Source organism: Nuphar pumila, chromosome 17 (genome assembly GCF_984573655.1).
Source record: "Nuphar pumila chromosome 17, dmNupPumi1.hap1.1, whole genome shotgun sequence".
Taxonomy (NCBI): domain Eukaryota; kingdom Viridiplantae; phylum Streptophyta; class Magnoliopsida; order Nymphaeales; family Nymphaeaceae; genus Nuphar; species Nuphar pumila.
Genome location: NC_143265.1, coordinates 75884935 through 75957023, shown reverse-complemented (window position 1 = coordinate 75957023; position 72089 = coordinate 75884935). Strand labels below are relative to the sequence as shown.

At 38.8% G+C, this 72089-nt stretch overlaps 3 protein-coding genes across 3 annotated transcripts; 2 read left to right on the top strand and 1 right to left on the bottom strand.

The window, feature by feature from the left end:
• Positions 1 to 2575: 2575 nt before the first annotated feature.
• On the bottom strand, positions 2576 to 3943 carry LOC149812272 (14-3-3-like protein B). Its single transcript, XM_089992535.1, has 4 exons — positions 3396 to 3943; positions 3177 to 3299; positions 2926 to 3042; positions 2576 to 2797 (listed from the first exon to the last, which is right to left on the bottom strand). The coding sequence occupies exons 1-4, from the start codon at positions 3882 to 3884 to the stop codon at positions 2744 to 2746; spliced, it is 783 nt and encodes a 260-aa protein (XP_089848661.1). The 5' UTR covers positions 3885 to 3943; the 3' UTR covers positions 2576 to 2743.
• Positions 3944 to 44030: 40087 nt separating this feature from the next.
• On the top strand, positions 44031 to 47869 carry LOC149812271 (uncharacterized). The gene is made up of 3 exons (XM_089993654.1): positions 44031 to 44341; positions 44568 to 44772; positions 44936 to 47869. Exons 1-3 carry the CDS (start codon positions 44322 to 44324, stop codon positions 47276 to 47278), a joined length of 2568 nt encoding a protein of 855 aa, XP_089849780.1. The 5' UTR covers positions 44031 to 44321; the 3' UTR covers positions 47279 to 47869.
• A 17051-nt stretch (positions 47870 to 64920) lies between these two features.
• LOC149812270 (cytochrome c oxidase subunit 6b-2-like) lies at positions 64921 to 68880 on the top strand. The gene is made up of 5 exons (XM_089993661.1): positions 64921 to 64991; positions 67308 to 67484; positions 67563 to 67645; positions 67790 to 67871; positions 68601 to 68880. Exons 1-5 carry the CDS (start codon positions 64956 to 64958, stop codon positions 68652 to 68654), a joined length of 432 nt encoding a protein of 143 aa, XP_089849787.1. The 5' UTR covers positions 64921 to 64955; the 3' UTR covers positions 68655 to 68880.
• The last annotated feature ends 3209 nt before the right edge of the window (positions 68881 to 72089 follow it).

The window sequence follows — 72089 nt, the reverse complement described above, 5'->3', positions numbered from 1 at the left end:
CCACCGGTATTTCTTGCTCACCAAGCTTCACTACACTCCCATCACTACTTCGTTGCTTACTAAACCGACATTCCATATATTCAGTCTTACTTTTACTAACTTAAAACCTCTGGCTTCCAATGTCTGTCTCCATAATTCTAACTTAGCATTAACCTCAACTCTAGACTCATCAATCAAAACAATATCATCAGCAAACAACATACACCACGACACATTTTCTTGAATTAATCTCGTAAGCGCATCCATCACTATAGCAAATAGGAAAGGGCTTAATGCATATTCTTGATGTAACCCAACCGTTATAGGAAAATTGGTTGTCACCCCTCCACAAGTGCGAACATTGATTATTATTCATTCATATATATATTTAATTATACTAATGTACTTAAGAGAAACGCCTTTCTTCATCATTATTCACCAAAGAACATCCCTAGGTACTCTGTCGTATGCCTTCTCTAAATCAATAAAAATCATATGCAAATCTTTGTTCCTCTCTCTAAATCTCTCAATAAGTCGTATAAGAAGATGTATAGCTTTCATAGTTGATCTTTCAGGCATAAAACTAAATTGATTCTCCGATATCATGACAACCTTCCTCGACCTATACTCAATCACTCTCTCCAAAAGTTTCATAGTATGACTCATGAGTTTTATACCATGATAGTTTGTGCAATCTTGTATATCACCCGTATTCTTATATAGAGACACCAAAGTATTCTTCCTTCACTCATTAGGCATCTTATTTGTTCGCCAAATCTTGTTAAAAAGATTTGTCAATCATTCTAAACCTTTCTCTCCCAAGCATTTCCAAGCCTCAATAGGTATACCATCTGGGCCAACTGCCCTTCTTGATTTCATTTTCTTCAGAGCCTCTGCAATTTCTTTCTTTTGAATATTGCGCATGAAATCACGATTTATCTCATGAAAAGGAATGGAGAAGTCTTCAAGATCCTGAGCATGACTTTCATTAAATAGCTTATCAAAATAATCTTTTCATCTCTCCTTAATCTCCTCATCTTTGACTAAAACCCTTTGCGTTTCATCTTTGATACATCTAACCATACCCAGATCCCTCGATTTCCTATCTCTCATCTTTGCAAGCCTATAAATATCCTTCTCGCCCTCTTTGGTATCCAACTTGTCATAAAACTCCTTATATACCTTATCCATCTTGTTTCGAACTACTTTTTTAGCTTCCTTTTTTGCTATCATATACTTCTCCAAATTCTCATTATCACGACTCTTACTTAGATTTCTATAACCCTCTCTTTTAACCTTAATATCTAATTTAACATTCTCGTTCCACCACGATGTATCCTTACCTAGCGGTACACCGCCTTTAGACTCACCCAATACCTCCTTAGCCACCTTTCTCATGCCACCCGCTATCTTATTCCACATTGATTCTGAATCTTCCCCGAGACACCGATCAGCTTCCTTAACTACCTGCTCTACAAACATTTCTTGTTTAGCTCCTTTCAGTGCCCACCACTTAATTCTAGGATCTATCTCATGTCTATCTATTTTGCGGCATTGTCTAATTCTAAGATCTAAAATTAAGACTATGTTGTGTAGCTACACTTTCTCTCGGTATAACCTTACAATCGATGCAACAACCTCTATCTCTCTTTCTAAGTAGGAAAACATCTATCTGACTCGTATTAACTTCACTTTTAAATGTTACTAGGTGAGACTTATCTTCTTAAACCAAGTGTTTGCTAAGATCATATCATAGGACAAACAAAAATCTAAAATCCTTTCTCCACTTTCGTTTCTTTCTCCTATACCATAGCCTCCATGGATACTCTCAAATCCATCCCTACTAATGCCTACATGCCCTTTAAGGTCACCGCCGATGAAAAACTTTTCTCCATAAGATATCCCTTGTACTACTCCATCTAAATCTTCCCAAAATTGATGCTTAATGGAATCATCTAAAACTATAAACCTACTTGAGGTGCATAAACACTAATAATATTAATAATATCCGTACCTAATACTAATTTAATAAATAAAATCCTATCACCCTTCCTACGGACCTCAACTACATTATTTATAAACTCACGACTAATAACAATCCCTACTCCATTCTTATTTATTCTTGTATATCAAATCTTATATCCCCACGGTTCTATCACTTTTGCTTTCTCACCTACCCATTTGGTATCTTGTAGACATAAAATATAATCTTTCTCCTGCACATAACATCTACTTACTCTACCAACTTACTAATTAAAAACCCTATGTTCCAAGTGGCTAACCTAATTTTACGGTCTTGGACTAACTTCCTTACCCCGTCGTGTGGAAGCCCAGCCCACTGCCATCTTTAGTATTGGAATATGCTTCAAAATAATATATATATATATATATATATATATATATATATATATATATATATATATATATATATATATATATATATATATATATATATATATATATATATATATATATATATATATATATATATATATATATATAAGTCATGTAGTTAGTTGTTCACTGCACTTTTGAGAGAGCGAGAGAGAATCACATGTAGGCAGTCCCACACTCGCATAAATTACAGACCAAATGTACTAATCCTGGCTTTCACATTTGAATTGAAAATTCTCATTCAAATTCAAAAGGATAAAAACAGAAAAAACAAGAGAGATAAAAACAAGAGATTCAACAAGAAAGGAGAAAGGGGGAAAGGAAAAACTCCATACTCTTCACATCCCCACCGAGAAAAACCAGAAATTCACTACTCTTCTTCACTATGCTTGCTTGTTTCTTTGATCTGATCCACGCCATCATCCTAATGAAAAAAAGCAATAAAACAGAAATTTATTAAAACAGAAAATAAAAGCAAAGCCCTAACAAATTTAGCAATAATGGAAAATAACGGGAAGATAACAAACAAAAAGAAGGAAAAAAACAATTTACCTGCATATCAGACGTCCAGAGGGTGAGGTTGTCCCGGAGGAGTTGCATAATGAGGGTGCTGTCCTTGTACGATTCCTCGCCCAACGTGTCCAACTCGGCGATCGCTTCATCGAACGCCTGAAATGAAAACTCATCAAAGATGAGAAAGAAGAAAAAAAATGCACAAAACCCGATCCGGCGAAAAGGGGAAGTTCAAGGCTTCGTCGTGAACAGATCGCAAAAAATCGGCCGGATCCGGCGATCGAACTCACTTGTTTGGCCAAGGTACAAGCCCGATCCGGCGAGTTCAGGATCTCGTAGAAGAAGACGGAGAAGTTGAGGGCGAGGCCGAGCCGGATCGGATGCGTCGGAGCCAACTCGGCGGTCGCAATCTCCTGAAAAACGCCGAGAGAAAACGAAGAAATCTTAGAGAGAAGATCGAAATGAGGCGATCGTAGAAGCAGAAGAAAACAGCAGAGAGAGAGAGAGACCTGGGCGGACTTGTAGGCGGCGAGGGTGTTCTCGGCGGCCTCCTTCCGGTCGGCGCCTGTCTTGAACTCAGCTAGGTAGCGGTGGTAGTCGCCCTTCATCTTGAGGTAGAAGACCTTGGAGTCGGGGGCGGAGGCGGTGGGGACGAGGCCGGAATCGAGGAGGCGGAGGATTCCGCCGCAGATGGAGGAGAGCTCCGACTCGACCCTGGCGCGGTAGCCGCGGATGGCTGCGACGTGGCCGCCGTTGCCGCGGCTCTCCTCCTTCTGCTCGATGGAGGAGATGATGCGCCAGGAGGCACGGTGGGCGCCGATGACGTTCTTGTAGGCCACGGAGAGGAGGTTGCGCTCCTCCACCGTGAGCTCCTCCCCCTTCTCCGCGCTCGCCGCCACCACCTTCTCCATGAACTCCACCATCTCCTCGTAGCGCTCCGCCTGCTCCGCCAGCTTCGCCATGTACGCGTTCTCCTCTCGAGCCCCCGAAGACGCCATCTCTCTCTCTCTCTCTCTTCTGCAGGACGTAACGAGGAAGAAGATGAAACAGAGGAGAGCTCTGTGACCTGTTTTATTTATTAAAATTATTTTTTCATCATTTTTTCTTAACTAGAGTTTGTTCGCCGTAACCATGATTAGGTGTGACGGTGAGGATACGAAGAGAAGGAGGTATCGAACGGTTGAAGGGAATGACGGGGTATCAATGGGTCGGGTTTGACCTGGACCCGACCCGTACTAAACCCTATAGGGTCAAGGGTTTGATGACAAAGAAGGAGGTCCGATTAAAAACAAAAGTCGAACCCCAAAGCATCACGATTAGTATATGGAGCCAGGTATGGTTTGTGAAATTTAATGCCAGACTCAGGTCCAACTAGAGTTTCGGATTAAGAACTGTGTATTTTATCAGGTATGGACTATGTCTGGTTCATGTAATCCTTATAGGTCCCGGGTGTGGTTTTTCTTATTGGTAGACCTGATAGAGCCCGACTCCGACTCTGGACCTGATACCCGCACTTCAAAGTCAGATCTGGGTTTAAACTCACCTGGGTTTGAACCAGATCCGAGCAGTTGACAACCCTAAGAATGACCGAAGGATAACATATGGGTCATCAATGGGTCGGATTGGACTCAAAAAGTGGGGTTCCGGGATCCACTATGTGGCACACCAACTGTTAAAGAACTTTTTGGATCTGTGGGAATTGGTGCGGGTACGGATCTGGATTCTCTTTGGGGTTTACTGACTTGGGATGTGGACGGACCGTTGAATAATGCCGAACTGGAAGAGAAAAGCTCTGAGCTGTCTGTGGAATAAGAAGGGTGGACGCAGGGGTGAAACACAGGTTGGATGCAGGCTGGATCAAATCCAAACATTTGTGTCAAGTTCGAATCCAGCCTGGACAATATTAGACTTGGGTCACCTATTCAAATCTGATGGGAAGCCTGACCTATCTAAAAGTTTTTTTTGTTTTTTTTGGTCTTTTTCCCAGCTGGGTCATTTTAGTCCCTGTCCCAAAATTTGGGCCCAACTAGGATGGCAGTGGACAGGGGGGAAAGCGGGGCCCCGCCCCGCCTCACCCCGTTTGAACCGGGGATGGAGGACATGAAACAGGGACGAAGGTTAAAATCCATCCCCGTCCAGGGGTGGAGGCGGGGATGGACGTGCACTTTTCCCCGCCCCGCCTCATCCCCGTTTGAACCGGGGATGGAGGACATGAAACGGGGATGAAGGCGGGGATGGAGGATAAAATCCGGGGATGGAGGTGGGGGTGGAGGATAAAATCTTGAGGCGGGGCGGGGGTGGAGACCCGCCCGCACGCCCCGCCCCGCCCCACTGCCATCCCTAGGCCCAACTCCTAAGCCCCTTGAATCCATGCTGGAACCAGTGCTTATGGGAAGCTAGGAATTTAAATGTTGATTGTCACTAAATGAATAATTTAAGTCACATCTACAATATCAGATATGACAATAAGATTTCCCCTAGCTTCCCATAAACCGTCCTTGCCAGTGTCAAGAAAAATGTTGAGGGTAGTTTAGGAAGTATGATTGTGAAACGGTAGAGCACGGCTGAAGCTGTGGCTTGACACGTTGCCTTTTACTTCCAATAAAAGGCATCGGAATTTCCTGCGTTTTCTGCGCTTTCCTATCCACAGGAGCCAATCAAATCACTAGTTCCCTGAAAAACTTCCTTTCCATAAGAAACCCTTTTCCCCTCACCACCTTTCCCTTTTCCTTCGTGCAAACGCTGGCCTATCTTGTATCTATGAAGTCTAAAACAATATGTACCCTTTTCTGTCATTCATTGTACTCCTGAGTAACGTGTGACTGGCCACACTCTGTCTTTATAAAGTACTTGGACAAACCCAAGTCCAAGCAGTGTGACAAATATCGCCAGATTCATGAAAATCTTGCGATAATATCGTGAGAAATTGTGTGAAAGTTTAAAACTGCAATTTCTCGTGAGATTTTCAAAATAAAGCGAGATTTATGAAAAAACATAAATACCATGATTTAAACACGATATTTATGTTTTAAACGGCTATTTATTGTAAAAAAATCATATATTTTTATTTTTTAAATATTTTTATTAATATTTCCTTATAAAAATTAATTTTTATATTTTTTAATTGTTTTTTTATTGCCAAGATTTTGCCAAAAATGCAAGATTTATGGAATTTTTTCAATTTCTCACGAGTTTTTGAAAAACGAGAAATTGCCGATAAAAAACTTTTGTCACGAGTCCAAGTACTATACGATGTTGAGAGAGAGAGAGCCGAAATGAGATCAACATTAATACTCATGAAAATCAACAAAATGTTGAACCCATGAACCGAACAAATAGAAAACAAAACTAAAATATAGAAAAAATAAAAGCTAAAGAAAAAGAAACTACAAACAGCTAGCAGCAAACAACAAAGACAGCTCAACCAGGATCAACTGGATTAGAAGAAACCACCGTTGAGTGAACATTGTTCAGATGAAAGGAGTGGTCTCTAAGATGCATATGTAAAATCACATATACGTCAACCAGGATTTTATGGACAAGATGATTAAGGGTAACCGAAACTTGACGAAAAGTAGCATCATTGCGTGCCATCCAAACAAACCACCAAGTAGTAAGCAACCATGTCTTCCAGAGAGAGAGAAACGAAAGGAGATCAACATTAATACTCATGAAGATCAACAAAATGTTGAACCCATGAACCGAACAAAATAGAAAACAAAACTAAAATATAGAAAAAACAAAAGCTAAAGAAAAAAAAACTACAGACGGCTAGCAACAAACAACAAATCCAGCTCAACCAGGAACCGCTGGATTAGAAGAAACCACCGTTGAGTGAACGTTGTTCAGATGAAAGGAGTGGTCTCTAAGATGCATACGTAAAATCACATATACGTCAACCAGGATTTTATGGACAAGATGATTAAGGGTGTGTGTGTGTGTGTGAGAGAGAGAAAGAGAGAGAGAGAGAGAGAGAGAGAGAGAGAGAGAGAGAGAGAGAGAGTATGGTGTTCTTATATGAAAAACCAGCCACAGGCCTTTAGATTGCCAGATTTTGACTGTTTAACGATGAGGGAACAAAGGTTAAGTGTTCTTCCCACTTCTAAAATAGGTTCAAATGCTAGATTAATAGGTTTAATAAATATCATGATTTAAACGTGCTATTTATCATGAACAAATTGTGTGGTTTTATTTTTGATCGTTTTTTATTTATATTTTCTTATAAAATTTTATTTTTATATTATTTATTTATTTTGTTGAAATTTTGCCAAAAAAATGCAAGATTTAAAACAAATCAAAATCTCGCTAGTTTTTTATTGTCGAAAAACCACATTTTTTAACTTTGTCACTATGGTCGGGACTCGGGGCTGAATTGGCTGATTGACTGGCCTGGTTAAAAAAGAAAAGAAAAGCAAACAAAAATTATCATTTCAAATTGGTTTTCGACCTGGTCTTGACCTTCCTCGCACAATTAGCTTGCTCAGCGGTAACCAGGCAGGTAATCAGTCTTACCTTGAACCTGATCCGTTAAGATCCAGGCCTAAACCCAGCTCGATTATTATCAGGCCAGGCTGTTCCTTGGCTGAAATTTGTGCAAAATTGGTCCAGCCATGGACATGATGTTCAAGACTAGAAGACATAATCTAAGGCTATATATATATATAAGAGATGAGGGAGGGTAGCTGCCTACTCTGTTTTGTTCCTACTGCAAGCAATCAGGGGTTTCTGGGTTATTTTTCGCAAATCTGGCGTTGGAGATGCATTCGACATTGACAATTTGCTAGGAAACAATACTTGGGTCGTGTTTTTTAAATAAAAAGTTGATTTTTAAACTTTTAGATATTTATGAAAACCTATTCGCATGTTGAAGTTGGATGATGCAAAAGCCAATTCCTATAAAATCAAGCAGATAGAACGTATCTGTTGATAAAAACACGGAAAAGAACTCTTCAAAAACCCTATAGGATGCATAAGGCACGAATCAGTGTAGGCAGCTGCCCTCTCTCTCACTGCCTACCACCTAGCTGGCCTACTGCCAGTGGACGTGCACACCCCTTGTAAAAGGGCCTTTACCGACATTTGAAAGTGTCACTAAAGGTAGTACCGTTTTTTGTGCACCACTAAATACCTACAGTAATGAGCAGAAAGCATCACTAACGGCTCAGGGACCTTCAGTGACGCTTCTATGCACCACTAAAAGCCCTTTTTACATCATGATGCGTGTGCACCATCCATCACACAAGCGATGGACGACCTACACATCCACTACCATTTAGCCACATTGTGGGTAGGAAGCTACCACTTTCTGCACACACACACACACACACACACACACACACACACACACATATATATATATATATATATATATATATATATATATATATATACATATATATATATATATATATATATATATATATATATAGAGAGAGAGAGAGAGAGACGAAAGAGGATCAACATTATCACTCATGAAGATCAACAAAATGTTGAACCCATGAACCGAACAAAATAGAAAAACAAAACTAAAATATAGAAAAAGAAAAGAAAAAGAAACTGCAACAAACAACAAAGCCAAGCTCAACCAGGATCCTCTGGATAAGAAGGAACCACCGATGAGTGAACGTTGTTCAGACGGAAAGAGAGGTCTCTAAGATGCATTCGTAGAATCACGTATACATCAACCAAGATTTTATGGACAAGATTATTAAGGATGACCGGAATTTGACGGAAAGTAGCATCATTGTGTGTCATCCAAACAAACCACCAAGTAGTAAGCAACCATGTCTTCCAAATCAGTCTCCATCGCTTGCAACGTCTAATTTCAATAGGGCCTAGGAGCAGATCAAGCGCAAAAGACTCCTCTTTGACAATCACGCTCGGAGATCTCCACGTGCTATTAAATAGGGCCACGAAGATTGGGCAGGACCAGAATAAATGAAAAGTAGTTTCTTCAGCAGCTTGACACAACACACACCAACTTGGAAACTGAAAGCCCAACTTCTTTAAATAACTGAGTCTGAACCCTATCATGCAAAATTAACCAAGCCAAGACCCGAGATCTTGGGGTAGAGCCCTTACCCCATAACGCACACTCAGGGAACCAATCTGTCCTTGGGGGGAGCAATGATCTATACACTTTGTGGGTGTGGAACGCACCATTTGGTGCAATAGCCCAATGTAACCATTGATCATAATTACCTGCATCCCCAATTTGACCTCTGAAGGACGATAAGGCTCTCAGCCACATGTTTCGCAAGTGCGAGATCGCCAGCCCCCGAGTTCCATGACGAAAATTAGATAAATCAGAAGCACCATATTTAGCATGAAGCAAACGAGCACAAGGAGAACTTGGTTGATGGGCCATCCAACATTGCTTGGCCACAAGAGCAATACTCCTTTGTCTTGGAGCAAAAACACCTAAGTCAGCCGTTTGCTTAGGTAACACCATTGTTCGCCAACCAACCAAATCGCGCTTACTCTTAAGCTGACACCCAGACCAAAGAAAATCCGTCATTAAACGACAAATCTGCTTCTCCACGCCCACAGACATCACGAACATTGACATGAAAAATTCAGGGATAGAAGAAAGAACATGTCTGATTAAAGTTAGACGGTCAGCAATGGAGAGATAAGACGTTTGCCATGAAAAAAGCTTGTTTTGAGAGAGAGAGAGAGAGTATATTTGCTACCAATGAAGGAAAGAAACTAATGAACTAAAAATCATAGCTTCAAGACACAGAGATGTGTTGAAGCTACTTTGCCTTTGGGGCTTAGGTTGTAGAAGGAGCTAGACTCAGAGGAGGTTCACATATCATAGGGGTGGATTTGAACCCAGACAAGCTTGAGATTGGTATGCTTTTCAATCCTTCCGCTGTTGTTACATCATACATTTGATATCCCACAATCGAAATATCAATGTCAAGGTTTGATGGCCATCATTCAAATATATAATACCAACAGGAGAAGAAGGATAACCAGAAAGATTCTAGTTCGAGCTGATAAATGAATTGAGCAGCTATTGGCTCGGTTTAGTTTGGCTCGTCTTGAACTCATGCTCAGTTTGTGTAGCACGAGAGCTAAGCCATGAGCAGCTCATTTAGCTTAAAATGATCAATAAGAACAGAGGGTGTTCGGCTTGCTCAGTTTGAGGAAGCTCATGTAGACAAAATGTATATATTTCAAGTGTAATATAAAACACAAAATGTAGCATTGTATAATTTGTTAGTAGGGTCTGCTCTCAACTTTGAAGTTCAAGGCTTGAATATGATGCGAACCGAAAAACTAGATTTGCAAAATAAACAGCTAAGTTACTCTACTCCGACTTATGCTACCAAAGCAGAATTAATTGAAAATAAATAAATAATCAATGCATAAAATTAAAGAAAATACTCGTAATCTTAATCATCAACCTCCCTGAGAAACCCCTATAATGAGTATTTATAAGAAAACACCCAAAACCCTAGGTTTATCTCGGATCCAAGATGAATCCATTACATGAGTAGGGGTGTCAACGGGCTAGGTTTGGTTCGGACCCAGGTAAAACCAGACTTGGACCAGATTTTTGGGTATGATATCAGGTCTGGATCTGGGTCTAATTGAGTCCATTATAAAAAAAACCATATCCAGACCCAATCAGAACTACATGAACCAAACTCGGATCATACCCAGTAAAACCATATTTTTTATCATTTTTACATTGAAAAATTGCAGGTCTTAATCGGAACTGGGATCGGGTCTGGCGTTGCAGGAACTTAGCTTGGAAGCGTTCATCACGCATGAGGTGAGCCTCTCCACGAAATAAACAAAGCTTTTGAATCATTGACGGAGGGCAAAAGTCTGGGATGCATAATTTGGATGATTAAACAGACCAACCTGTAATTCCTATTGATGTTGGATTTGAACTCAACCTGAATGTTTGATTAATTTTAATAATAAAGGTTCCAGGATAAACGATGATTGAAATAATCCAAAAGCTGGTTCATTCAATTTTAAGTTTGTGTGAGAGAGAGAAAGATGTCAAAACACAATTTTTTGACATCAAGGCTTTTTGGTAGCCCTCACTGTTTGCACAATGAATGGTGGTGACTAAGGCATTGGATGATGTTTGATCATTAATGTTGTTAAAATCGGTTCAATAGATGGATCGGCTTCCTAAAAAAATGAAAAAATCCAATCGAATTGAAGCTATATCAATCGACTTTCACCATCAAACAACACGTGTCATTTAAAAATAAAAAAATATTAAAAGATTTTTTTTTAATCCCCTTAAGAATATTAAAAAGCCCAATTGAATCGCCCTTTTAGAATCACTATTGGCCCGATTTGATCTGAATTGGCTGATTAAGTCCGATTTTAATACCATTGTGATTTCAAAACACAAAAAAGTTGTGCTTTGGCCCATCACCCGATCTGATCTCGGTAGGCCGTTTGACATTGGCCTGGCCATTTTTAGGCTGGTGGCTGGTCGGAAAATGGTCAACATTGTATTTTTTTAGGTTAAAAACTTGGTTTTTGGCAAAACTAGTTTGCCAAAAATCAGTTTTTGCCTCTTGTCATCCAAACATCTCCTTAGAGTTTATTTTATCATAGGGTTTAAAACCCACCAGGGTACACTGGACCGGGTTGCCCAAGTGTTATTGGGCTTGGGAAGAAGGTGATGACTGCTTCGTCCCATATTCAACTCCTACCAAGTGTGCAGATGCCTTTAACTGGTGGGCTTAGTGTCGGTAGAGACGCACACGAGCTGAGCTTGGTATGTACAAGCTCAGCTCACCCAAGCAAATGTGTACAGGCTTGGCCCGAGCTTGTCCTGAGTCAATGTTTCACAGGATGCACACAAGCCTGGCTTGACATGTACAAGCTCCGCTCGCCCCAAAAAAATGTACACGCTCGAGCCTGCAGGCCCAGGACATGCCAAGCAGCCCCAAAACGAAGGAAAAAAAGAAAAAAAGTTAACAGAAAAGCACGGAACAACTCCAGTTTGTCGGCGAGCGTCACCCTGGATCATGAGTGGTCCTAGTGGGCAGATTGTGTTGTAGATCAGGGATGTTGATGCGAATAATGGCATACACGTCCGCCAAAATAAGGTTCACCATTTTGTTGAACACTGCCGGAATATGCCGAAAGATAGCATTGTTGCGAGTCATCCATACAACCTACCATGACGAGAGAAGCCAGGTTCGCCGAATGATCCGCCAATAGTTGCAATGACGAACTTGCTTAGGACCTCACAGCAAATCGCTGGCGAACGATTCCTGGCGCACGCTGACCCCCGGCTTATTCCAAGTCACCTTGAAAATGTTTTGAAAGACAAAGCACTCCCAAAAAAGGTGAAACGCAGATTCTTCGGCCGCTTCGCACAACACACATTTACTCGGCTGATGGAATCCGATGGATTTGAGGAAATTGTCAGTCTGCACCCGATCGTGTAAGATTAGCCAAGCCAGAAAACATGATCTCGGAGTCGGACCCTTGCCCCAGAGCAGGCTCGTCGGAAACCGGTCCACCCCCGATGGAAGGAGAGTGAGGTAGCCTTTTTTTGAGCGGAGAGAGAGAGAGAGAGAGAGGTAAGCAGGGTGGGGCTGGGTGAGTCTGAAATCCTCAAAAAAAAAAACATAATTGAGCCTTATCGAGCTCAGTAGTCCAATCAAGCTTGACTCATTTAGTCTATTCGAACCACAGAGCTAGTACAAGCTCGTCTCATTTATGGCTTAACCGAGTCAAGCAGGTTGGCTCAGCTCGTTGTGCATCCCTAAGTGCCGGTGGCCTCACCCAGAGTTTACTTCGCAGGGGGTGATCCCATATGGTAATGATGCACGCTCATGTTAATTGCACCAGCATGCATGTGTATGTATGTATGTACCCATGTAAGTATGCACACATATAAATACAATTTAGTTCCAAGAACTTTATTAGAAATTTGGCCTGTGCCTTCTGTGTTATAAGGCAATGTGCCACAATTTTCAGGCTATATGTTAATGCTAAACAAACTCTAACATAAAAGATCCAGAAGCACTTAGATTTGGGAAGGTGATCAAAATACTCACATTTCTTCATGTCAAATTCCACAACATTATGAACAACATCAAGTTTCTAAGGTGAGAAGATTGAAAGCAAAATATATGGCGTACGTAAAGCATATCATGGAGGAAGCTACCTGGTTTTATCAGAAGCTTTTCCAATGTGAGGAGGTTGACGGTGGGTGGTTTGAGGGAAGTTCTAACCAGCAGGTCAGCATGGAGGATAATATGAGGTTGGCATCTAAAGTATCAGTTAAGCATGTTCAGAAAACAGTGTTTGAATTCAAGAGGGATAGCGCGCTCGACCCTGATAGATTCTCAAGTATTTTTTTTTCAATTTTATTGGGATGTCACTGGTAGTTATGTAAGGTTGTGATAAATTTCTTTGAGTCAATCTGGCTTTTTAGAAAAATCAATTCTACTAATATTATTCTGATCCCCAAGACACCGAAGCATCTAAGCTTACCAAATTTAAGCCTACTAGCTTGTGTAACTTAGTTTATAAGATCATTTCTAAGGTGATTGTTAATAGGATGATGTCTATTCTACAAGATCTTATATACTCCAATCAGAAAGCATATTTAAAAGGCTAGAATATTCAAGAGAGCATCTTGATTGCTCATGAAATGGCATTTCAATATGGCAAATAACAAAGTGCCCTCTTTTCTATTCAAGAATCACATAGTCAAGGCGTGTATGACAGAGTTGGCTGGGATTTTCTAAAGAAATCATTGTTATTTTTTAGGTTTAATGATTTATGGGTTCAACTTATTATGACGTGTGTGAGAACCCTTAAATTTGAAATGCTTATCAATGGTCTCTCAAGGCTGGAATTTGTCAGCTCTAAAGGGATAAGACAAGGTGACCTATTGTCCCCATACTTATTTCTTATTGTGATGGCGCGCTTATCCAAGAGATTTAGAGTAGAAGAGAGAAAAGTCATTATTTCATACAATGTCTTTATTATTTAATTGGAGTCATACATTCTATGCAGACAATAATACCTTATTCTTTCTCAAAGACAAAGGAAACTCTATGGTTAATTTTTTCAATATTATGAAGAATTTTAAAGCTAAATCGGGACTGTTGGTGAGTGTGGAGAAATTCATATTGATTCCATTTTCAAATGAGACCTGAAAGAGTTTCTCATGTGACACGATTATGTCTATGAAGGGTGGACTAATTGCCTATCAAATATTTAGAGCTGCCAATTTTTAACAAGTCTTAAAAAGGAGAGGTGCAGACCATTGATAGCTAAATTTCAGAAACAGATTGCTTGCTGAAATGAATACATGTTATCTGTGGCTGGGCACTTGATTCTGATTATAAGAGCAGTGCTTGCTTTATTTCTTAGATACTGGGATGATGTGTTTCAATCTCCCTGAAGCTACTATTTTGTAGATGGTGAAAACCATGTTTGATTCTTTATGGAATAGGGTGGGAAAAAACAAAAAACATGTTCATTTTATTGAATTGGCAAACCATTTACCTTCTTTGAGAAGAAGGTGGTCTGGGGATTCATCGTATTGAAGAAGTGAAGTTGGCTATGCTTTGCCAAGATGGGATTTATGATGGCAGAAAGGGTATCTAACCCACGGGCAGATCTGATTACACACAAGTATCTACATCGGAACTCTATTTGGTATGAATGGAAGAGACAATCAAGGTCTTGGGGATGGAAATCAGGGTGGGCTCTTTCATAGTGGAAGATGGTAGTAGGAGACGACAATAATACTGAGTTTTGGTTTAACCCTTAGGCGAGAAGCAAACCCTGATTTATTTGATAGAGAATGAGGTAGATAAATCAATGTATCAAGCTCTTAAAAGAATATATTTGAAAGATGTCATAGCATATCATGGAAATACTCTTGATTATCTCTTGCATTTTACAGGTCAGGTGCCATAACACCTTGTTGAGAAATGCAACTGGGAGGGAGGTGAAAAAATGGATCAGCTAAAATGGCATTAGTTGGAAAAGCAATATACTAAAAACACATATGAAGGAAGAGAGGGGAGATGAACCTTTCCTATAATCTTATTTGGACTAAGGGCCATCTCCCCAAAGCAGTCACCACCTTCAGGATGGTTGTAGATGAGAGGTTATTAACACAAGATCTCTAGCAAATCAGAATTCAATCAACTAGTTGTGTGCTATGTATGAATCTTTTCTTGAAATGTAAGGTCTCTCGAAAAGTTTTGAAATTGACAGATTATCTATTTGGGAGATGGATTAAAGTTTTCAGTATAGTGGAATAGGCCTTGTGCCACTGATGCTCTATTAGGGTATGTTTGAATCACTGTCCCCCGCCAGAAATAGACGTGGGGGACGGTGATTTTAACAAACGTTGGATGCAATGGACGCTCTGAACAGCGTCCGCCGTGTCCTTGAAAACCTGTTCTTTTTGCAACACCCCTCCCCCTGTTACAAAAAGAACAGGATGAGAGGAACACGTTTAAAAAAAATCAGGGGTAAGGGTCCCCCGACTCTCTCTCGGCTCTCTCTCTCTCTCTCTCCATGGAGAACAGGATGAGCCAGCCGATCGTCATGGTGGTCGAAGTACCGGAGAACGGTTTGCATGTGGTTTCATAAGCGGAGATGATCGCGTTTTCGGGAGGATGCGTTAGGGTTTCGGGCTGCAAATGCCCATCCGGGAAGAGTTGTTGCTTCGGGATTAGTCTTTCTTCTGTTTCGTTCGTGTCTGCTAGAAAGGGTTTCTTGGGGAAAGGGGTTCCTTTGATGTTCAGATTGGGGGCTTCGGCGGAGATTCAGGTCGGGTGCTTCTGCTTCGACCGGAGATGGGGCCCGTGGTCGGCGTCAAAGATGATGAATGTGAATGGGGAGGGTGGCGAGGCGTGTTGTGGGGGTCAGGATCTGATGAATGGGATCGGAAACTCGGGAATCGCTAGGTCGAATTCGGATGCGTATGAAGATGGTGATGGGTCCTTCATTACAATTTTTTGGGGTTTCCTGTCGATTTTGGGTTTTTTCAATATGATTTTGCATTGCAGAAGATTAGATATAAGTTTTTTTCATCGATTAGGGTATCTTCTTCTTCTTCATTCTTCCCCCATCAAACAAAGGACATTTGTTGGGCTTGGAACAAAAAGAACAGAACAAAACCAATGTTTGTTCTGTTATTTTTGTTCATTTCGTCCAACCCTGGACAAGGGATCAAACATACCCTTAAGTTCCAAGATAAATACGTTAATAGAGGATAGAGAGTGGCCTTTCAGCATGTGATCGAGAAAATCTGGGAGGTGAGAAACCGTGTTCTCTTTAATCAGGAGATTATATCTAAAAAAAAGTTGATTTTAGAGATTTTAAATGGTGTGTGTTCACCTGTTACCCATTTTACAGAAATTTGAACACCCATCTAAAATTAATTGGGTTTTTTTCCAATAGGTGAAGACCTCCTGATGAATGAATAAAATTGTCAGTTTTTAATGTCATCAAAGAGAAATGGAGAATAGGGTTTACCATAAGGAATCGGACTCTTTCGATAGTGAAGAATTTCAAGTCAGGTGAAAAAGAGTGGAAATTGTGGAGAGCTCTACTCGAAAAAGAATTAGAGATTCAAAACCAGATACTTCTTTACTCAAGGATATTGTTGAGGTCTTTAATAAAGCTTTTGGAGTGAATCATGCTAGAGTTTGAGAATATATTGTCAAGTATTTTGTAAACAGATAGCATTGTCAATGCATATGGATTCCTAAGCAGTGTATTATTGTTCCATATAAAATCTTGCAAGTTTAAGAGTCCTAGAGTGTGATACAGTGTGAAAGAACAAACCACCATATTGATTTTCTTACTCTCAAGATATGTAAATTTTATCTCATTTGTAACTGGGGTAAGCATCTGCCAAACCATAGCTTGATAATCCAAAAAAAAACTCTAGCATTACTAACAAAGAAAAGAAATGGGGAAAGCATAATTAAAAGGAAGCTTACTTATGAATTCGAAAGGCTGTTGGCTGACCATTGGTTTCTTTTTCTATTAATCAACTAGTAAATGAATCCATCAACAAACTTAACATCCCTCTTAAGCTTTGCTTCAGCACCCATGTTCAGAAGTCTCTTCACCCACCAGAAGTTGTCTATGAATATCCATGAATTTTTTGCTAGACAATCCACCAAAGGTGTTCAGTTCAACTTCAAACCCAACTTTGAAAAGTGCATCAAGTGTGGCTTTCATCAAGAGATCCTTTATGTACAAGAGCAAAGTAGTGACCATGTCATATAAAAATAAATCAATAGTTATCAATAGGAATGTTAATGGGTCAAATGTTATCTGACATGCGATCCGAATCCATCCCCAATTAGTCATATCAGTTGAAGAAAACCAAATCTGATTATCCAATTCAGTATATAACCAAATCGAATGAATATCCAATTCAGACAAATAGCTAAATCTAATTACATGTGAATATTTAGATTCAATATTAGCCTTTTTCTTTCTGAATCAAAATGCGACTTTTCACACAATTAGCCAATATAAAATTAATTAAATTATTTAAACATCGCATCCAATCCAAATTTGAACTATTCATATCCCTAACTATTAGGAGTGCCAATAGGTAAGACTTCACAAAAAAGGAATGGGTCTAGACTCAAACTCGATTAAGACTGCTGGTGGTAGATCCAGGCCCCGACTCCAACTAGATCCTTTATAAGAAAAATCATACCCAAGTCCAAATAAAGATTATGTAGACCATAGATCAGACCCAATCCATGCTCAATAAAATAATATTTTTTATATTTTTACGTTGAAAGAATATGAATCTTAATCGGATTTTGGGTCCAATCCAGGTTTGATATAAAACTTCATAAACTATAATCGGATTTGTATGCTTTCCAAAACTCACGGGTCTGACCCAAATAGCTAATAGGACTCAATCTTTTGTTACCAAACCATATCATAACAGATGTGGTATGAGTCAGGATCGGGTCATAATCCACCCATTGACATACCTACTAATCATCAACAGTTACTCTTAAGCAACAATCTAAATATGACTTGGAAAGAATAAATGGAACGAAGGGATTGATTTCTTGCAAAAATTTTATACATATATAAATAGTGATTAGTCATCTAATTAATTTAAAAGAATTGTTTATTTTGCTATATCGGAAATATATTTTTCAAAAGAGAAAATGATAGATATGGAATGAATAATTTTTCCTATAATATTTTTTTAGCATGTGTATGTCAATTATATTAGTTACATGTTGGTAAAATCTTTAATACCTTTCCTACCTAAGATAATGCTACATTAATGGAGTTGTTACAACATAATTAGATTTAGATAAAGGAGAAATATTATCCACCAAAAATGGTAATACAACATTAATACTATTTATTGTAATAAGTTTGCATTTTTCAATCATATCCTTATCTTTTAGATGCTGAAATTTTGGATCGATACAAATCCGTGAATCTTTAACATTTTTTACCTAATTATAGAGTTGGGTTTAATAGGAAAGTGAAAAAGTTATTTATTTTATATCAAATTAAATACTTTTTCATTTAGCAAAAACTTTAAGTCAAACATAGAATTTACTATCTTATGTCAAGGGCCACAAGATTCTAAAACCACTCTTCATTGATAAATGTTCATACTAACTACCTACAGTTCCATCTAATTCCCATGAATTTTCCCTCTCTCTAACAAAATGTTAATCTGTTGAATATGAAAATGACCAAATTCATCCAATTAGATCTATACAAAATAAAATCATAGTTTAGATTTGATATTGGACAAAATATTTGTTTATTTAATTACATTGCATTTAATTCCTTTAAATTTTGGATTTTATCTTTAATGATTTGGATATTAATCAAATGTCATTTAAAATAAAATTGGATTCAGATCATATTATATACAACATAATTAAAACTGCTTACCAAACAAAAGGAACTGATACATGCGAACTTGATTTGTTCTCATGCATGACTTACTTTCGTATATGAAAATGACTTTTCTTTATCCCAAATGTGCCCTTCCTGAAAAAAGAAAAAGAGAATCGGACTTAACACCATAATAACCGTGAACTCAATTGAATCACTAAGTAAACAAATCCCCATCAATTGTGAGCCTTAACCAAAAAAAGTGCTATATGCTAAGAAAATTTTCTATGAGCTATTGACGATGACCATTGAAGGACTTGGCAACACTGCATTGAGCACAATGAACATGCAGTGACACTCTTTACATGCTGAAAGTTGATGCAGTGACAAATGATCACAAATCGAAGCTCATGTTTGTAGTGATATTTTTCAAGATTTTTTGAAGAGTTCATCATGAAACTTTAGAATTGGTGCTAGAAATGAAAGATAGAGTTTCTAAAGCTTGTAGTCTTATTCCTGGATTGGTGTCATCAAAGCCTAATGCAGTTTCCATTCAATGAAAGTTGCAAACAATTTCACTTTGGTGGAGGAGTTGGAAGGCTGGGTTGAGTTTCAAGCATAATGTCTGAATTAGGTCTTAATTTTTAATTCTTTGTATTTTTCTCCAAATCTTTCTTTTTTCAAGCTCTCTAATAATGGTGAAAATAGAGTTGAATTGGTGGCACTGATTTCTTTTTTGCTTTGGAGACGTTGGTTCACCTTGGTTTCATTGTACATAAGAATAATATTGAAATGAACAATGAAATTGATCAATAATATGTTTAATTTGATCAATTCAGTTTTACAGTTTTTTTTTAGATTTTTGTTCATTGGTTTATGGGCCAGACAGTTCAAAAATTATTTTTTGTATTTCCTATATTCGTGACAGGATTACACCGAAGCAGGTTATATGTCCCCCCCCCCCCGAACAGGGCAGTTAGCTACATCTCATGATCGGGGGTCCCAAAGAGCACCACGTATGTAAGCATGTGCGTCTCGTATCCCCATGTTTGTCAGCATTAATTAGCGTTGGAGTTTGATGCGATTGCAAAGACTTAAGTACCCTCTCCTCCATTGGTGCAAAAAAAAATGACGGTTCTTGAAAAGGAGTGGTTGTAAAGACTTAAGTGCCCCGAAGATGATTATTTAAGACCCAGTCTCTGCACTACAGGATTATCCGAGAAAGATATCTCCCCTGGAGGAGGCCATGAACATCAACCCTTTCACACACACTCTCCCTTCTATTTCTGCTTCTATGCACATCCAACAGAAGATCTTACATTGCTCCATCAAGCACCGACTGACCTGCACATTTACTGTTGTGGAGCCTGATTCAGAGTTTTTACCCTTACAGGAGGAGGGTCTGGGAGCTCCTCTCAGTGTGGGTAGCATCATTCAACTTGAAGAGTTATGGAGTCTGATTCAGAGCTTTTACCCTTACAGAAGGGGGGTCTGAGGGCTCCTCCCAGCGTGTTCATGACCTTTTGCTCATACAGGATGCTACCCGTTCGGGCTCATCAACCATCTCTCGCTCTCTCTCCTTTCTATTTCTGCTTCTGTGCACATCCATCACAAGATCCTATATTGCTCTATCAAGCACCGACTGACCTGCACATTGACTGTTGTGGGTCCTTACTGATGAGCTGCCTCTAAATTTATTCGACTCTGGGTCCTTACTGCACTTGAAGTTGAGTCGTTGTATTTTTTGTTATTCGGTGGGTGGTGAGGCCCTCCTCTACTCTCTCAAGACTCTTAGCTTGGGCAATCTTTCTTTTGATGATTGTGGTTGTAATGTATCGTTGAAGTTAAAATGGGGAATAAAATGACAATAGAAATCGTTGAAAATTTACAGAAATAAATGCCCTCCTTCTAGAAAACTGAATCGTCGGTTCGTGAAAATGACAAAACTGCCCTCCATCGATATCGCGGGAAAACGTTCCGCAGGTGGTTGTAATGTATCGTTGAAGTTAAAATGGGGAATGAAATGACAATAGAAATCGCTGAAAATTTACAGAAATAAATGCCCTGCTTCTAGAAAACTGAATCGTCGGTTCCTCTTTCTTGGACGGACATAAATGCCCTCCTTCTAGAAAACTGAATCGTCGGTTCGTGAAAATGACAAAACTGCCCTCCATCGATATCGCGGGAAAACGTTCCGCAGGTGGTTGTAATGTATCGTTGAAGTTAAAATGGGGAATAAAATGACAATAGAAATCGCTGAAAATTTACAGAAATAAATGCCCTCCTTCTAGAAAACTGAATCGTCGGTTCCTCTTCCTCGGACGAACATAAATGCCCTCCTTCTAGAAAACTGAATCGTCGGTTCGTGAAAATGATAAAACTGCCCTCCATCGATATCGCGAGAAAACGTTCCGCAGAGTTTGCGTATGTAGCAAGCGTTATGTTGTATGATACAAATAGTTCAAAAAAATCCTTTCTCGCTCTAAGCACTCTACCGGAGATTCTTTGCTTTCATCTCGAGTTGCCGGAGCATCCTTTCATTTTTACCAGAGCATCTATTTCCGTCTTACGCGCAGTCGCAACATCGTTGCCACCTTGTGTTGCGTATTAGTTGTTACTGTTGCTTACTCTACAGTTGGAATATCCAAATTCCCATCGTTTCGGTGAGTTTCGTGTAAGTTTTCTTTCTTCAATCTGAAGATTGGTTCTTATACAAGGATTTGTATTATGAACCCAAATATTCCGACGATTTCTAATGATGATGATCGTGTATTGTGTTGTGCAGGTTAGCAATGTCTGCGCCTCATCAGATTAGAGATACCCCATCGTTCTATGGGTTGTCTATTAGAGAAGTGATCCGCCAGTCCCATCTATCTAAAGTTTTTGAAAGATACCAAAATATACTTAAGATTGAGAACAATGAAGACAGAGAAAAAGCCTTGGAATCGTATTTTGCGGAGGATTATCCATCAGATATCGAGGCTGCAGACCAAAGGAAGAACTCTGAAGAACGAAAGATGCAGAACAAGGATGACGAAGAGAAGGCAAAGGCCAGAAATATTGATGAAAATATAAATAGAAGGCGGAGGATTAACGCACAGCAGATGGAAAAGAGGAAGAAGAAGGCGGAGGAGTGGGAAAGGGATGTTAGCAATATGATGGCGGAGGCTTATAGGAGAAACTTGGAGAGTAGAGTAATGCGACACAAGGCAAGGCTACTGAAGGAGGCGGAGGAGAGGCGAAGGCAAATGAATAAGGAGGAGGAAGAGAAGGAACAGAATATTCCTCAGTTTGAGGAAGAAAAGGAAAGGCGAAGGAGGGAGTTGGAGTTCGAGGAAGCTAAGGAAATGCAAAGGCAGCAGAAGGAGAATGAGGAAAAGAAGGAAAGGCAACGGAAGGAGAAGGAGGAGGAGGTAGAGAAGGAAAGAGAAAGGAAGAAGCAGGAGGAAGAATTGCAGAAAAAAAGGAAACAACAACTGCAAGAGAAAGAAAGGCGGCGGAAGGAGAAGGAGGAAGAAAAGGAAAGGGAAAGGAAGAAGCAGGAGGAAGAGGCGAAAAGGGAGAGACAAAGGAAGCAGAAGGAGGAGGAGATGAAGGAGAGAGAAAGGAAGGAGAAGGAGGAGGATGCGAAAAAGGAGAGAGAAAGGATGCAGGAGGAGAAAAGGGAGAGAGAAAGAAAGGAGAAGGAGGAGGAGAAAAGGCAGAGAGAAAGGAAGCATAAGGAGGAGGAGGAGAAAAGGGAGAGAGAAAGGAAGGAGAAGGAGGAGGAGAAAAGGCAGAGAGAAAGGAAGCAGAAGGAGGAGGAGGAGAAAAGGGAGAGAGAAAGAAAGGAGAAGGAGGAGGAGAAAAGGCGGAGAGAAAGGAAGCAGAAGGAGGAGGAGGAGAAAAGGGAGAGAGAAAGGAAGGAGAAGGAGGAGGAGGAGAAAAGGGAGAGAGAAAGGAAGGAGAAGGAGGAGGAGAAACGCGAGAGAGAAAGGAATCAGAAGGAGCAGGCGGAAAAGGAGAGAGAAAGGAAGCAGAAGGAGGAGGAGGAGAATAGGGACAGAGAAAGGAAGCAGAAAGAGGATGAGAAAAGGAAGGCGAGAGAAAGGAAGGCGAGAGAAAGGCATGCGACGGTGGAGCCGGTAGAGATGGAGATTGAAAGGCAGTTGGAGGCAGTGGACCCACCAGAAAGTCCCAGGTTGGAGGGAGAACAACAGAAAATAGCGACCAAGGTAAATATATTTGTCCTGTCTGCGAAGATTTAATAATATGTTTAGCGATCTTGGTATAGCGATTATTGTGTTAGGTATTGATATTTATAGCGATTACTGCAATAGTATGTCTGCAACCGATATTTTTATAGCGGTTAGTAGAATAGTATTTATAAGTACAAATGGAAGTAATTTATAATTTGTAGGAATAATATGTTATTTTGTGTTACAGGGAGGTCACAGGAGAAGTAGAGCACCAGGTGAAAAGCTCGGAGGTCGCTGTCAATGGCCTGTAGTTCTGTCTTGGTATGGTCAACTGAGTGCATATCAGAAGGACCGACTACGAAATATGCACTTCGGTGGCCTTTAAGACCAGCAATATTTTGAAACTTGCTGGAATACCATGACTCACCTGGTAAATAAGTGGAATGATAAGACTAACACATTCCAGTTTGATTCTTTTGAGATCACCATGACTCTAGAAGATGTGGCGAGGATCACTGGCCTTAAGTGCGATGACAGTGCTGTCCTATTACGGCATTCAAACTATAACGCAAGGGAAAACTGCACTGCCCTTCTAGGAATGTCGATGGACGAATGGAGTCAATGTATTTCTGGTGGAAGCAATTCCACATCAATGAAGGTCTCAGTTTTTCGTAATAAATGGGAAGGCCACTCCGCTACTTGTGCATCTGAAACAGCTGACCAAGAGTTGCGCGGCTTCCTTCTATATTTTTTTGCTCTTACATTATTTTCCGTTGACGGGTGTTCATCTCGTTCCGGTGACGGGTGTTCTATGAAAAGTAAATTGTATTCAGAAATAGTTTTGTGTTGTATACGCATAACCAATGCTGGTAAAGTTGTTCTTAAGCAATGAAGAATACTGTACGGCGAAAGATATTTCTAAATATCGCATTACGTGAACTTATCAATAAGAAAGGTTTGTTCTTAGAAATCGCTGTATTGATGAACCGACGGTAATGTACACCTAAGGCGATTTCTTTAGACGTACTTGTGGATTTATTTGAGACCCAAAGATTCGGTCCAATCGCATTGACTACCATTCAGAATAGCCCTCTGGCATGACATTGTTTTCATTAATGCGGAGTGCTTTTTTATTTAAGATTTGCTTTTGGTTTAATGAAACTGACGTATATACTCGAAAACTGACGGAGGGTGATAGGACGTTTCATTAATATTTGAATGACACAACACACAGTTCCACTTTGCTTCGCGAATAAGGAACCGACATAATCGACAATTCCTGCATAAACGACTTATTCTTGAATCGAGTGCATAGGCGGCTTCGACGCAGTTGTCGTATCCGTCTATACCTTTTTCATAGGTCTGTAAGATCATAATTGAAGAAACCGTCGTTTAAAATTCAAGCAATTTTCAAATGCTGGCACAGGTTTTCATGGTCGTAGCAGTGTAGTTTGACGTTAGACCACCAAGCGTATCGCTTTGTACTATTCGTAAAATACGAACGCGACATTAAAGCGATGTTTAAGCATACAACATTTCATAGCGATGTTGAATATTATCATTTCGAACATTAGAAGTCTTTGTTCATTGCACACATCGCAGTCTCACCCTGCGACTGTCAATCACGCGGGTTGAGCGCACATCTTTTATCAATTACAAGCCTTTTAGATCCTCGCCTCCGTCAGTTTCTCCTTCGAAATTAGAAAGGACATCAACTTTTTGCAGAGTTCTTCGCGAAATCCGGGTATATCAACCTGCAAAAACAGATTGTAAACTAGAAGCAATAGACATGCCCTTAATTCCCAATAACAGAGGCCAAGTAATGGCATACAGCGTCGAAACAGGGTTCTGCACCATTGTATATCGCTTCAATGTACTTCATTACAAATACGCCGCAATCAACGCCATTATCTTGTAAAGGAGCATGGTATGCCATGCGATAGATCCACTCGCTGACATTGACTCCCAAAATGGCTATGAGGAAACCGATCTGAGAATAATGCGACTGAAAGTAAATTCATGACCCCAGTACACTACACGATACTCATATAGATGGAATCTTACGAGATGGGAAATGTCTAGCCGTAAACCACTGTCAACTTCCAACGAATTGTAACACCATAGTTGTTTTTCGCTTAAATCCATCACGTATAAGACCCAATGCTTTTCAGACTGCCAGAGTGTAGGAATCAGTATCTGCAAATAGATCGAAAAAATGTTGTTACCACTGTCACGCTGTAATATTGCACTGTAGGTTTTTTTGCTTACCTTTTCACTTGTCATAAGGTCTCTGCAGTGATTACCGTTAACCCAATAAGGTTTGTCGTCTTGAAATCCACTAGAGTATGGCAAACGGCGTAATATAGTCTGCAAACCGAAAGAAATATTGCTAACACCAACGTTAACATACGAATCAATTGGACTAAATCAATAATGAAAAGCAACATAAAATATAACCGATATACCATGAAATATGGGCTGACGACGCTCACAGTCTGGCTTGGTGCGTTGCTTTTAATATAATTTACGAAATCGGATATAGTCTGTTTGCAGCAAATATGGTGTTGTATTGATCATACGTACACATGGCTTACGTTTATAGACAACTACTACTAGTTTCATACTAACAAAATTACTGATCATGTTGCATTGTGCGAATTCACTGCGCATTCGGTTGATGTCCTCCAGGAGTGATTGACTAAGTTTTCGCCCAACTTCGTCGGTGGATGTTCGACTGAAATGAATGCGGACATTGCAACGACCGATATTTAAATTACATTATATAGTACACAAAAACAAATCGCAAAAAACGCATGAAAGAGACGGATTTTGCTGAACATGTAGACTATGTGTAGACAATATACCCATGATTCGCCATTGTTGGTCGTGTAGCTGTCTTCGTTTGCCTCACCGACTATAATTTTCTATGTTCGAGGGCGGATCTTTAGGTTTATGAAGGAACCGTCGGTTTGGTTGTTGCTGGTTCACGAAGTAGAAGACAAACACACCTTCCAGTGCTTGTGCGACTATTTATGACCTAAAAGATGTACTGCTCAACCAACATGATCAATGAATACTGTACGACAACTCAAACATTTATGGGTATCCATTGGAAAATACACATTGAGTAGCCTTTTATTTATAATATATGGATACAACTTTTCACAAGATAACAATAATGATTTCAAAAGGCAAGTGGAGGTGTCGGGAACGCGAAAGATTTGCTGGAGAAGAAGTTGACTGGAGGTGTATGGCGATTTGTGGTTATCGTTGAATAGCGATCTGTGGCATCGCAGCACAGTGATTGACAGTCCTACGCTGCGATGCCACACATCGCAGCACACTTGAACAATCATTCGCATCACGCTAAGATTGACAGTCCAACAATAATCAACAACGTTCTACGCTGCGATGCCACATATCGCTATTCAACGATAACCACAAATCGCCATACAGTGATGTCATTATTCGCCTTCCTGCAGAAGCAAAAACCCGCTATCTATCGATTTGAACAAATTCAACCACAAACCGCAAGTCGTCAATGACAAACGACTATAAACTCTCAAAAAATCTGGCATTGTGGAGATCGGGTCATGCAAAGAGGCATGACAACTAAGTTAATAGCCCACACGAGATTCCTGTGTCCCAAACCTATCTGTCGACTGCATCATAGCCTGTCATGAAAGAGAAAATATTAGACACTGAATTAAGTTTCACAAGAAATGCATACTCCTCGCAACATCGATTACATACCAAAAGCCTTGTAAAACTGTAGCGATCGTTGCCGGAAATCTGGTCGGGAGGAATGCAGGTTTGAACGTTTGCCGGTACTTCTGCAGGGTATTGCTGCATGATGGACATTACACGAGTTAGCTATTTGACAAGCTTCACGCAATGGGAAGCAATATAATGTTTTACATACCTGTTCATTCGAAGGGCTTTGTTGTTTTTTATTACAGGTTGGTTGTTTCTTAGTCCTTTTCTTGCCAACCAATTCTAGTGCACCCTTTGCCCTCAGACGACTGCGATCAGAGGCAGGTTTTCTTTTGATACACTGCACTTCATGAATATGTCCATCATAATCAACAACGTTCACTACTGACTTGTTGAAGATAATGTTTACGCTTCGGCGCAACTTTACGGGAGTGTCAAGCGAGACATGATTTTGACCTACGTTGTTCGATCCCATTATCTTCGGCTGGTATTCATTCGCTGCAACAGACTTAATGTGAATTAACTCCACATTTTCAAGTAACTCCGTTGCAGCTTTTCTCACACATGCATAGCCTTCTTCGCTTCTCGATGCCAAATCAGCAACATGCATGAATGACCTACACAGTTGTTGGTAACGGGAGGCTATGTGGCACTTCTCGTCAACACCAGATTTACTCGCATTGTCCATAACGAGCATTTCAATCTTCGCGCGTCTCGTCCATCTTCGCATTACGTAAGACTCAGGTATTTCTTGTATCTTCTCTTGATTGAGTGCATTTAATGCATGACAGCATAGGATACCTTTGAATTCATACATTTTGCATGAACATTCTACCCTTCCGTTGTCGACATTGTACGTGACATGCGCTTCTTGCCTTTCCTGATGCTTTTCGCCCTGACAAAAAATATGGTATTTGTGCATATTCTCGGTTTGCACCAGTTCTTCTATTTTGCAATTCATGACATGCAACACCTCTTTCTTGATCCATTCAAATACAGTTAGTGTATACAGAGCTGCAGGTCGCATCAATATTTTCATGCCAAAAGTTAGAGGTCGTGTATTGAAGCATTTCACGTCTTGTTCAAGCTCATTCTGTCTTAGACCGTCTACAAATAATTCATATTGTTCCATGAAATGAAACATTGTTAAACATGAATACAGGGTTTTCTTCAGTGTGGCATGCATAGATTCGGCTCTTTGTGTGCTTATCATACCTGCACAAAAGTATTGTCTTCCATATGCCAATGCCCACTTCTCTTTTTCTGCATATAAATTTTGTAATCACAGACAGTCAGCAAGGTCGTATGTCTTAATCATTTTGTCCCAATCTGACTTAAAGGTGACCTCGTCTACGCTATGAAGTACACACCTTGTAAAATGTTTGTCAAACCCTGTATTCTGATTAAATATGTGTCCTATGTTCTTTGCTGCATTTTGAAAGATATGCCACAAACACAGGCGATGATGTGCATCTGGCCACACATAAAGCACTGCAGCCGCAATTGCGTGATCACCATCTGTAAGTACAGTTTCAGGATGCTTCCCGTTCATTGCCTGTGTAAATACTCTGAACAACCACTCAAAGGTTTCCTTGGTCTGGTCATACACAAAAGCACCGCCTAATATACAACTCTGTGCGTGATGGTTCACTCCCACAAACTGCGCAAATGGCCATTGTTCAGTGTTAATCTTTACTATAGTATCAAACACAAGCACATCATTGAAGCATTCATAATCTAATCTAGACCTTGAATCTGACCAAAACATATTCACGGCATATCCATCTGCGTCCACTTGCATTGCACTAAAGAAACCATGTTCATTACTTGATTTATTCTGTAAGTAACGAACCAAACAACATATTTCTCCGTTCTTCATGTTATCTGTCCTCTTCCTGCTCAAGTGATTTCTAAGATCCAAAGGTGTGAATGACACATTTTCGCGACCACCATCAATGCGGGTAAACAAATTGTATGTCTTCCTTGGTGCAATGCCGGCGCTATCGGCTATTTCATCCATTGCAACATGAGCTACAGTTACTTTACGATGTGACCTTAGCATAGGAGTCATAAATGATGCAGATAAATCATGATTATGATCACTGATTAAAGTACGCACGATAAATTTCTCATTCGGATGTCTTCTCAAAACCAATCTCGCCTGACATCCACATCTTGATTCTGGCGTGCTCCTAGTTGGATTTCCCATTGATTTCTTCCAACCTTGCTTGAAACAGACATATGTCTTTCTAACCAAGACACCCTGTGCATTTTTTGACCAAGAAAACCTTCTCACACTGAAGCCAACTTTTAAGGCATAATCATTGTAAAATTTATATGCATCTTCTTCGTTATTAAAATGCATTCCTTCTACAGGAACATAGTCAAGTGCAATTCCATGTACATTCCCAGTTCCTACGGTTTTATTAAGTGTACTGACATCAAAATCAGGATCATTATTGAATTGCATTTCTTCTCCTGGAACATTGAAGTCAGCTGTACTTCCGTGTACATTCCCGGTGCATACACTTTTATTATGTGCGCTGTCATGGTAGTCTACCTCATCATTGAATTGCATTTCTTCCACTGGAACATTCAAGTCAATAGTGGCTCTAATGCCTGCACCCTTCTTTTCATGTGCATCGTCAGTGCAGATGTTCAATTCTTCAGTTGGGTCATAAGTATAGATATTCAATTCTCCAGATCTTTCTATTGATTGAGCTACATCGTCTTTATTACAACCTGATGATAAGCTCAATAATGTTTTAAGCAATATATCAATTTGTGTTTGCAGTAACATGGCAAACAAGTCGATATTATCTCACAAAAACGAGAGTCTGTTACTAATACGGCGGTTTGAGATACAATGCATATGATGAGTGAATGTAGGATACCTGATGGGGTAGAGGTCCTTACTAGCATCTGCAAACAAGCATTCCTGTCAACAGGTCCCAGCGTCTTACAAATATCGATAAGTTTCCAACCTTCGTAAGAACAAGATCTACCTGCAATAACCAAACAAAGCCTTAATGACACACAAGACGACATGCCTTCTTCATCGATAGCATGATGCTGGGAAGCTACTCACGCCGCCTTGATGGAACTGGTTGGAATGTTTGTGCATCATTGCTTTCTTCCTTAATGCCTAACAACAACGACAAATAAAAGAAGACAGTGGAATGTTTTGTAAGCAATATATTAATTTCCGTTAGCAAGCGGCATAGGTTTACTACGATTTAATCAGGATGCATATAAGAACGGATACCACTAGGGTTACACAAGTCAAAGCAACGATTTAATGAATGAAAGTATCAAAGCAAGTGTGGTTTGATGTTTGCTTATGCTGAGCATCGACGTGTCGCTTACCATGCCAATAAAATAAACATGTCGTACATGTGTGTTGACGATAACGCTCTCATAATATCCACGAGGCTCTAAAGTGAGTTCAATAGAAGTCGCTGAGAGAGCAACGATATGCATGCGAAAATCGCCCCGCCATGCGTGTGAAGATGTGTTTCTGCACCCAAACGTTTTCAAAGTCTGTGTACAAATATCTTACAAATACATATTACAAAATATATAATATCTTACAAAACGATATGTATAGCGATTTGTCAGATATTGAAAATCGATACGGCAATTCAGTATTTATAACTTATAACTCGACGATACAAAAACATACTATTTAAAAGGTCGATAAATATATCGCACAATAAATTACAAATCAATAAGGAAGAACTTGAACATAATAGCAAACAAATCGATATTAACTAACAAAAATGTATCTCACAAAAACGAGAGTCTGTTACTAATACAACGGTTTGAGATACAATGCATATGATGAGTGACTGTAGGATACCTGATGGGGTAGAGGCCCTTCCTAGCATCTGCAAACAAGCGTTCTTGTCAACAGGTCCCAGCGTCTTACAAATATCGATAAGTTTCCAACCTTCGTAATAACAAGATCTACCTGCAATAACCAAACAATGCCTTAATGGCACACAAGACGACATGCCTTCTTCATCGATAGCATGATGAGATGAAAAGCTACTCACGGTGTCTTAATGGCACTGGTTGGAATGTTTGTGAATCATTGCTTTCTTCCATGATGCCTAACGACAGCAGAAATGAAGAGAAGACACTGGAATGTTTTGTAACACAAGGCAGGCACGAGAAGGCGACAGTGTGTTGTACAACAGGATAAAAAACAAGGCGGAAAGCTCGACTGGAGACGAAGGCAAAGTTTGCGTTGATAATGGGAGAACTGTTACAGCAGATGGCGCAGGCGAACGTCTCCACTTTAAATGGTTAACATCAAACTTTCTGGAAGGAGGACTTTTTTGTCCTTTTCCCCACCCGTCGTTTCACAACTTTTGAATGGAGGATATTTTTGTCATTTCCTCGAACCGTCATTTCAGGGCAAGAAAAGCAAGTAAGGGTGATTAAGTCTTTGCAACAGCACCAGAGTCCGATGCAAAGTTATGTCAACATACACGGGAATACGAGCCCCATGTGCATGAATACGTGGCGCTCATTCGATCCCCCGAACACGGACGTGGGATTCAGTGAATCATCGGGGGCGAACATACACAACCCTCTCGGATTACACCATTGAATTGAAATACATGATTGTTGAAATCCCTAAGAACCCTAGTGGATAACTCGTAGCATGTGAGCTTTCTTTGGTACCACCATTTATTACTATCGATGGCAAAAATCCTATCTACAAAGCGATCGTTGAAGATCTCTTATGCTCACCATGTTGGTGCAACCTCAACCTACTCGTTCATAGAGAAAAATGAGTCTATGTCCAAGACATGCCTTGCCATAATTGTTGAAGTTATTCTTGAGAATTCGCTCCACGATAGTAGGGTCTCCAGTGTAGATATTATTCCTTACAAGATAGTTTGTTAGAAGGTAGTGTATTTTTAGGGTAATTGTTAATACGCTTTCAACTTTTTTTCTGCAATTAGGTGAAGTTTTTTACAAGAAAAGAATGAGCCATGAACAATCGAAAATATGATTTCAACAACAAAAAGTAGGGCGTATTCTATTTGGTATTTTTATGTGTTAAAGTTTACTCAAATATGATGTTTTATGTTATTTCTAAACCACCCTTATTTTCATGAAATGTGATATTGATTTTTCATCATCTTAAAAATAGAATCTTATGGTGCATTGGATACGACAAAACCTTTTAACATAGTAAATAAATTATGTTTAACACATTTGTATGGTTAAGACTATTGTTTGGTTGCTCGATGCATACGAACAAGAGTGTATACAACCTCATGGTATCATGGTACAAAATCGCCATATATTTTCTCATATATAATCACACAAGTTTATTTGACATGCGACCCAAATCCATCACCAATTTGTCGTATTCATTGAAGAAAACCAAATCTAATTAATAATCAATGTTGCGTTCAATATAGAACCAAATTGAATGAATATCCAATTCAGACAAATAGCTAAATCTGATTACACGTAAGTATTTGGATTCAATATTAACCTTTTTCTTTCTAAATCTAAATGTGATTTTGTATCCGATTAGCCAATATGAAATTAATTAGATTATTTGAAGGTCACATCCCTAACTATTAAGGGTGCCAATAGGTCAGACTTCATGAAAAATGGATGGGTCTAGACTCAAACTTGATTAAGAGTGCTCGTGGTAGATCCAGGCCCGACTCCAACTAGATCCTTCATATGAAAAAACATACCCAAATCCGAATAATGATTATGTTGACCATAGATCAGACCCAATCCATGCTCAATAAAATAATATTCTTTATATTTTTATGTTGAAAGAATATGAATCTTAATCGAATTTTGGGTCAGACCCAGGTTTGATATAAAATTTAATAAACTATAGTCGGATTTGTATCCTTTCCAAATCTCAAGGGTCTTACCCAACTAGCTAATCAGACTCAATCTTTTGTTACCAAAACTGATCTTAACATATGTGGTACGAGTCATGACTGTAATCCACCCATTGACATGCCTACTAACTATCAATAGTTACTCTTAAGCAACAATCTAAATATAACTTGGACAGAATCAATAGAATGAAGGGATTGATTTCTTGCAAAAGTTTTATACACATATAAATAGTGATTAGTCATCTAATTAATTTAATAGAATCATTTGTTTTGCTATGTTGGAAATGTATTTTTCAAAAGAGAACATGGTAGATATGGAATGGATAATTTTTTTTTATAAATTTTTTTATCAGGAGTATGTCAATTATATTAGTTATATATTGGTAAAATCTTTAATACCTTTCCTACCTAAGATAATGCTAGGTTAATGTTGTTACAACATAATTGGATTTAGATAAAGGAGAAAGATTATCCTCCAAAAATGGTAATACAACATTAATACTATTTATTGTAATAAGTTATACATTTTTCAATCATATCCTTATCTTTTAGATACTGAGATTTTGGATCGATACAAATCTATGAATCTTTAACATTTTTTACCTAATTATAGAGTTGGGTTTAACAAAAAAGTGAAAAAGTTATTTATTTTATATCAAATTAAATATTTTTTCATTTAACAAAAAGTTTAAGTCAAATATAGAATTTACTATCATGTGTCACGGGAAACAAGATCCTAAAACCACTCTTCATTGATAAATGTTCATATACTAACCACCTACACTTCCATCTAAATCCCTTGATTTTCTCTCTCTAACAAATTGTAAATCAGTTGAATATGAAAATTTCCAAATTCATCTAATGAGGTCTATACAAAATAAAATCATAGTTTAGATTTGATATTGAACAAAATATTTGTTTATTTAATTAAACTGCATTTAATTCCTTTAAATTTTGGATTTTATCTTTAATGATTTGGATATTAATCAAATTTCATTTAAAATAAAATTGGATTCAGATCATATCAATTGTATACAACATAATTAAAATTGCTAACCAAACAAAAGGAATTGATCATGCAAACTTGATTTGTTCTCTTGCATGACTTACTTTAGTATATGAAAATGACTTTTCTTTATCCCAAATGCACCCTTCCTTAAAAAAGAAAAAGAGAGTTGGACTTAACAACATAATAACCATGAACTCAATTGAATCACTAAGTAAACAAATCCCCATCAATTGTGAGCCTTAACCAAAAGAATTGCTATATGGTAAGAAAATTTTCTATGAGCTATTGACGATGACCATGGAAGGACTTGGCAACACTGCATTGAACACAATGAACATGCAATGACACTCTTTACATGCTGAAAGTTGATGTAGTGATAAATGATCACAAGCACTTGCATATCGAAGCGCATGTTTGTAGTGTTATTTTTCGAGATCTTTTGAACAAAGAGTTCATCATGAAACTTTAGAATTGGTGCTAGAAATGAAAGATAGAATTTCTAGAGGTTGTAGTCTTAATCCTGGATTGGTGTCATCAAAGCCTAATGCAATTTCCATTCAATGAAAGCTGCAAATAATTTCACTTTGGTGGAGGAGTTGGAAGGCTGAATTGAGTTTCAAGCATAATGTTTGAATTAGGTCTTAATTTTTAATTCTTTGTATTTTTCTCCAAATCTTTCTTCTTTCAAGCTCTCTGATAATGGTGAAGATTTAGTTGAATTGGTGGCTCTGATTTTTTTTTGCTTTGGAGACGTTGGTTCACCTTGGTTTCATTGTAGATAAGAACAATGTTGGAATGAACAGTGAAATTGATCAATAATATATTTAATTTGATCAATTCAGATTTAAAGTGTTTTTTTTAGATTTGTTTGTTGGTTTATGAGCCAGACACATTGCCTGGCAGTTCAAAAAGTAATTTTTGCATTTCCTATATTTGTGACACGATTACACCATTGAATTGAAATACATGATTGTTGAAATCCCTAAGAACCTTAGTGGAGAACTCGTAGCTCATGGGCTTCCTTTTGTACCGCCATTTATCACTGTTGATGGAAAAAATTCTATCTCCGAAGAGCTCATTGAAGATCTCTCATACTCACCATAATGGTGCTACCTTGGCCTACTCGTTCAAAGAGAAAAGGGGGTCTATGTCCAATACCATAATTGTTGAAGTTATTCTTGAGGATATGCTCCATGATAGCAAGGTCTTCAATGTAGATATTGTTCGTTATGAAACAGTTGATTAGAAGGTGGTGTATTTTTAGGGTAATCATTAATACGCTTGATTTGGATGAATGTGTTCAGCTTTGTTTTTTTTGCTAGAAAATCACACTTGGATCATGTTTTTTGAGAAAAAATATTTTTTTAAGCAATTTTTTTAAGCATTGAATATTTTTTTAAATTGTAGACCATTGATTGTTGAATCTTATAAAAAACTAACTTGGTGCTGGAATCAGATGATCCAAAAGTCGTTTCCCACAAAATCAAGCATGTGGATCACATATGTACGGTCAGATTTTAGAAAAAATAGAAACAAACTTTCCAAAGCTGGGTAGGCACAATATATATATATATATATATATATATATATATATATATATATATATATATATATATATATATATATATATATATATATATATATATATAATGTTCAAGAAAAGAATGTTAATGATCATGTGATGGAGACTTTGCCTTCTCATGAACTATATGACAAGTCTCACGTAAAGATTTCTACAAAGTTGGAGAACAGGGGAAAAAAAATCACATTTGCTTAAAAATTTTAGCAAATAAAACTTGTACAATTCAAAAATAGAAAACTCAACATAGGATGCAGAACAAGGTGCAGGCAAACTATTTTCTCAACAGAAAAAAAAGATGCATTTTTCTTTTCCAATGTCGTTGCTACTTCCGCCACCATTAGTTAACCCACAATGGCTATTCGAGAACCGCACCTAAGCTATAAAAAGATCCACAAGCTTGCTTCACAAAAGTATCAATAACATAAATGTGTGAGACTTTCCATAAAGATGCCTTTAAAATAGGTATTCCAATTAAAAATCAGAACAGTTATATTATGAAGAAATAAGAAAAACCAAAAAACTTATCCGGTTATACGAGAGAGGGAAAGAGTTTACATTACAATCGTGTTTCCTACCTCTCTCTCTCTCTCTCTCTCTCTCTCTCTCTCTCTCTCTCTCTCTCTCTCTCTCTCTCTCTCTCTCCGTGTGTTAGAATGTTATCTTATGGTACTAAAATAAGAAAAAAAAATGTTTTGTGAGAGAGAGAGAGCTTCTCTCTCCTGAGTTTCCTCTGATAAAATCACAGTATGAGAGAACAATGTGAAGAAGAATCGAAATTTTTCGATCTTTCCTTACTAACAGAGATGAGATACAAATACCCGTTACAACATATCAAAATCCCTTGAAATAAATCAGCTCCCAACTAATGAGATGATAACTACACCTTATCTTCTTAGGTTGGTCACCTAACTTGGTGCTATCTTAATGTAGAAGCTTTGCACTTTACCATTTACCATTTACATTTACCACCTAATGTATACAGGTACCACAAATATTTACATGACTTTCTTAGTACTCTCTCTCTTAAAAAATGTTATTTTATGGGTCTGTTTTAAATAAGAAAGAATAAAAACAGTTATGTGTGAGAGAGATAAAGGTGTGTTTCTTCTCTCTCTTGTGCGTGACGGAGCATCATTCTTTTTATACAAGTTTGAAGAAATGTGTCCATTGTAATTGTCATGTCATTTTTTAAAATCTTTCTAAAGCAAAAACTTTTTGCCTACCAGTACCTCTCTTTGGTCCTAACGAAATAGTAAGATTAAAGCAAATACTCGACTGCATGTAGAAGAGTTGGGTGAGGGAGAGTTTTTTGGGCTGGTTTTGTAGTACAATTGAGTGTGTGCACGGTATGGGATGTAGTGACATTTGGGCCAGTGTTTGTGGCGTGCACATGTGGAGTTGAGTAAGTGACATAGGGGTGATAAAAAGTACCACGAAAGCTAGAAAGTCTTTCGATTACTATGACATGAAATGTGTGTTGGGTTGGATAGCACGGCAAAAGAGTAATGTCTTGTGTGTGGGGTTGGATAGTGGCATGAGTGCAGAGGCGTTAAGAGTCTAGCAAGGTAGATGAGGTGAAGAGTGTGACAATGTATATGGTCAGTGGGCAGTGACTCCTTTGAAGAAAAGGTATCCCCTCAACTCGAATTTTTTTTGCAAAATACGACGAGAGTAAAAGGTATGTGTTAGTTTTCCTAGATGAAAAGCTCTTAGGTTCGGGGCTTGGGGATGACAGTGGGCTGCGAGAATAGTAGACCATTGTCGAAGTAACTTAAGGTGCAGCATGGTATGGGATGCAACGTGTTGAGAGTTGTGTAGGTAGTGTGGTAAAGTCGAGAGAATGTGCCACATGATGGAAGTCCAAATGCCTGGGAGTGACACTAGTAGATATTGGCGTGTGCGCGAGGCACACCCAAAGGTTCAAGGTGCCTGAAATTTTGAGGATGGTTGCATGTTTTGGTAAAGAAATTGTTCTTTGTTGATAAGTAACTCAGAAAGATAAACAACTTGATAATAAAGTGTGTCAGAAGGCGCAACATATTGACAGATCTTCGATGAAGGGCTTGTGCTAGTGAGGATCCTCACAAAGTGCCATGGGGGCAAAGAGGCCTGTGGTGTTGAGGTCAGTGCAAGGAAATTTTGGGTTTTCAGTCCTGAAAAATAGGTCAGGGCTAGGCTAAGACTAGGATCAAAGATTAGGGTGCAATTATAGGTTTGTAGTAGGTTGGAGAGGATGTCTCCCATGTTCTTAAAAGCTGATACATGACCTGCAATGAATGGACATCGGCTGGTTTGCTGGGAAAGCAAGATCGTACCCACCAGGGTAACAAAGAGCATTGGGCTCTTAGAACGGGGTGACTGACCAGCCTGAGAGGCTTAGTCCCTATCAAATAGAATTGACGAAACCTGAAGTGACTAAGACAAGTGAAAGGTCGATGAGAACCTGCAGAGGAAGTCGAGGATGAGGAAAACCCTTGAAATTGACTTTATATTGCAGCGATCAGAATGTGGGTCACATGTATTGAGTGTTTGTGAAGTCAGGGTGAAAGGGTTGAAAAGATGTTGGTTGTGCACGAGGAGAGCGTGCATGCAAGAAGGGTTATGTTGTTAAGGTTGGATCTTTTGTGAGCGAAACTTTGAGTTGGATAGGGAATGAGGCCAAAGAAAATTATGTGAAGAGAAATTGATAATTTGACTGAAGATTCTATTCCTAGTAGCGCTAACTTCGATGAGGACGTTGAAGAGTTGGATGGGAGAGAGTGTCACAGGTCGACCTCAGGCTCACAAGTGAAATTGGACACTCAATGTTTGAGACCGATATGTATGCATAGTCTCGGTGAAGACAAATGTTGTGTGCAGTGAGTATTGCAAGACTGTATCGTTGGCACAACCAATCGTGCGGGTGATAGAAGGTACTTAACGTTCAGGTAGACGATGAGTGCATTTGGCAAGAGATGTGTGTGCATTGTACAGTGTTGCGGGGGTCAAAATATGATGAGGACACTGTGAACCACCATTTAGTGGCAAATTCATCAGATATAATAGCGGGCAGTATGTATTGGGCTATCGGTGACATGCAATGGTAGCATAGCATGTGATGGACAATGGTATCAGTGATTGTGTGATGGTGTGTGGTGGCACAAACTTAGTGTGTTGTTCTATATTGTGTTGGGCCAGCGTACTGGTGGATGCCTTTGAAGATTTGGATAAGTACCTCTTAACTCAGAATAAGAGTATCTCATATGTAGTGTTTGGTATACACGGGGGTGCATGTATGTTAGGGCTAATTCTCTCAAGGATCATACTAGGTAGTATGAACAGTGCATGGTGACACAGGGCCTGACAAGTGAGTTCCTAAGTGTGGGTGAATGGTTTGGGTAGCATTGCTTACTACGACATATAGCTATCAACTGGCCGCAGGGCTAAGGGTCGACAACAGCCTCTCTCCAGCCATGAAGTAGTCGTAGGTCTCCTGGGTGATGCTTTCATGTGGTTGTATTGCTGCTTTGGATGTTATTGAATTTGGTTGTTGATTTGGAGGGGCATCAATGTCACCCCTTCTTCGGAACTCGAACGATAACTGTTTTTGCACATTCGTGAAGGGTATTGTGGTGTTGTGTATAGGGTGGTGTGCGAAGTCATGGTTTAGGCTAAATCATTGCATATGAGGTGGTGTGTAGGGATGAACATCTACCTATGTAGTAGTGCATGGAGTGATATGCAGTGCCAATGATCATTTTAGTAGTCGCACATAGGGTGATGTGGGGCCTAAGGTCGTTAGGCTGCCCAGGTTGGGTTCGCCGCAAGAGCTCTCAAAGAATTAGCATATGACACTCAATATCCATTAAAGAATATGCCTTAGAGTTTAGGACAAATAAAATACCTACAAAACAATTTATATTTAGTAAATTTAATTACAAGAATTAAGCTGCCCCTCATATACTGCATTATTTTCAGTTAGCACATTTAACCGCTTGATTTTTTTCAATTCATCTCGAAGACCTCATAACCATGAAATTATCTTTTGACCTTGGTTAACAAAAATTGAGCTCATGGCTCTTTACAAATAAAATTAATGTCAACAACAATTTAATCATTTCATTAAACTAAAGCAAAGCCAACTTAGAGTGATATATATATATATATATATATATATATAAAGTGGTGGCTGCCTATCACTTTTCTAGCCCACCACCATCCTATCCCAAGTGAACAATATTTTTTGGTTGTTTTTCACAAATATGATGGCAGATGTGTTCGGCATGGTCCATTTGCTAGGAAATGATACCTAGATCATGTTTTTTGGATTAAAATTATGATTTTTAAGCCTTGAGTATTTATGTAAATCTTAGACTATTGATTTTTAAACCTTATAAAAACCTACTTGGATTATTCAAGAGTCAATTCTGATAAAATCATGCATGTAGAACACATCTTTACAGTCAGATTTAAGAAAAGTATGAAAAAACCTTTCAAAATCCTAGCAGATTAGCTATAGGCAACTACCACCTACTGTATATAAGACCCCCTTTTATTAGGTTGGTGAGACTTAGAATCCTTCAAAACCCATAGTCATTGATGTTTTTTTCATGATCTAAACCAATAGATGTGTTTATTATATGGTTGATTTACACTAGCTTAAACATGTACTTATGTAAGGATTTTTTTTAAGAATGTAACATTTAAAGAAATCAGCGGTTGATGTTGCAGTAAAACTTGATGGTGAAATATTCAAAGATTTTCATTAAATTAATTAGATCCAAAGTATTTAAGTAAATAAGCAATTATAAAACACTATATTGAATGTGATAGCTGGATGGTAAGATGGCACTTTCATGACCAGGGGGTTTCAGGGTGGCATTCCATTAAGGTAATCCCTCAGCTCACCTATTAAAAAGCCCAAAACATCAATGATAAATACATCCACCAATTCCAAACAAGCAAAAAATGCCCACAACTATAATATTTGAAGGGTCCTTCTTGTGCTTTTGGAACCCAGTTGGGGGTAGTGAGGGAGGAGCACCAGTTCGACCTACGAGAAGGGAATGGGAGATCGGGAAAAATCGGCCTGCTATAGGGTGATATCAATCTATCCTACAGAATGCAGGGGATGTCTAAAAGTAGCCTCCCCTGGGTAGCCGGTTCTCAGCCCAGTATTACTGACAGTTATCCCAACTGTTCTGAAAATCCAATAAGTTGTAGGCCCAACACTCTTCAAGGGCCCACTACTCTTGGGCCATTGGATTTTCTTGTAAGATCCAATGATTAATTCTGGATCCAATACATGGATTTATACTTTGGACTCAACATACCTATCCAATATAGGTTTTATATGTGAGACCCTATGTCCATACTAGATCCAATACGAAGAATCCAACAGTCCTAACCAAAAGAGGTCCTAACAAAAGCATTCTTCATGTGATGTGTATGCAGTTGCTTTCATGAGTGAATGAGCCTTTGGCTTTACACGGAAAACATTTAAAAGTTGTCAAGCAAGCTAAGGCCAACAACACAAGGCAAAAGAAAATATGCATATAGTGGGGCAGCAAAAAGTTGACAAGAGAAAAAAGAAGGCATCAAATCTAAATGCTTGTACGCATGCTTGACAAGTGAAGGACTCAAAGCGAAGCATATATGGGTTGCACATTCGTTTGCTTCTGGCCAAATTGGTTGCAGCCAAATATGCAAATCAAGGGATTTGCACAAGCCAAAACTTTGCGACTCCTTGAAAGGGAAGCCCTCGGAATTTTATGCTGCCAGGACAGTGACTGTAAGTACGGCAAACAGAACCAGTATGACTAGGTCTATGATCTTGAAGCGGTTTCTGCAAGTTAAAAAAAAACAGTTAAACTCCAATTTCTCTCTCTCTCTCTCTCTCTCTCTCTCTATATATATATATATATATATTTATTTATTTATTTATTTATTTATTAACAAACTAAAGTCAGGAAGACCTAGGGGTGGCAATCGGGTCGGGTTGGGTTGGCGGGTTGGCGTGTCAGCATACCTCAACCTGAACCCGACCCGTTTATTAAACGGGTCGGCTGTGGCAAACATTAACCCGACCCATTTAATAAACTGGTAACCCGACATTACCCGCCAACCCTTTTAATAAATGGGTTGGTTCGGGAAAACGGGTTGGCGGGTAATGGGCGGGTTGGTGGGTCGGGTTGGCGGGTAATGGGCGGGTTGGTGGGTCGGGTTGGCGGGTTGGCAGGTTGACCCGCCCGCCTAACCCGTTTATTAAACGGGTCAGCCGGGTTGGCAGATTGGCATACCCCCAACCCGAACCTGACCCATTTAATAAACGGGTTAGGCGGGTCGACCCATTTAATAAACGGGTTAGGCGGGTCGACCCATTTATTAAATGGGTTGGCTTAAGCCCAACCCGAACCTGCCTAAGAGGCGGGTTGGCAGGTCCTGTCAGGTTTTGCCACCCCTAGGCAGACCCCTACCCTTTACACAAAGCATTATCAACGAGGACTTGGAAAACAATATGGATGTTTATCTGTCTAGATATGATCACAATGAATCATTTCAAGACACGCCAGGGACACAGACATAAACTTGATATTCTTTTTAACCCACCTAAACATGAAATGCTCAAATTCGAGCATCACTTAATAGTAGTGGTGTCAAAGGGTTGGGTGTGGTTCGGACCCAGGTGAAACCTGGCTCAAATTTTTGGGTATGGTATCGGGTCCAAAACCACGTCTAATCGGACCCATCATAAGAAAAACCATACCCCAAACTAATAAAAATTACATGAACCAGACCCAAGCCATACCCGGTAAAACAATATATTTTTTTATCATTTTTACATTGAAAAATTACAGGTTTTAATCGAAACTCAGGTGGGGGTCTGATATAAAATTTCACAAATTATACCTTAGTCCATGTATTAATCAGACCTTCAAGTCCCGACCTGGGTCTTAATCGGGTCTTCTTATTTATCACCATACCCAGACCTTATAAGGTTTGGTACAGGTGGGGTCCAGGTAAACCCAACCCGTTGACACCCGTACTCAATAGGCATCAATATCCCCATCAAACGCCCATCCCCTCTATAGTACAATGCCCCCACCTCCCGAGTAAGGTTGAGAGGATCAAACATGGTCTAGTCACAAGGGACATGCCATTTTAGCCGCGTTCCTTGATGACACGACCAAATACGCATGGATACGGTGACACAGCCTCTGACACGTGCAGTCATTATTTTAATACTTTTATATTTTTAAGATATTTCAACAAAATATATTTTAAATATCAAAATATCAGAAAATAGTTTTTATTAATTAAAGATTTAAAAACTTTGTATCCTTATGTCCTTTTAAAAAAAAAAAGAACTTGAGTTTCGAATTGCCCCAAGATGTGCTTGTATCCGCTTATATTTTTTTTATAGTATCATAGTCATAAGAAAAATTTGCAAAAGCCTAAAAAGACTCCACTCAGCTGGTAGGGGCCACATGTGAATGTGGCCAAGTTTACCGGACATCACAAGCTCAAAACCCATGAGTGGCGCCCTTTGCCACCACAAGGATGTTTACACCATGATGGCCATGTTTACTTGAAAAATATTTCTCAAACACACACACACCTCCTTCAACTTGCCACACGTATAGAAATTCTGTGTCCTCGTGTCCTGTTTTTTAAAAGAAAATTTGAACTTGGGAACCCAAGTCACATGTCCTCTTGTCCACGAATATTTGTGACGAACTTGGACAGAGGTTGTGATGCTGTTGGGACTTGAGAAGGTATTTCACTCAGTGTAGAGATGAACATCGGGTCGCGCTGCCCACGGCTAATCGGGTACCCTGAAAGTACAGCCCGAAATTGTCGGGCCAAGCCTGACCCGATAACTAATCGGGTCGGGCTCAGGTACATGGGTAGCCCGAGACGGGCCCATGTGGTGCCTATAAAAAAAGGTTAAATGTTCTCCCTCTCCCTGGCTGGGCCACAGGTAAAACAAAAAATAAAAAAACCTTTTCTGGAAAAAAAGAAGTTTTAAATTTAAAAAATTGTATCGTTTTCATCCAAAATATTAAAAAACACCCTGGCCATCTGTCATGTCTGTCATGTAATGTGATTGAAAGCTGGCCATGTAATGTGACAGGAGAGAGAAGATGGAGAGACACGTGCTTCTGTCTATCCTTCTGTGTTTTGAGAGGTGAACGATATCCTCTTTTTTTTCTTTTTTCTTTGGAGAGTCCTCGGGTGCAATATGATTGCACAAATATTTGTGCATTTTCTGCATCAGGCCTTGAGCTCCGCAACCGACAGGCCCTGTTTCCAAGATGGACGGTGATCAGGTGCTTAATGCACAAATATATATTTGTCCAACCATATTGCACCTGATCTTTTTCACCTCTTTGAAAGGTAAAAAGTGTTTCACTCTCATTGAAACGAAGAACAGAGGCAGCGGCTGATGAGTAGACAGGGTTCTTCAAAGGTGAAAAAAGATCAGGTGCAATATCATTGCACAAATATTTGTGCAATAAGCACCAAAGAGATGAGACGAAGTGGGTAACTCGGCGCACAGAGTCTTCTCTCTATGCTCCAATACTCCGCATCCTGGTGCTGCTGCTTATCTAGCGGGTCACAGACACCACCAGATTGGTAGCCCAACCCGAATAGTGTCGGGCAAAGCTCGGCCAGTCAATCTATTTTGGTTTGTCGGGCTTTTGTTGATCCGATATAGAGTCATCCTGACTCGACCCGATATTCATCCTTAACTCAATATATATAAGGTAACTAAAATATGTAAACTCGTCGAATAGTAAACTGGTATGCACCAAGATTTTCATAGGATCTTTTAAAGCTTGAAAATGAACGGTTCAGAATTTTCGTAAATATACAAACATAAAAAGCCATATTTCTTGATCCAATTACGATTTGCAAAAAAAAAAACTATGAAAATCTGAATTCATACCAGTTTATATTTTGCTATTTCAGCTTTCCGGTATCATGGGTATATATATATATATATATATATTTTGCCGGTTTACGTATTGCAGTTCTCATTCCAAATGTATATCACTCCCCCTTAAGAGAGTTGCGGTTGTTGGCTGGTGCTGTGGGACAAAAGAGACCAGCGAGTTAAAGGGTTAACAGAAAAAAAATACCATCCTTACGCCACGCCACCTCTCTCTCGCATGATTGCAGCCTCCTAGTCTCACCATCTCAACCAAAAATTTCGTAAGATGTTGTCTTCAAATTCCCGGTACGCATCTCAAACTCTGCCAAATCTCAAATTCTCGATTCGTTTCTGCTTTCTTCTTTTGGTGGCTGTCGAATTTTCACCACATCGAGACAAGTGGATGGTATACCCAGTTTTCATCAATATCTGGATTTCATATGCTCTACAGCATCTCCATATGTAATTCCAATGGGTGATCTATTTTTTCTGATTCAATGATTAATATGAATTGGGATTCTGTTGTGCACAGATCTGCTTCGTCTGAAATGGCACGCAGGAGCTCCTTATCTACCCCCACGTCTACCTCTAAGATCGCTAGCAGGATCCCAAAGGTATCTCCCAATTCCGAACCGAATTCTACCCATGGAAAGGCGTCCGCAGATAGATCACCCAGATTGGTAGAACGCAAGCCTTTGAAAATCACCACCATCACCACCACCAACTCTGTTCCTGAGGTATAACCTTCTCCCATTTTCTTTTAGTCTTTGATTTCTGATTCTCTTTTGGTGGGGAGCTCAATTTTGGTGACTCTCTCTCTCTCTCTCTCTCTCTCTCTCTCTCTCTCTCTCTCTCTCTCTCTCTCTCTCTCTCTCTCTCTCTCTCTCTCTCTCTCTCTAGAAACGGGTGGTGGGAAGGGGGGCAGAGCTGCAGCAGAAACTGGGAGAGGCTAAGGTGGATCTGAAGAAGGCCAAGGATCAGCTGGCGATCGACGAGGACGCGAAATCGCGAGCTCTCGATGAGCTCAGAGAGATGAAGAAGATTGCCGAGGATGCGAATTCGAGGCTCAGCGAGGCTCTCCTGGCGCAGAAACGGGCGCAGGAGATCTCCGAGGTTGAGAAGTTTCGAGTCGATGAGTTGGAGCAGTTGAGCATCGAGGCTGCCCAGAAGAAGGATCAAGCTTGGTATCTCGAACTCGAGGCAGTACAAAAGCACCGGTCTTTGGACTCTGCAGCATTGCTTGCAGCTAAGCAGGAGCTGGAGAGGGTGAACGAGGAGCTGTCCGCGGCATCGGTAGCGAAGAATTTAGCACTGAAGCAGGCCGATGGTGCTAAGAAGATGGCCGATGCGAATGAGAATAAAATTGAGGATCTATCGGCCGAGCTCGCGTCGCTGAAGGGATTTCTGGATTTGGTATCTACTTCTCGAATGGTGGCAGAGAAGGAGAAAGTAGCAAGAGAGTCTAAGTGGGAGGCAGAGGCAAGAGAAGCAGCAGAATTGGCTTGTCAGTCGAGATTGGTTATCGATTCTCTGAAGAAGGAGATCGGGAGAGCGCATGATGTTGAGGTGAGATTGGGCGAAAGGGAGGCATTGTTGGAGAAACTGAAGCTCGAGCTTAGCAGTACAAGAGATTCAGAGTCTCAGGCAACGAGTTCCTTAATGGAAAGCAAGGAGAGGATTGAGGTGCTGGAGAAAGAAATTGAGATTGCCAAGGCAGCCGAGAGCGAAGCATTCGAATCGATGGTATCGCTAACGAAGCAGCTAGAGGAAGCAAAGATATCTCTTGAAGAAGCCAAACTTGAAATATCTTCTCTTAGAGAGAAGATGGAAGCAATGGAGGCTTCAGTCAGGCAGAGAAGCAACGATCTGGAAACTTCGTGTCGTTGTGTTGAGGAAGCCAAGATTGATCTTCACGACATGGGTGAAACCGTTGAATCCCTCAAGTCGGTGCGAGAAATCGCGCATAAAGATTTGCTTGATGCGAGAGAGAGAGAAGAGTTAGCGATTTTGAACATGCAAACTCTGGCAGAAGAAGCAAGCTCTCTAAGAGATGAGCTTAGGTTGGTGACAGAAGCAGAGGAGAAGAGCAAGAAGGCTCTGGATGATCTTGCAATGGCTCTCCATGAAGTCACCACTGAGGCTAACCAAATGGAGGAGGAACTGGGATCTGCACAAGCAGAGTTGGAGAACTTAAAGGCTGAAGCAGCGCGCTACAAGATGAATGTGAATAGCACAGAAGATGAACTTCAATTAGAATTAGATAATGCGAAGAAAGAAATCGAACGCTTGAAAGAGGCCGCTGAAAGAGCTAAATTGGACTTGAATGATTCTACTTCTGCTTGGAGTGAAAAGGAAATGAAGTTCATTAACTGCATCAAAATATCAGAAGAAGAGATTGCCACCAAAAAAGAAGAGAACAGCAAATTGATGACTTCTCTAATGGAAGCTCAAGAAGAAGCAAGAGCAGCAGAAGAGGAGAAACAGAGACTCATGGGCTCTGTGGAACACGCTGAGGTTGAAGCAAATGCTGCAACGGAAGCCTTTGAGCTTTTTACTGTCGAGAACTTGCGACTCAGAGAAAGGTTATCGAAGATTCAGAAAGAGATGGAGAGTACAATCCATGAAAATGAATATCTTAAGGACAGTGAAGCAGCAGCACTTGTGGAAGTCGACACATTGATGAGATTGCTGGAAGCAGCATTAGAAACAAACTCCAATGGAAACTGCAATTTATCAAGCAAAATCAATCATGATTTGTTCAAGAATGAAACGAGTTCGCCTGAGAAATGTGGGATTCAAGGGATTTCAGAGGTAAAGCTGGAAGGAGCAGTTGATGAAGGTAGAACATCAACTGAAGGACTCGGTGATACTAAGCACATCCTCAGTGTATCATCATCAGATGAAAAGACAAACTCTGTGCATCTTCTTACTCTAGAAAATGTGAATTTATGTTTTCCAAACAAGGAATCAAATTTATATCCAGTAAATATGAATGGTTCTGCTGATGTGGGAAAACAGCATGACTTTGAACCCCAGTATCAATCAGTTGACATGACATCAGAGTTGAGAACACCATCACCCTCGAGGTTGGACGATGGAGAGTCCGATGATTATGATCACGTAGATGGTCTCCAATTGGAAGAGATTGAAAGCAACAAAAGCTCTCCTGCCAGACAGAAAAAGAAAAAAGCTTTTCTGTGGAGGTTTGGAGACCTTTTGAAGAGAAAGAACAACCACAAATGAGCTTTCCCACATGCCTGAGAATTGGACTGGTGAACAGGTGTTTATGATTCAATTTTTTTATACTTACAAGTTTGTGTTGATTATGGAGAGAATGTCATCGTCCCTATCCATGACAGACAAAGTCTCAGTGCTGCTGTTTGTTCACACTTCAAAAACCGAGAATAGAAGCCATTGATGGAAATATCTGATGCTCTTGTTTTAGGATGATTTTGTTGGGGAACAAACTTTCTCTAGATGTGATATTAAAATTGTCAGATATTCTTTTGTAGTTGCCATCATCCAATGTGCTTACATGTATGACAACATGAGGAAGAGTCCTCTAATGGTGTACATCTGCAATTTGGAATTGAGACACTGCAATCACATATCTGTTTGTAGAGTGGAGTGTCTGCTTGCACATAGTATGCTCTTCTCCATACTGCAATCGTTTCAATATTGTAATCAATGTCATTGAACTTCAAATAAGGGCTGAACTGTAGATTCTAAGTAGGGGATGAAACTTTTGGCCTGGACAGTGATGTATCTATAATTTCATTTGTAAAGATTGTTGTTTATTGTTGCAGAAGAGATTTTGGAATTTTTAGATTTACAGATCCCAGGTTGCTAATCATTTCATTTGAGTAACGTTATGAAAATATGATGCTGGAAAATATGGTCATGAATCTTCCATTGCAAATTAGTTGCAGTTCTGTTTTGGGAAGTAGTTTAAATCAACATTTGAAGTAGTTACACAAAAGATGGCATGATTGAAATAGGAGATATGATCAGTCTTAGAAGCTTACTAAAACCAGTCATTGTTTTCTCATGCTGTTTTGATCAACTAAATTATTCTATCATCCATCAACTTTGCAATCATGTTTTCGGGTGATGCCCTTGTTGATTCATGTTACCACTCTACTTATTTGCTCTATTCATTTTGTACTGATGTTCATTTGGCGACGGCTTAACATTCTGGCATTATCAAATTCTGCTTGTTAGTGTGTCTGTAATGAACAAACTTGCGATGATTCTACAGTGCATCTGTTCTAATTAGTAGTGGATGAGGCACTGTGTGTGTGTGTGTGTCTATGGTGCATCTGTTGATTCTGTTCTAATTAGTAGTGGATGAGGTACTGTGTGCGTGTGTGCTCATGTTCATGTGTGCACCGGGTATGTCATGCCTCGATGGTTTTGATGGCTATGATCCAAGTTCATGTTCAGTTTATTCTTGGCAGGCTTGAGATAAAGTTCCACAAGCGGTTTATTGCCAGAGAGATTGAGGTTAATCTTAAAAGGTGAAGGTCTGCATGTGCTGTGCGGGCTTATCAAACTCCCCCATGTGCCATGCGTCGAATGTGTCATAGTCTTTGCTACCAGTAGACGAGGACTTTGTCTGCTCTCATTTTTTATCAACAGATCCCTCATTCAAGAACATGGGCTGCTCTCAGAATTTATCAACAGATAACTCATTCTGTTCATTTGATAAACGTGTAGCAAACTAATGCAACCTTCAATAAGGAATGATAGCATCACTGACTTGTTAATTAGCCAATGTTCCTTACGGGATGGACCATATATCTTGATGCTTATTTTGGTATACCATGTGGAACTGCCAAACTAGCATATCCCTCTTAAGAAATTAGTTATGTTTCATATATATATATATATATATATATATATATATATATATATATGAGAGAGAGAGAGAGCTCTAGATGAATTGAGATCAGGTGCAACGTGATTGCACACTTCAAGTGTGCTGCTGCACCTGCTCACCCACCATCTGATGTTGGGCCTATTGCTGACAGGCTGTACCCCATGGATCATGGGTGATCAGATACAGCACCACACAAAAAGTGTGCAATCACTATCCTCCCTCGCTCTGGATTTATGTGCTTCAAACGCTTGAAATGTGAAGGATGAAGTCTGATTTTTTATACTCCTATTGTGGAGGACCTGAAAGCTCTGCGATGCCTGAAACAAGCATGGCTAAAGAGAGAAAGCGAAGCAGAAGCAAGTCATGGTAATGCTAAATCATGAGCTCCAAATTAAACTCTCATTTTCACAAAAAATGTAAAAAAATGTTTTTTTCTTTAAAATGAAGTCTAAAAACAGATGGAAACCTAGTTGAATGAGTAGAAAAAATGTTAAACCTTTGAATTTCTGGTATCCCATCAGTTTCATTAGTTATAATCACTCCTTGTCCCATGCATATGGGGCCAGCTTAGCAGACCCCGTATCTGTACTCAGTTAACTCTAAACTACCCCAACTTATGCCTCACCTTAGCACATATTACCTGTCGTACGTCCTTACAAAGTGTTTGTTGGCAGTCCCCTTCTCTTATTTCTTAGTTCACATCAAATCACTCTTTTATATGTGTGATCTTCATGGTAAATCAAATTTTCACATTGAGAAAATCATAAATGAGCAGCTACCATGCCTCATTTTGTAAGTTAAAATGTTAAAGATGCACACCAAATCTTTCCATAGTCCTAACTATATGGTAACCATTTTACTTGATGTGGTTATGTGCATAATTGGATTAGTGTCCAAGACTGAGCAAGACAGACTTTTTCTGCCGATAATAAAACCTTTTCTTCCTGGACAACAACTTTAACACGGGTGTTTTTCCAAATTTCTTGAGAAAGTCAAAATGAACAAGCACTCTTTGTGAAGGGAAAGAATGCCTATTCTGAGAATCATCTGAACAATATTAACAAAAAAGATCCTTCATCACTGAATTTTCACTGAGCAGGATAACATAAAAACTTGATCTGGAGTATGTGCCGTTTTATCCTAGTCAAGTATGCCATCAACTGTAACAGTTCAAAGTTTGACATTTCACTTGGGAAATGTAGCAGCAGCAGAAAGCCAGGCCTTTTTATATTTGATGCGCTCATTGAAGCTAGGATCCATTTACAGTTGGATCAATGTTTTGATATTTGATATTGTTCTAAACATGGTTCAATACAAATAATCTGAACATAAGATTACAAACTACGACACAAACCATTTGGTGACTCCAATTTGTAGTTCCACTAGGCAGAGGAAATCTATGATTTTGAATAAGGCTTACAATTGTTTTACAGTTGATATTCAGCACTAATGCAACTGATAAACCATTGTGCATCTTAACACCAATTAAGATTATATGGTGTTCTAAAGTTAAGGCAATCTTGATAGAGATGTGAAATATGTGCATCCATCCTTTTTTTTGGATAATCAAAAAAGAAACCACTGATTTTCCGATCATCAACAGGTACTATTGTTTACCTGACCTCTGCATAAAACCCCAAGAGACCCCACCAAATGGAGTCCCTAGCTTCGGCCTTGCAGCAAGAAACACACCCCATAGATATTGAACTCATGACATTTTTTTAACTTTGAAATGTACAAGCCGGCCCCTAGTGCGGAGTATGGAGCCCTCGTGGGCTTGTGCATTCATCCTTATCTTGATATGAAGGATTGATTTTTTGTGGATGGCCCCAAGTGTTATATGGGTGACACCCAATGATACTTAAGAAGCTAAGACTTCGTTTGTTTCACCCATTTTACACATGAAAATGAGGGTTTACTTATGAAACCTCCTATTTTCGCATGCAGGTGAAACAAATATGCCAACTCCATTTTCCTGTGAGACCGTCAGTCAACAATGGTTTCTTTTAACGTTGACCATGCATTTAATACAAAAACCCATTCGCTGCGAATGGATTTACTTAGGATTTTTTCACACATGTGATGACCTTTCCCATCATTGGACTTCTTTCCCATGGGGTTCTTTTCTTATTGGTGAGAATGAAACAAACAAAGCCTAAGAAACTAAATTATAATGGGAATTAATAACCTTTAATGTGATTTTAGTAGCATAATTGCCACCATGAATGCCAGATCACAGATGATCCTAGCCCAGCACTTCAGATCTGTGCTGGATCTGCTGGTTCCCACCATTATAAAGTGTACCAACTCCAATAATGATTGATGGCTGCATTTATTGATCAGTTATTGATTATAATTAAGTTTTATCACTAACTAAAGTTCCAAAAAAGTGTGCTGATCTCACCTCCCATTATTCATTTCACCTAACATTGACATTGACATTAGTTGGCAAAGATCAAGCAAGTGTCGGTAAGTAAATTCAGGTTTCCTATATTTTGAGTAATTTGTATTAATTCGTTGAGGAAAAGCAACTGGCTGATTTTTAAGTTCCTAATCTCACACTTCATAAAAATCCTTAAGGCCTAAAATAATGTATTATCCAGTGTTTTTGCAAAATATAAGCCTCGTACAAGTAGGCCTTCAAATCATAGTGACCATCTTTAAAAAAAATCATAGTGAACAATATAGGCCAATTTTTTAAAATGTCATTGATTATCTCCCAATATTTTAAATGACTGATATAATCCCCAAAAAAAACTGATATTATCAAAATATCACCTATGTTTAAAATGGTGTGTTTTTATCATTGTATTATCCACATTATTAACACTATACTTATATTTTATATATTTGTTATCGTTTTAATGGTTTATATTATAATTTTATATATTTCTATATGATTTTAAAAACTAATTATACTAATATTTTTCTAAGATTTTCCTGAAAAAAAAACAGTTTTTAACTTATCCCAACATTATCCAATGCCGAGAAAAACCCAATAACAAGATTTTTTTACTATGCATCGAATCGATGTCATATTCACAAATATTAGCAACAAATTGAATTTCTCAAGATAATGTTACAAGAATTACAAGCCATGAAATTACATTGAAATTCAAAATCTTGACTATTTATAACATGTTGCAATTTTGTCGTCATTCAAATAATTTTTAGATTTTTGATAAATTTTGTATATTCAGATTATGTGGAACGCATGGCTAAGAAAATTTTCACCATCTTTTCTCCATTAGGTGGAGGAATTTTGTATGGCTATGAAAACCTTACGAAACTTTGAAATATTTTCTCCTGTATCATACATAACTGATAATTTCCCCAATCTTTTCCCACTCACAATCTTGGACTAAGCGTCTCGAGCTCTAATTTGATCAGGACGTGCTCCAGACTGGAGTCTCCGTATAAGTCTGGGCCTAGTTTCGGGTAATGCCGGATCCATATCTGTGACGGACATATTCATCATGGGTCCAGTCCATACTGCATTAAAAAAAAAGGGATCTGCCCGATGAGATCCTCCCCTGCTGAAGTGATTATATCAGGATTCAGACCAAAGAAGGCAGCCTGAGATTGACTTGTATCCGGATCCACCCTGATCCAAGGGGAGACTGGCATCTTGTTAACTATTTCCTATGCATGCTTAGGCTTCTTGGATCCATCATTAACAAATAGTATAGATGGTTTCACTTACTGTTAGTAGTTTTTATGTCAATAACTATGAGCAAAATGTTATTATTATCCTATCCTAATCCTAAATCTTAAATATTGTACCAAGTCCAAAAAATTGCATGTTTTATAACTTTTCTTTATTGACATTTGTCACGTGAATAATTAAAAATTTGTATGGGTATTTACATAAAGATTTAATAAAAAAGAAAGTGTTACTTACATGGCATATTATAATTTTTTTAAACATTAATGAGTTACTATTTATAATAACCCCTCATCTCTCTCCACGTCTCTAATGATCATAAATACTCTCTCTCTCTCTCTCTCTCTCTCTCTCTCTCTCTGTCTATATATATATATATATATATATATATATATATATATATATATATATATATATATATATATATATATAGGGGCGGAGCTGGGGGGGGCAGTCCTGCCTCGGAAGCCGGGTCGGATCCAAAACCCGATAGGGTTTTAAATGGGGGGTTCTTTTTAAGAAATGCATAGCTCCTCTGTGTAATGCAGGACCTGAGCCCCCTTCGTCGGAGGCCCTGCTCGACCCCGGTGGAACCTCAACCCTCAAGTACTCTCTCTCTCTCTCTCTCTCTCTCTCTCTCTCTCTCTCTCTCTCTCTCTCTCTCTCTCTCTCTCTCTCTCTTCCAACCTCCCTCATCGACGCCATCATGGCATCACCCACACACAGGCCCTGCCCTGCTACCAATATATGTGCATGTTTTATTCGCTTCTGCTTCTTGATGATTCTCACTTGTTATCGACGATGACATTGGTTACGATAATTGATTTAGCTAGCAAAGTTTTTGTTTTGCTTATTTTCCCAATTGCTTCCGACTTTCTGAGAGTTCTTGTACTTTTGCTCAGCTACGTTGCCAAAATGCTATATTTTGTGATATGTTGTTTTGTTTGCGTATCCACCTGATTTGAGAAATGATGTTAGCGATAGTGGTGGTGGTTATGTTAAAGAATCTTAGTAACTGTAAACTTTGTAATAGAGGCCCGTAAACTTTTCAATACTTCACCATCAGGTTTTGTAAATGTTCCAATGGATACTTGAGATGCAACATGATAACTTATATAATATGCATACCCAACAACTTGATTGCTGTTAATATTTTGAGGTGAGGAATTGTTATCAGTCACATTTGAACTTTTTTAAGCTTGAGTTGGTGTTTTCATGGCCGTCATTAGAAGCATGATGGTATCATATAACCTAAATGATGAGATGGTATTTGAGTCTGCCTTCAATGATGGCTACATGCTTTGCATATTTTTTACCTAGTCTTAGTGTCTTACAAGGTACAACTTGCCTGTATCTTTTTGTATCTTTTTGCACTGAGTTACGTTGATTATATTCCTCTACATGGTTATTTTCTTTTTATGCAATTGTTTTTTCAATCATTTTTTGCTCTTATGCAGTATGACCATCAATGCCTCAGTGCCACAATGTGATTCCCATCGATCGAGTGCCCCCAAAATCTTGTTGCCAATCTGAAGATCTCTTCGTTCTCCGGAGCCTCGGATTTCGTTGATACCGATTTATGATTGCTCTCGTTGGCGGGTAATGCTTCTACCGATTGTTCCCCTTTCATTTTTCTCGCTTTCTTATTTCAATGCCTTTGTGATTCGATTTTTGTGGAATTCTTGATTGAGTTTTCATTTTTTCGAGTTGTTTTCTCTTGATTCCGTCTAGGTTCCTTATTGGGTATGCGAGTTATTGAGTCGGTTGCGTGTTTCGTATATTTATTTCTTGTTGGTGTTGGATTTTTTTCACCTATTTAGAAGTTTTGGTCTCGCCTCTGTGTTTCTTATGGGATTTATGATATTGGTCTTCTTTGATTTTGCTTCTTCTTTTTTTGAAGAATAATATGTTTTTCCCCTATAATCGAGAGTTTGATCCAGTTAAAATGCTGATTGATTGAGAATTGATGCCTCTATTTCTATTTAATTATGACTATTCGTTTTGTGGATTGGAGGGTCTCGTTGTGATGACGATAGATAGTTTGATTTGTCCATATGAAATAGATTTTTATTAATAATTGTAGCCATTTTTTATTTTATCTAAAAAAAATGGGGGCGCTGCCCCCGAACCCCCAACTATCACAAATTTTTTCCCTACGCCCATGTTTGCCCCCCCCTCACATGAATCCTAGCTACGCCCCTATATATATATATATATATATATATATATATATATATATATATATATATATATATATATATATATATAGAGAGAGAGAGAGAGAGAGAGAGAGAAATTGGGTTCTCCGATTGCTTGGGAGATTGTATTTGTAGTTTCGCTAAAATCTAAAAGGCCTTAACGATTGTCATAGACTACCAAAATGACCTCATCTCGGAAAGATATTGGTATCTTCCCCATCTCTCCTGAAACTCCTCTGCCCCTCTCTCGCCGAAACCCCATCGTCTCCATCTGCTGCCCCAACCTTAAGCATGTTCAGTTGCAACATCGCCTTCACCAATACCTTGGAGTGATTGTTGCAAGTCTCTCTCTCTCGTCTATCCCCCTCTTGTTGGGATAAACCACCACAAGTGGTGGTGGTTACCCACAATGTGGATAACATCCCCACGAAAGATGCTCCTTCCGATAAACTCGCACAGAATCAGGGAGAACGGTTACGCAAATCGTTCCCACTCTGTGCCTATAAAAGGGGTTTCATGAGCGACCCTATATGCAAAAGAAATACAGTGAAAAGTAAAAAGGAAACAGAGGTTGGTAACCTTACCTTTCATCTGTCCTTTTCCATTCGGTGAAGGAACGATGATCTTGGTCACCGACTGCATCCAGTGGCCTACGCTCGTGGAGGGCAGCAATCCGGCTGAAAAGTGAAGCCCCTCTGCTCCAGCCACCGCCATCATCACCATCACCATCGGATCCGGTTCTTCGATGACTGCCTCAGGTATGCTCTCCACCGCTTTCCTGTTGTTTTTTGTTTGTGCGCAGCCCATCAATGGGTTATGGACCCATGCATCTGTCGTTGTGTTTATGTCTTTCAAACCGGGTTTTTTTTTGGTGGGATCGTCGTCTGTATGGCTACCCCTTTTTTCCCCTTTTCTCAACCTCAATTGGGTCGATTTTTAAAGGTAGAAAGGGGAAAATGCCATAATCAGAACCAGGCGGGCAATCTATTATCGTTTTTCGATGATGCCGATCGAGGAGATGACTTCTTCCTGAAAACGTCAGAAAAAAAAATTTCATTAACCTCCGTTTTGGGCATCAATCGGGAATGACAGCAGTCAGTTGTTCTTCCCTTTCCTTTTTCCTTGAAGGGCACTGCAGAGATGTCGGCATTGTCACCAACGACTGTCGAGTAACCAGACCTCTGCAGTATGCCAGATTGTCGGTGATGTCGCCCCTCCCACTGTCGTAGGCGATGGATGTCAAGATGTTGATGGAGAAAGGGGGCCGCTTTCTTGCCAACGGGGTCGCCGACGACCATTGGGTTTCCAGACCGTCGGAGATGACAGCAACGCTCTCTGAGGAAGGGAGAGAGAGAGATGAAGACAAAAGACCAAGAAATAGGGTTTCTGAAACTCTATTTCGTAAATCAGGGTTTCTTATTGATTCGGGCTGGGTCCATTTTTGGATCTGAACCCGCCCCACCTGAACCGATCCATAAGGCTCATCTGGATTGAATCCAAGATTCAGGTGGGAGACCCAGTTCTGTTAGGATCCATGACCCACAGAGGTTTGGGTCTGGATCGTGTATGTAATCGGATTCGATCCATATTACCTGACCGATCCATAAAAGTCTTTTTTGGATCGGATCGGATCGGATCGGATTCTTAGGTAATGGATCCAAATCTATATGACCTTGACTCGTTATGATTTAGGATTCGGGTCGGGTCTGTGAAATCTGTTTTGGATTTCTAGAATCCTACCCAATTCACTAAGTTCTTTTGAATCGTGTTACAGTTTAGCCCGGATCTGTCAACCCATACCAACCCATAACTTCTGTTCGGGTTGGATCCAGATATGGGGCTATGGGTCTCAGAACCCGGATCTGAATATCTCTGAGTCTTTGGATCAAATTCGGGTAATCTGGATCCATTTCTGTCTGTGATAGATCCAGAATCTGGTTAAAACTGGATTATATGGTTCTGGATCTGACTGCATGACAGAACCAGATCCACTGCACTGTAACAGTGCCTGAACCCTTTTAGTCGGTTCAGATTAATCCTGAACCGATTCGGGTCTCTTCGAAACCAATTCTCAGTCATCTGAGATCGGTTCAGTGCTATAGGGACCGGTTCAGACTGTTACAGACCTGATACAGTGTGTTTTTTAACTGATTCAGAGGTTTAATAACTGGTTCAAAGGTTTTATCACCAGTTTGTGAGGTTTTGGAACCGGTTCAGGGGTCATTTGACCAGTTCTTCCAGTTTTGGAATCTGTTCGGGGGTCTTTTGACTGGTTCATTCGGTTTTAAGACTGGTTCAGGGGTCTTTTTGACTAGTTCTTTACATTTTGAGTTTGGTTCAAGGGATTATGTCACCGGTTTAGAGGTTTTATAGTCAGTTCATAAGGATTGAGAACTGATTCAATAAATTGGTGATCGGTTCAAGCTTTCATTTCACTGGTTTATCAATTTTTTGATATAGATATTATTTTTTCTTCGGTCTATGGGTATAAGCATTAAGTTACAACATGTTTAAAGTGTTATTTCATTATTTTATGAATATTCAATATTGACATTAAGGATAGTTAGATGATTTAGTGTATTCACATCACCAAAGTGACTGAACACATGTATGTTATCGAAAACTTTCTAATACTATCATACAGCTTTAGCCAATATAAACATTGTACTTAGATTCGTTAAACGATAAATGACCCAAAGAAAGTTTTATCGTGTTTAGAATTTAAGTAGGGTAAAATAAGATAAATGTGTCGAGATACATCGCACATGTGTATCCAAAGGTACCTTGTGTTAATGGTCTAACTTCAGAAGAACTTTAGTTTTATCAAATATGGTCGGTAGGCAAAGTGGTTTCGCGTATTGGAGCACTTTTCAAAGTATAGCTTCAATGACCCCTTACACTCACTTGGAAATAAGCATATTAAGGGCCTTTATTCATTTGTTTTTTCCATTAAGTCTTGTCTCGTACAAATGCCTTTTGATATATGTCTTTTGTCGTACAATTTATATTCCTGTGATTTTAGATGGCTCTAGTTGTATTCATTTTCTAGATGGATCAAACTTTAGTGATTGGAAAGAGATTGTTCTCTTTACATTATGGTATATGGATTTAGATCTGACCTTAAGGATAGATGAACCCGCTGCCCTAACTGATCAAAGTATTATGGAACAAAAGAGTGCTTTTGAGAAGTGAGAGCGCTCGAATAGACATAGCATGTTGCTTTTGTAATCTAAGGTAGCTAAGAATATTCGAAGTGTCATCCCGTAATGCAGGACAATGAGAGAATTCTTGAGTGCTATTGAAGCACAATTCGTGAGTTCAAACAAGGCTAGAGCCAGTACCCTGATGTCAAAGCTCATATCTATAAAATATATTGGAGGGAGAAACATTCGTCAGTACATTTTGGAGATGAGGAACATAGTGTCTCAGCTGAATGACATGAAGCTGACCATTTCTGATTCTTTACTAGTGCATTTAGTTCTAGAGTCCTTACCCTTAGAATACAGATTTTTCAAAATCTCTTATAACACACATAATGATGAATGAACGTTTAATAAACTTATGTCCAAGTGTGTTGAAGAAGAAGAGAGATTGAAATGAGAGAAGGTGCAGAATGCACATATGGCTTCTCATGCACCCAAGATAGGACCGAAGAATAATACATTTAAGAGAAATGTTAGGAAGAAGTCAGCAGAGGATAAGACATCCCAAGAAAAGCAATCTGACTCAGCTCACATAAAGTGCTTCTTTTGCAAGAAGAATGGACACAGGAAGGCAAATTGCATAAAGTACAAGAAGTGGTTGGAAAAGAAATGTAATTTGTCATTTGTTTCTTATGAATATAATTTATTATAAATTCCTGAAAATAGCTAATGGATTGATTCTTGTGCTACTGTTCATATTTTCATCTGTCTACAGTTGTTCCTGAGCAGAAGAGAACAAAAAATGCATGAGAATAGCATCTATTCGGGAAACAAGATGCGTTCGCATGTGAAGGGTGTTGGGACCTGCAAAATTACTTTAGATACAGGCGTAGTTTTGATTCTTCATGATGTCTTTTATGTTCCATCATATAGTAGAAACTTAATTTCAATTTTAAGGTTGGATAATTTTGGATATTGTTTTAAATCTGAAAACTCCAAGTTATTCATATACAAAAATTCTATTGAAATTGGTCCTGCATTAGTTTATGATGATTTATACAAATTAAACGTGAAGATTCAAACTCAGAAGTCTTTGACTTTTGAATACGCATTGGTTGGGAATAAACATAGCATGATTAATGATAAATCATACATGTTTGGCCATCGAAGGTTGAGTCATATCTCTGAAAAGAAAATAAAGAGACTTGTAAATAAAGGGATCCTGAAATCTCTAGATTTTGCTGATAATGACATGTGTGTTGATTGCATAAAGGCTAAGCATACAAACACATATAAAGAGGGTGTCAAACTCAGTAGTGAGATATTGAAGATAGTCCATATGGATGTATGTGAACCTTTTCCCCATGTTACACAGGCAAAAAATATTTTATCACTTTTATTGATGACTATTCACGGTATATGTATCTCTACTTGATCTTTGAAAAATCTGATATTTTTTAGATGTTCAAGAAATTTAAGAAAGAAGTAGAGAAATAAACCAATAAAGTTATTAAAATAATCAGGTCACATAGAAGTGACAAATATTATGATAGGTTTACTGAGATAGTGCAAAGGGAAGGACCATTAGCGTGATTTTTAAAAGTGGAAGGCATTGTGTGTCAGTATACCATGCCTGATAGTGCCTACCAGAATGGTGTAGCCGAAAGAAGAAATAGTACGCTTAAAAAAATGGTTAGGGCCATGTTGAATTATTCAACACTTCCCATTAAGTTATGGGGTGAAACCTTAAGGACAATTGTACATATTTTAAATAAAGTACCTACAAAATTTGTGCCTAAAACTCCCTATGAGTTGTGGACAGGTAGGAAATCATCATTGTCTTATATGTACATATGAGAATGTCTAACAGAGGCTAAGTTGTATAACCCCCACATTAAAGTCTTTGATCCAAGAACAACCAGTGGATATTTCATTGGTTCTCCAGAAAGATAAAAAAAATTACAGGTTTTATTGCTCATCTCATTCACCACAGACTATTGAAACGGATAAGGCAAAATTCCTAGAAAATGATTCAGTAGGATTAAGTGCAATTCAAAAGCTTGATTTTGAGGAAGTACAGGATCTAGTTTCATCACCTATTAAAAAAACACCTAGAGATACCATATTATTATTCCTAATGATGATATGGTTGATCACCCGGTTGTTGATGTACAAATCCAATGTGAACCTATTATGGATAATGTGAAAGAGCATGAACAGAATGATCAGGTTCAATTTGAGCCTGAAGAACAACATGTTTGAAGATCCACAAGAATTTGAAGATCTGTCATACATCCTGATTATGTGGTATACCTTCAAGAGCCTGGTGATTTCATAGATATAGATGATGACCTATTGACTTTTGTGGAAGTTGTTGAAAGTAAACAATTTTTGCACTAGATAAAAGCCATGAAAGAAGAGTTGGACTCTATGGCTAAGAATCAAGTGTGGGATCTTGTTGAGTTACCTAAGAGAGTAAAACTCGTAGAGTGTAAATGAGTCTTTAAGACAAAAAAGAACTCCAAAGGTAACATAGAGAGACATAAAGCAAGATTGGTTGTTAAAGGATTCACCAAGATGGAGGGCCTTGACTATAATGAGACATTTTCTCGTGTCTCAACTAAGGAGTCAATGAGGATAATTTTGGCCCTTGTAGCTCATTATGACTTAGAGCTACATCAGATGTCTGTGAAAACAATGTTCCTTAATGATGATCTGAATAAAAAGGTATACATGGATCAACCTCTTGGTTTCTTTGAAAATGATCATCTGGTTTGCAAGCTTAACAAAGCAATATATAGACTTAAACAGGTCTCTCGACAGTGGTATATTAAAATTTCTCAAGTCATTGTGACTTTTGGGTTTACAAAAAATATTATTGATCAATGTATATACCTTAAGGAAAGTGAGAGTAAGTTCATTATATTGATGTTGTATGTGGATAACATTTTGCTTGCAACCAACGATATAAAGTTGCTTTCAGAGACAAAACAGTTTCTTGCATCACATTTTGACATGAAAGATATGTGTGAGGTTGCTTATGTACTTGGCATTGAGATTAAGAGGAACGCCAATTGAAGAGCTGGTGTACGTCAGTGCATGAAAGACCTAGTCGAACCAGGTTTTGGATGGCTCTCCCCGTTATCCATCTTCTTACTCTTCCGGTTTATTTTCTTATCCTCATCATCTCACTCTCATTCATCGTTCTTCAGAGGATCACAGTGCTCCTCCTGGTTTTTCTTATGTTCCAAACGATCAGCATGCTAATATGGTTCTTGATGTTGTTGATCGTCACTTTGCCAAAGAGTCAACCTTGGTCATGGGTTGATGATCCATCATCCTTTGGATGCTAGCATTGATGGGTCCACATCTCTTACTCAATCGGGTCATTTTAACTTCCCCACGAACTGCAATACTTAAAAATAATTGAAAGTAGCTAGGAAGAACTGAAACTAATGAAAAATTAAACTATCTTAAAAAACTAAAATAACAAGAACTAATAAACTTTCTATATGATAAATTTCTAAATTATGAATATGAATCAAATAAAGAGATTTAATATTCAAATAATAAAAAAACCAAATAAAATCTAAACACCAAAATGAATTCAAATGGCTATTTATCATGAAAAAACCATAAATACTATGATTTAAACACAATATTTATATTTTAAACGGCTATTTATCATGAAAAAACCATGTTTTTTTACTTTTAAATAATTTTTATTGATATTTTTTATATTTTTAATTTATTTTTTATTGCCAAGATTTTGCCAAAAAATGCGAGATTTATCAAAAAAATCAAATTCTCACGTGTTTTTTGAAAAATGAAATTTTGCCATTTTTAACGTTTGTCGCTATTGGTCGTGCTTCCAAGATTTTTTTTTTTTCTGACAGAGAAAGCTGGAGTTAGGCAGACCCCCTACCAGTACCATTGAGATTCGAACTTGCAACGTCCCAACACAAGAATTTTTTTGTTTTTCACATTATTATTGTTATTAGTTTTTTGTTTCTCCCTTGCTTTCCGTTGTTTTCTTTTTTGCTTCTCTCATTTTCACAATTGCTTCTAAAACGTATCAGTTCATGCTTCATACTACTTTTTAACTCTTTCTTCACTTCTGCATCCATTTAATTTAGCTTCCTGGTCACTATGGGTAAGACACTAATAGGCCAGAGCAGTTCGGATCCTTATTGGTGTGGACCCATGCTGACATTCAAGAACCATAATTGGACTTAGTTTATCACATATTATCTGGATTCTGTCGTGCATGACCCTGCCTTTTTTTATCTTTTATAGGCAATGATGGCGATAATCGCGTGACATTTAAAATCAAGATCTCTCAGTTATGATAGTGTGACCTTCAACCTGACCCTGCTCTCATGCTATTTGATATCCAAAGAAAATGTCATTTTTTCAAAAATATTGTCTGTCTCAAAAATATTATGATTTTATCATGAGATTAACACGATATATGTTTTTTCATATTTTATATTTATATGTTTTTTATATTTCATGTATTTTAATAATTTACATGTTCCCATTTTCTTGCATGTCAAAGCTTGGACTTGTTCTCTAAACTTGATATGGGGTCAATATAGCTAAAAAGGTTGGATCCTCAGGAGCTTTGTATCGGAGTTAAGAGATCCAGAACCAACCCAGTCCGGGTTGGGCTAGGTGGGTGCATAGCCACAACAATTCTAAGGATTTTCTTGGCAACATATTAAAAATAAGCAGCAATTGAATTTCTCGCTAATTTATTGAGATTTTCGCATACTACGAATTTCTCAAAATTAAATTACAAAAAGATCCAAAAACTCTTTGATATCAGTTACTAATTGCATCCAGATTGAAAATCTAAGTTCCTTAAAATATAGTTTTTATTAATTAAAAAATTTAAACAAAATCCATGTCTCTTGTTCTATTTTATGACAAAAACAGCTTATGTTGTACCCATATTTTTGTGACATACCACTCGACCTAACAGAAAGGCTCCAAGTAGAGGTGGACATCAAGTTGGTCGAACTCATAGGGCCCATCGGACCCTAGCCCAACCTTGACCCAGGGCCGGCTCAAGAGAAGTTGAGGCATTAGGTGAAGCCTCCAAATGAGGCTCTAATTTTTTTTATTGTACATAATTTTTTTATTATTTATTAAAGAAGTTATATTTTTTTAAATTATTAATATCCTCCATATTTACTAATTAGATTCATATATATATATATATATATATATATATATATATATATATATATATATATATATATATATATATATATATATATATATATATATATATATATATATGGCAGTGGACCGGGGCAGGGGCGAGGGACAAGGTCTCCACCCCGCTCCGTCTCAAAATTCTACCCTCCATCTCCGCACGGGTTTTGATTTTAACCTCCATCCCCGTTTCATGTCTTCCATCCCCAGTCCAAACGGAGCAAGGCCATGCATGAGTTTTCCTGTTTTATATCCATTACTGATCATAACAAAATCTACTAATTTGTACACTGAAAAAAAAAGAGAATAAAATTAGAGAAAATATAAGAATCCCTCAATCCAAGATGCAATCAGCTCAAAAATATTTAAAAGAAATTTAATGAAAATAAATTTTCTTGCTTCATTTTCTTGATTTACAAAAATCAAAAAATAACATGAGAAAAAGTAGAGGAATTTTAGGAGATTTTTTAAACTTAAGTATTTTAATTTATCTCTTAAAATTTTCATATAAAATAGAAAGAAATTTCAAGAAAAAAGAAAAAAAATCCCCAAATTCCACTACTTCATCTCCTCAAAATCTAGAGAAGAAACTAAAAAATTTAGGAGTGAGAAAACAAATAAATGAAAAAATTAGCTCGTTGATCAGGTGAGAGAAAAGGCTAACCTTCCATAGATAATCCAATCAAAATCATAAAAAGGAAAAACTCATTGGAAAAATAGAAAAGGTACTGTAAGCAAATATAAATTAATTTTATCTACTAAACTATAATTAAAAATGAAGAAAAATCATGAAAAAAAGAAAATAAATAAATAACTAAATAAAAAAGTGGCCGTGCGTCCTGAGTTGTTCGCTGAGGACACACTATCCTTGTCCTCTCTTGTCTGCGTATCAAACACCCCCTTAAGTTTGAATATTTTTCGGGTCAGGGGTTGAGCTCAATTGGCATACTCTCGCACCCCTACTTGAAGTCCTCAACCTAACCTGTCTTCTGGCCAAACCTACCCCATCACCTAATCCAACCCCACTCCATACCTTTTTAGGGCTGCAAATGGATTGGATAAGATGTGATCCAAGTCTAAGATGTTATTAGTGGATTTCGATCATTTAAGTAAGATTTGAATGTGCATTCTGATCATATTTATAAGTATGTTCAATCATATTTGGATTGATTCGAAACAAAAATTGTTCTGATTGTAGTTTTTTACATGTAAATAGATTGTTTTTCTTCTATTTCTTTCGAATTCAGTATTCTCACTTGCATTTCATATTGGAATTCAACTTCTCCTCTTCGAATCTTATTCGGATTTGGATTTACTGTTTGCATTTTTCATTCGTTCCAACCTGTTTGCACCTACCTTTAAACTCTTTTATGACTTGGGTGTCAGTTGATTTTGACCCGAAATCAAATCCCATGGGATGTTTATTCCCTGTCACAGGGACACACCATTTTGGTTGTATGTCTTACGTGGTACGACACGTCAACATGAACATGATATTATGTTAATATTTTTAAATAATATTTTATTATATTTTAAATTTATTTTAATAAAAGGTTATTTTTAATGATAAAATATTTAAAATTTAGTTTTTTTTACTAAAAAATAAAAAAACTTGTCCACGTGTCCCATTTTTTGAAAAAACTTTCGAACTTTTGAGTCGAATCCGAATCCTGCGTCATCGAGTCCACGAATCATTGTGACATGTGGGTCCCACAGAATCCGAGTAATGTGAGTTATTTTTATACTGGAGAATCACGGATTTCTCCATCTTTCCGGGAGCAGCCGCCGCCTCGCATAGAGAGAGAGAGAGAGATCCATGGCGGAAGCGGAGCAGAAAATTCCCGAGAACCAGGTACTCCTTCTCTCTCTACAGGACTCCTCCCTACCTCTTCTCCTCCACTGCTTGATCCTGCTCTTCTCTAGGAGAATCAACGGGAAATTTTGGTTTTGTGTTTTCCTCAGTTGTTGATCCCATTGTCCTTGAGAAAATGCAAGAAATACGTTGCCCAATTGTCTCGTTTTTTGAGTTTATGATATGCCCTTTTGTGTTTTGGGGATGAATTTTACTTTTTTGTGTTCGGTTGCTTGGATTTGACTCTTTTATTTTTAGATGAAGCGAATCTTTTCGATGGGCTTCCATTTTCTCAATCTATCTGCTCAAGGAAGAATTTCCAGGATTTTCTTTTTATGTACTTTCAAATCTATGGTAAATCTTAAAAAAACTCTTGTTGGGTGATTTCTCCAACAATTGAGATTGATTTTTCGAAAAGAATTAATTGAACAAGGATACCAATTTTGTATTTATACGGGTATTAGTCGGAAGATAGTTAATTTGATGATAATGCACTTTCGTTTCATTGTTTTGTGATTGAATTGCCTTTTTGTTTCTTATCTTCATCCATGTATTTATCTGTTAAATGCAATTGTTTGTTCAGTCATACCATTTCCTCTGTATCTGGGCACGTAATTTGCTCGAATGGTAGTGAATGTTATGACCTATACTAACACTGGATAACTGTTTTTCTCTCGCTTCTTCTTCAATTTATGTCTTGTGCTGTGCAACTGTCAATCCTTCTTACCCACAAGGGCTCCGCTAATTTGGGAGGGGCGACTAGTGAATGTCATCAAGTTGACGGAACGTCACAAGTTAGAAACCCATGGTGGCGCCCCTTGCCGCAAGGTTGAAGCTGGGTGTACTCCCCGGTGGACGTGGTGTTAGGGAAAGACACAACAGACTATCGATAGATGGAAGAAACAAAGCACGGGAAGAAGAGAAAGAAATCAACCCCACAAAGAATAAGGATTTTACGTGGATAGGCAAGAGTTGCCTGATATCTACTATTATATTAGATTGAGATATACAAAAGAGGGATTGCCCTCTTTCAATACATGGAGTCTAAGACAACCAATTTTGGATAAAATTACAAAACTACTCTCCAAAAAATTTCATAGAAACCAAGAATTTATATTAAGGTAGAAATCAAGCTTCACACTCCTCCAACAAGGAGACCTCGAGGCTTTTACCAACCTGAGGCCAGCCAATGTGTTGTCCGTGATGAAGGGTTTTTTCCCTTGGACTATCCAACAAAACTTCCAGTACTTCTTGAATACTATTCCATGGTACAAAAGCCGCCCAATGCGGCTATTGAACCAGCCCTATTGATGTAGTGAAGAAATCCCTGGTATTCTTCCTATTAATAGTTTCATCTTCTCTAAAGCTTCTATCTGCAGTATATTTTTTTTCCAGCCTCAAGTCTGGCATGAAATTCATCTTAGCCACAGGCTTTTTTTTCCCTTTTTTTTCTACCCATTAGGTTGTGAATCAAATCCTGTGGCAGACATCATCTTGTCTCCCTTATTCTTCCATTCCTTTTATCTTGTCATCATTCTCTCCTTATAAATAAGGATTATTTTGTTCTCTTCTTTTACCGTATGGGGGGATTATTGTACTCATAGCCTCACTGCTCCTCCTCCTCTAATCTATCTATATTAGCAACATTTCAGCATAAATCTCCCAAAGGTAGATGTTCCCCGATCACTACATACATTTTTTTTTTGAAAGGCAAGCTGGGGCTAGGCGGACCCCTACCAGAACAACAGCCACCCCATGTGGCAGAGGGATTCGATCCTGGGCCTTCAGTTTGACACAGGACCCCGCTTACCACATGGGATACCACCTCGGTGGTCCGTTCACTACATACACGTTACATGAAAAAGAGCTACGAATATGTTTAGCAGTGGTTTTGGAAACTATAGATATGGTGAGGAAGATTCAAATCCTTACCCTTGTCATTATATATATATATATATATATATATGGCCGAGCATTCATTACTTGTCACAAAGATGTGAATCTGCACGGACCTTATTGTCATAAATTATGTTCTGCTTTTGGTCATAACGAAATATTTCAGATTGCTGCTTTTTTTTCATTTTAGCAGCTAGCTGTTGCCTCCTGCTATTTACTGTAAGCTAGTTTCTGATCATGATCTGGGTGTCTTGGGATGGAATATATACTTTGAAATCCTGAGTCTAGTACTGGTGCTTGAAATGCTATCTTATTTTGCTAATTGCTACATTTTCTTCATATTGGTATATCTTGTCATGACTTGGTAATAGTAACGTGCTTGAATTTGTTGTCTTTGATAATTATGAATATTTATTGTAGGAGAACGGGCAGCAGGAAGAACCAGTGGAGACTATCACAGAGTCAACTGAGGGAGAAAACACAACTGATGCTACTGCAGAAAAAGCCGATCCTGTTGCTGCTGATGAAAATACTGAATGTTCTGAGCAGGACGAACCTGAAGATCAAGAAACTGCTGATCCAGTGCCAGTAGTTAAGGTAATAGCATCAGTAGTATGATTATGCTGTGTACTTGAGTTGCACACATTTGCATCTAGTTATTCCTTTGAATTTTAGGTCATGACAGCACCAGCAGACTTCCGCTTCCCTACGACAAATCAAACAAGGCATTGCTTTACACGCTATATTGAGTACCATAGGTAGGCCTGGGCTTTTTGACAGCTTAGTTCTCTTCTCTGCATCTATTTTCCTTCTTCTGAGGTGAAGCCACCAAAATAGTGGATCTTTTTTTAATGCTTGAATGAGGTTTATTTATCAGAATCAACACCAAATTTATGTTATAGGTGCACAGCTGCGAAAGGCGAAGGATCTACTGAGTGTGATAAGTTTGCAAAGTATTACCGATCTCTTTGCCCTGGTGAATGGGTATGTTAATTGTAGTATTGCTTGATTGCTTTGTGCTGGTGATTCCAACAAATATATAGCCTGTGTTTGCACTGTACATTAATTTTATAACCTTCTCAAGCTCTACGTTAGATATCAGTCATTGTCCTGTACATATGTAACTAGGTTGGCCGGGCCTGAAAATTTTACACCGGGGCCTGAGTCAAACCAATCACTCATCTAGCTGGTTCTTGTTCCAGGTCTATCAGGCTCACAGTCAAAGTTTGAGCTGAATCCTGCTCATCCAGGGCTAGGTACCTGAACTCCTTCAAGTGTCCTGCTAATGTCTGCAGCTAGGATCAGAAACGGATGTAGCAGAGCTTGCACCAAGTTGGAACTGGCTTTCAAGTTCTAAGACTCTCATCTGGCAGCTTCTGAATTTTTATGTCAATCTTTGGTTGTTGCTAGATGCAGAGGCTGGATTCTTGAACATGCAACCATTGGCCTGAGTCTGACTCTCTAGCCCTATAGGTGCCAAACACCATCTTATGGTTTCTTGATCTGGGGAACAAACTTTTGAATGCTAGACTACAAACTAATGCATGCCACTCATCTTCAAATTCGTCTTGGCTCTGTCATTATTATCCACCGTTCACCTCAACCTGTTGTTTCTGTTTCCTCTCTTGATGGTCAGGACTCAAGATAACGCTTGTTTTATGATTTTCAGAAGCACTGTATTCATTGATGTATATCTGGTTATCTTGTATACAGATTGATAGGTGGAATGAGCAAAGAGAAAATGGGACATTCCCTGGCCCCTTGTAAGTAGAAGCTGTCAAGCCATGCGGCAATTACCTTGTGGCCATTGCAGGACAGACTATTTGCAAAGGATTCTCTAGGAATCCTGTTTGAAATAATTAATTTAATAAGGACTTGTGTATCTTGTTGTTCTTTTTTTTGGTACCCACTTGGAATGCATTACATGTAAAGAGGAGCTATAAGGCCATGCCAAGACTTGCTGTGTTGTAGTTTATTTGCATAGTTTTTTTTGTCCAGTTAAATGGATAGAAATTCTTTCTTTTTTTTTTGAAAGGCAAGCTGGGGTTAGGCAGAACCCCACCAGTTATTATTCAACTTAACATTGGGTTTTGAACCTGCAACGTCCCACCACAAGGAGATGTGTGCTGACAGCTCCTACAAACCACACTGAGCCCGTTGGTATGGATATAAATTCTTGCTGGGTTTATAGCTGAAGATGATTTCTGTGCAGGATGTGTATGTTCTTCATTTACAACCCTTTATTTCCTTGTTCTAAATGTGATTGTTCCAATCTGTTGCATTATATTTGGTATAAGGGGTTCAACTTTTGTGTAGGTATCCTGCATAGCCAACGGAATATGTTGGTGGAAAATGGATGCTTTGATGTATTGTTAGCCATTGATTTTTCACATTTTAAAAAATATGTCAAGATGTGAAATCATTATCTAAATCATATTTTTTACTAAATATATTATAAAGAACACCCCCTTGGATTCTCAAAATCTTAGGGATCTCACATTGCGTTGGATCTGAGATCTCAGGAAATCAAATGCACCCTAAGTTTAAGAGAACACTGAATGAACAGTCAGAGCATACATCTTAGAAGTGACCAGATCTGAGGTGGTCCCACTCCTTAAACCTCCAACAAAAAAACCTCCTCTCAAACACAGGATTTTATATCCTCAAGGAGTGATCCTACAATCTCAGATCCCTAGACAGAGGTGTTCAACTGTTGCACCAGCACAGCAACTTCCTGGGCTAGAACTGATTCTGATACTGGTGGAACAACCAACTTAATAAAGTTCAATCTATCACCTGCACAACATATCGACATGAGATTATGATTAATTTACGTTCTTCCTACACATCAGAGAGCTTAACATCCAAATTATTGAAAAATGCTGATTGTCATGAAATGGTCAAGATTATGCGTCCAGGTTGCTGAATTCAAATCCTTCAGGGAACTCTTATCTCCATGAAGATTTTGCACTCTTGGCTGTTTCTTAAAGGCAATAATAGTTGAATGGTGCCGACAGTTTCAGCACATTATTGGTCCCTTGAAACCTTTATGAGGTTGCGACTGTGTCAAAGATAGCTCCAACATATTTCTCAATCGCTTTGATAAACCCCATATGGAGTTAGAACTTTTCAAAATCAACCTCCCTGAGAAATGACTGTACACACTTCTGTCAGCCTGCCTAATTTAAAGTCAAGCAGATGAACCATTTTCACAGCCAGGTATTGGAAACAAGCCCACCAATTCATGATTCTTAGAGCAACTTCTCTTGATAAGCAAGCTGGGAGGATAACCCCTGTGGGACTCGAACCAGAGACCGTCTGGTTATGATACTACAGCCTAACCATCTAGCTATCTCATTCCATCCCAATTCTTGAAGCAAGTTCCTTCCAGTGTCCTGCAATGCGTTTTATTCTGGTACAATCCCTGTCTTTATGAGATGCTGCACAAAATTGCCATGAAGATATTTAGGGGCATCTCACCAATAAATCAAGACCTTATGGTGTGGTGCAAGAGGCAGAGTGCTACTTTACCCAAAGGCAGAGCCGTCAATGCTCAGCCAACTTCATCTCTAGTTCAATACATGCTATTACTTCATGAATTTGATCAATCTTTGGATGGGATACATCTCCCCCCATGAATAGATGGACTTCACTATCAATTTCTGTCCAACTGTAGGATGGCTGCTTCTCGATCCATTCCCTGGTCCAAACGGGGCAAGGCGGGGCGGGGCGCTGTTTACCCCCGGTCCACTGACATCCTTAACTGTCAGGCTTCATACCTGATCTGAACATTCCTGCAGTTTCAAGGCTTTTTCCTCCTGGCCATTTTGTGCATAACCTGGTAAGATTGCAAAAGTAGATGTGAGAGCATGCATATTATTATGTCAGTCATACAGTGTGAAACTTAGCTGTTAATTTATTTGCAGTTTCATCAGATATAGCTTTATCTCCAGTTCAAAAGACTGGCTTGGCCACGTCTTGATGCATCTAGTGTAGAAAGCTAGTTTCATCAGATATAGCTTTATGTCCAGACCAAAAGACTGGCTCAGTCCCATCAAGATGCATCTAATTTAGAAAGCCATCTGAGTGGAGGAAGCAGATCAGGTCATGCTGAACATGAGCGTTTTTGCTCATGCCGATATCGTGGCCGTCTGTTTGCATTTTGGATGAATGCCACGTGGTTTTGTGGACTTTTGACCTTTTTAAAATGCAAATCGGATGGCCACGATGTTGGCATGAGCAAAAACGCTCATGTTCAGCATGACCTGATCTGCTTCCCTGAGTGGAGGTTTTGTCACTAACACCACCTATCTAGCCTAGACTACGATGTTATATAGGTTTCTTTTTTATATTAACAACTGCCTCTCTTCATATTATTTCCAACTCAAAATTCAAAAGTAACTCCATAAAAGGCTTCACATAGTCGTTCCAGTGTTGGTGAGGTTTCACATGAATGCGGTTAAGGATGTGAAGTTTAACCTATTGGACTTCATCAGTAACTGAGACAATTAATGGACTTCCCGATGTTATCATGTTTAACCTACCAATTTCTACAGCAAGAAACTTTCATAGCTTGTCACAAGCAAGTAATCAATGTTGTACCCGCAATGAGCTATGACAGACCTGGGTAGCTTCTTCCTAATAGATCTCTGAATTTAGTTCATTTTAGAAATTTACAGCCTCTCCTTTTTGTTTTGTGGTAAACATAGAGAGGTTGTAATAGGGATCATAGAAGATACAAGATCAGCACTGTTTGTCTTGGATTTCTACTGTTACAACAGCTACTACCACCGCGTTGGCACAAAAATAGCATCCTGGTAACTGCTACAGCATTTAATTTCAAAAGAAACCAGTGGGGTATGTTTACTTGAAATCATTGCATTCCAAACAAACAATATCCTTGCATTGGATTCGTTGAAAAACATTCTCTGCCTGTTCCATATCGCCCTCCTCGCAATATCAGGTAAGCATGACAGTCAAGACAACCACATTGTCCTTGCCTGGAAATTCATGGAAAAGCTTACGCGCATCCACAAACGTTCCATTTTCCACATATCCATTGATCATCACAGTCCACGATACAGCATTTCTCTTTGGGGTCTGATCGAACAAAGGCCGCGCCTTGTCAACCTCTCCAGACTCTGCGTAACCGGCCACCATAGCAGTATAAGAAATCACATTCCTCTGAGGCATCGCTTGGAA

Excerpts from the sequence above, each read along its gene's own strand:
- LOC149812272 (XM_089992535.1), bottom strand. The coding sequence starts at position 3,884 with ATGGCGTCTTCGGGGGCTCGAGAGGAGAACGCGTACATGGCGAAGCTG. Across the intron at positions 3,043-3,176 it reads CTTGTACCTTGGCCAAACAA|GCGTTCGATGAAGCGATCGC; the intron begins GTGAGTTCGATC and ends TTTTCATTTCAG. Across the intron at positions 2,798-2,925 it reads TCTGGACGTCTGATATGCAG|GATGATGGCGTGGATCAGAT; the intron begins GTAAATTGTTTT and ends TTTTTTCATTAG.
- LOC149812271 (XM_089993654.1), top strand. The coding sequence starts at position 44,322 with ATGTTGTCTTCAAATTCCCG. Across the intron at positions 44,342-44,567 it reads ATGTTGTCTTCAAATTCCCG|ATCTGCTTCGTCTGAAATGG; the intron begins GTACGCATCTCA and ends TGTTGTGCACAG. Across the intron at positions 44,773-44,935 it reads CCACCAACTCTGTTCCTGAG|AAACGGGTGGTGGGAAGGGG; the intron begins GTATAACCTTCT and ends CTCTCTCTCTAG.
- LOC149812270 (XM_089993661.1), top strand. The coding sequence starts at position 64,956 with ATGGCGGAAGCGGAGCAGAAAATTCCCGAGAACCAG. Across the intron at positions 67,485-67,562 it reads ATCCAGTGCCAGTAGTTAAG|GTCATGACAGCACCAGCAGA; the intron begins GTAATAGCATCA and ends TTTGAATTTTAG. Across the intron at positions 67,646-67,789 it reads CGCTATATTGAGTACCATAG|GTGCACAGCTGCGAAAGGCG; the intron begins GTAGGCCTGGGC and ends TTTATGTTATAG.